A 56,501-nucleotide genomic window follows, 5' to 3' on the forward strand; every position below is an offset into this window, starting at 1 on the left:
GACAAAGATGGCTAGACCACTCAATCCTATGTCGGCGTTACACCTCGATGCATTGAGTGGCATATCCCTAGCCAAGTCTATCCTTTTACATGTCTCTGGGAGTAAACTTGCCTGAGGTTGGACAAAGGCAATTACAAACAAGCTTTACGGCGCGGGAAATATGAATTACTCCTCTTGGATTAAAAACAGACTGAGTTGGTGGAACATGATCAAAAATAAAATTTTATGCAAAAATACGAAAAATCAATTTTGATGATTTTTCATATTTACCAAGCTGTATCTTTGGGCGCTGCAAATATTTCCATTTGAAAATTTTACTGTGTTATTTTTGAAGAATTTAGATAATAATGAGATTTATCCGAGATGTTTAAACAAATTAAAAGAGAAGTTGTTAATTCTTAAAGAATTTGTCTTTAGATTTCGTTAGTTTCATGTTTATTTAAAAAAGGTGGGTGACAAACTTTTTAGTTTATAATTTTAATCAACTTACTGCGTTAAAACACGAGTTATGAAGAAGTTTTCTGGAAAATTTGAAGTCAAAATATGCAATAAGAAAAGAGTTATGTGACTTTATACACGAGTGGCACTCCAAAAAAACGCTTATTTCTCGAGATACTGACCACGGTGTGATGAATGCCTAATTTTGACCATACTTTATGTTTTTGATGGTGCTTAACACGAAAATGAGATTTATTTTGAATTTTAGATGGGGAACATTGTCAAAATCGCAATTTTACCCTAAAAATAAAAAAAATTATTCACGTTTTTCTTAATATTAAAAGTTGCACCATTTTTTTTCTACAAAAAATGTTGTTCTTAGTGCTCTACATTTTAACATAAACTGATTAAAAAGCTAAATTTCAAATTTTGTCTCTCAACTTTTGCGATTAAACTTTGCAATTCAAGAATCTGCACCTTTTACTTTAAACAATTCATAACTTTTATTATAAAAGGACAGAAAGATTGCCACAGGTACTATTGTCTTCAGAAAGGTAAGAAATATTATACTATAAAAATTTCAGAAAAAAATATTAAAATGGAATGGAAAAAAGAATGTAAAATTCAAAATAAACCTAATGTTCGTTTTCAGCACCATCAAAACATAAAGTATGATCAAAATTAGCCATTCACCACATCGTGGTCAGTATCTCGAGAAATAAGCGTTTTTTCGGATGTGCCGCTCGTCTATAAAGTCACATAACTTTTTTTCTATTGCATATTTTGACTTAAAATTTTCCAGAAAACTTCATGAATTATATTTTATTGCTATGTTGGTTAAAATTATAAACTAAGAAATTGGTCACTCAACATTTTTAAGTAAACACGAAACTAACGAAATCTGACGACAAAATGTTCAAAAATTAGCAACTCCTCTTTTAATTTGTTTAAACATTTTAAACAAATCTCATTGTTATTTAAATACTTTAAAGATGACACAGTAAAATTTTCAAAAGGAAATATTTACAGCTACCAAAGATACAGCGAGGTAAAGTTGAAAAATCATCAAAATTGATTTTTCGCATTTTTGCATAAAATTTGATTTTTGAACATGTTCCAACAATTCTAGATAAAAATAAATTTCATATTCGGATTCAGCGACCACAAAAACATAAAGAATGATCAAAATTGGTCATTCAATTTAGAGTTGTTTTTCGTGGTCGGTATAACGTAATTTTAGGGGTTGTTGCCGCTCGCCTACAACCGATTCTTTAGAATTTACAGGTTTTGCAATATTTTACCGCGAGTGAATGTGCTAAAATAATAAATTCTAGAATTAATGATATGAAGTATTACGCATGTTTTATAGGTATTGTCAACAAGAAATGAAAACTAACTCGTTAAGTATTCTGAAAATGTTTTATTTATATCTTTTTAAAAAATGAACATAATCAATTGTCTCGAAAATATATTCAATCCTAAAAGTAACGATAAACACAAGAATACACAAAACATTATTTAACAAATCGAACAAATGTATGGAATAAATTAGATTAAATTACTAATAATAATTAAACAAGAATACTAATCATAATATAGAATTATATACAGTGCACTGGAATAAGTGTTACCCCCCCCCCCTTATTAACTTATTTATTTTTAGCACATAAGCGAAACGCTCGGACTGGTCGATTTTTAAAATAATCATTATATATTATAGCATTAATGTTTCGAACTTTACGCGAGCCCTCTTCAAGTGACAGCCATAACTTTGATTTTTTTAAATGGGAAAATACTTCATGTAATACCTCATTTCATCAATGATGAGATACTAAAAAAATTACCTAGACAAGCCATAGTAAAGCACACTAATAAATGCATCCTTTAGGCTTAGATATGTTTCCATCCTTTGGAAAACTGCAGAGGTTATAATGATACCCAAAGTAGGACAAGATAACCATGAATTAACATCATATAGGCCAATCTCCTTACTATCCATAATCTCAAAGGTGTTTGAAAAATTACTACTACGAAGAATGAACCATATAATTGAACAAAAAAATATTATTCCAACACACTATGCAACTCGTTGAAATATTGCAGTCATACCTACACCAGCGAACATTTAGAGTTAAAATGGAAAACGAGTACTCTGAGTTAAAGCAAATAAATGCAGGGGTTCCGCTAGGTAGCGTTCTTGGACCAATACTATACCTTTTGTACACATCTGACATTCCGGAGAGGGAAAACATCCAACTGGCCACATTTGCTGATGATACAGCAGTCCTGACCATAGGAGCAACTATAGAGGAATCTACGATTAACTTACAAAATGCAATTAATGGCATAGAAGGCTGGTCCAAAAAATGGCGTATAAAGTTTAATGAATATAAGTCAGTTCATATTAACTTCACTAACAAGAAAATCAATAATCTTTCAATTATTCTAAACAACAACGTTGTTCCTAATAAAAAAACAGCGAAATACCTGGGTTTAAATCTCGACGTCAAACTAAAATGGAAGGAGCACGTTAAAAAGAAAACTGAACAGTTGAATATAAAGTACAAAAATATGTATTGGCTAATAGGTAGGTACTCTCAACTTTCCATCCAGAACAAAGTACTAATTTACCAAAGATATTGAAACCGGTTTGGACCTATGGCCTACAATTATGGGGCTGTACCAAAAAAAAGCAATTACCGAAATTTAGAAACGCTCCAGAACCGAATATTAAGGAATATTGTATGTGCCCCTTGGTATGTTCGGAATGACGATTTGCGTAGAGATCTTAAAATCGAATCTATTCCAAATGAAATTAAGAAAGTCGCCAGGAGACATGAAGAGAGGCTCCATAAGCATCCCAACCATGAAGCACTTCAGCTTCTTGTCAACGAACCCCAGATGCGAAGGCTCAAGAGGACTAAACCGTTCGAGCTCGTGTAATGTGTGAAGTTGTGCCGGGCTTAGTGTTGTGCATTGTATTGTAGCCACAACAAAGACGTGAGAAATTAGTGAAAAGCAGAGTCAGTGCTGTGCTGTGTAGCCACAACAAAGAAGTGGGCATTTCATGTAAAAAAAAAACTAGGATGGACCAGGTGACATCTAGTTTACAAACATTTTTAGGGAAATTAGGTTAAAGAAAAAATACTGATTAATCTTGTAGATTAGGTGTATTTATATTGTTTAAATAAAAAAAAACTTCATTTCATCATCAAAAATGTATAATCGTTTAATTCTTTTTAAGAGCGTAGGCGCAAAATTTCCGTCGAATTATTTTTAAGTGCATTCGTTTTTTTCGGATCCTGAGAAAATTTTTTGAAAAATTTAAACGAAGATTGATATATTACAGTATTCTCGAGGGTCGAAAATCCCTGAGAACTTCTATAATGTTTATTTCAATAAGTCACAGGGGTGAAAAAAAAAGAGAAAATTTAGTCTGATTTTTAATTTCAAATATATCATTGAAAAGAAACTTTTTGTTTATTCTAGGGGACTTTCAGCCCTCGGTAATAATGTAATCTTTTATTCTGTTTGTATTAAAAATAAATAAGTTAATAAGGGGGGTGTAACACTTATTCCAGCGCACTGTATATATAGAGCTTATTGAAACATATTGGCAAGCCACAGTTTTATTTTACTGCATTATGTATTAAAGAAACCTAAGTTAATAACATTTTTTTAATTGTTTTAATGGTTTTACTCGAAAATAACACTTTAAATGTAAATTGAAAGTGATGGCAGTGTAATAGACAAATAATGTAATAGACAAATAATACTAAGTATTTGTCTACTACAGTTAGTAGCGATGTTTTTTCGTCTAAATCCAGTTACTTAGGCATTTTTTCTTACTTTTTTTTGTTTACCATGTTTTTGTACAAAAATATTTCCATGTACCTATTTTAGCACGTATATAGGGTGTTTCATTAATAATCGGAAATATTTTAGCTGTAGATTCCTGGGCTCAAAATGTTACGGTTTAACCCAAATTACCTAGTCCGAAAATGCTTCCTAAGGGAGCTCTTTGAAGATGGCGTCTTTTATTTAGTTTTTTAAATACCTTTAGAACGCTTCTATTTAGAAACACTAAAACTTGTACGTCTATTTATCTTCCAGAGATAAATCGATTCCATAAATTGAGAATTTCTAGTACCGGTCATACGCGTCCCTTTTGGGTAGGGCAACGGTTATTTTATCGCATAACTTTTAAGCATTTTTGACACAATTTTATTATTTTGGGGGATATTCTAGTACTAAAAGGTACTCTTGCTAAAAGTCTGTAAAATACACCGTTTTCTAGAAAAATTAATTTGAAAATTCTTCGTTTTTTGAATTTGAACAAAATTTGCAAGAGCAAGAGTAACTTTTAGTACTAGAATACCTCAAATTTAATAATCTAGTGTCAAAATGCCTAAAAATTCAAGACACAAAAAATAGTATGAGAAGACAACTGTTGACCTACTCAAAACGGACGCATGTGACTGACCGGTACTAGAAATTCACAATTTATGAAATCGACTTATCTCGATTAAAGATAAATAAACGTACTAGTTTTCGATTTTCTAAATAGTTTTATTTTGAAAAAATTTTTCAAATTAAAAAAAGCAAAATTTTCAAATCAATTTTTCTAGAAAACGGTGTATTGTACCGACTTAAAGCAATAGTACCTGTTAGTACTAGAATATCTCACAATTTAATAATCCAGTGTCAAAAATGCTTAAAGGTCAAAGACAAAAAGTTATGCTATAAAATATCCGTTGCCCTAGCCAAAACGGACGCCTATGACTGGTACCAGAAATTCGCAATTTATGGAATCGATTTATCTCTGAAAGATAAATAAGCGTACCAGTTGTCGTACTAAATAGAAGCATTTTGGAGGTATTTAAAAAACTAATTACAAAACTCCATCTTCAAGAGCTCTAGCTCCTTTAAGAAGTATTTTCGGACCAGGTGATTTGTGTTAAACCGTTATATTTTGAGCCCACGAATCTAGTTAAAATATTTCCAATATAAGTTATGCCATGTGCCTTATCGAGTTATTTATATAAAAATTGTGGAATATTGGCAAATTCTAGAATCTTCCAACAAAGACTTGTATTCTATGATGACTTGCAGAAACCAATACCTAGGCTTTCCAGAGATAACGAGGAGAATCCATAGGAGAAAAAACCAATGATGGAGACAAATAAATGAGGAAACTATTATCGAAAAGTAAGAAAAAAGTCGTAATTCAGGACAACAATATACTTCTAAGGCAACTAGACGATTTTTAGTTCACTTCAAAGTGACCTAAGGGGAAGAACAGAACAAGTGGGTCGCGGTGGAGATGCGAGGTCGCGGTGGAGATGCGAGGTCGCGGTGGAGATGCGAGGTCGCGGTCGATATCCATGTAAAACAAACACATTGTAGTGAATGGAAGAGAACAGAGCAGGTAAGTCGCGGTGGAGGTTTAGCGCGATGCCATCCAGGAGGTTTACATCGATGCTTTTGAAAATAAAATGAGTTTGTTTTACATGGATGTCTACTGCGCGACCCTGTGATTGGTCCGTTCGAATCCAAGTTATTACCTGCGCTATCTGAGTTGATACTTTTTATATAATCCTTTTTTTGTATTCAGTTTATTTTTGAATTTCTAAAGTAATTAAATTCAGTAAATTTTTGAAATATGAAGGAGGATCCGATTATTTAAAGCTGACATTTCATCACTATCATTACTTGACTGACACAAAATCGCAAAAGCACAGTCTTTTTGTCATTCAAATTTCATTAAACTACTTCACTTGATAGTGGTTCTAGCTTCAACTAGTGAACAAGTGGGTTGAGGTGGAGGTGTAGGTCGCGGTGGATGCTACTAGTTAAGTCGCGGTCGATGTCGACAGCACATAGCAAGGAGGTCATCTGCGCTGTCAGTCGAGCTAGAACCACTGTCAAGTGAATTAGTTTAATGAAATTTGAATGGCAAAAAGACTGTGATTTTGCGATGTTGTGTCAGTCAAGTGATGATAGTGATGAAATGTCAGCTGTAAATAATCAGATAATCCTTCATATTTCAAAAATTTACTGAATTTACTGCTTTAGAAATTTAAAAATAAACTGATTACAAAAAAGGGATTATATAAAAAGTATCATCTCAGATAGCGCAGGTAATGACCACTTGGCTTCGAACGGACCAATCACAGGGAAGCATCATTGTAGGCCGCGCAGTAGACATCCATGTAAAACAAACTCATTTTATTTTCAAAAGCATCGATGTAAACCTCCTGGATGGCATCGCTAAACCTCCACCGCGACTTACCTGCTCTGTTCTCTTCCATTTACTACAATGTGTTTGTTTTACATGGATATCGACATCGACCGCGACCTCCACCTCCACCGCGACCCACTTGTTCTATTCTTACCCTAAAGTAGCTGTAAAAATAAATGCTGCTTCATATATCTAGGATTGTTATGTACGTAACACGGCTCACATGAATACAGCATTTAATCAAGTGTAAATACGACACAAAAAAAAACAAAAAAAAAACACAAAATTACGCCTTGTTCGAGCGTTAATATTTCCTATCGCCACCTACGCTTCAGAAACTTGGACCATCAAAAAAGCAGATTCAAAACGTATAATGGCATTTGAAATGTGGGTCTACCGGAGAATGTTGCGCATACCATGGACCGCACATCGCACAAATAATTCAATATTAGCCGAACTTAACATAAAAACTAGACTCAGCACAACTATCAACCAAAATATACTGAGATATTTTGGACATATAACTAGAAGAAGGGAAGGCATGGAACGAATGATAGTTGAAGGTAACGTAGAGGGCAGAAGATCCAGAGGAAGATCTCCATTACGATGGTCGGACCAAATAAGGGACATGACTGGTTACTCGTTCTCCGAAGCAAAACAACACGTACAGGAGAGAGGATTGGATAGAAATAGTCAAACGACTTACATGACGCCACTACATCCTTACGAAGGAGAACAGATAGAGGAGGAGGAAATACGACACAACAAAAAAGTTTTTGACAGAAGACGACTGTTAGGACGACGAACCAGATGAAGACCGGAACTTAGGGTACTTGGTTAACTGTGGATGACATAAAATCTGCTAAGTGTAAAGGGTGGACAAAAGTTGGAAGAGATAGGGGAATGGAGGATAAAGAAGACTCTGATTCATAATGAGATGTAACATCACTGATGATGTTGAATAATACTATAAGGCTTCTCAAAAATTTAGAACGACTGGCGCGTCTTATCTTTTATGTACAAAAAAATGAAAATAACTGAGTAAACTACTCTCTACAATGGCCTGCCAAAATTAGAGTTCTCCAAACGAAACATCAAAATTTCCTTTATAAATATTAACAGTGATATCTTTAAAAGTATTTAACAAAACAGTTATCACTTTGGTAAACAATAAATCATCATTTTCGTCTATGATATATTCAACAGCAATATTATCTTTAACATGCTTTTTTACTTCTTCGAGAGATCTTCTAAAACTAACAAAATCAAATCTGTCATCAATAGTTTTTCGAACCAAACAACCACATAATATAATGTTTTTGGATCTATATACTACACAACTACCATAGCCTTTGGTTTCACTTCGAAGATGTTGTAAGAAATTGAATTTCTTGTCCAATTCAATCATCTCTTCAGAGATATGCGAAGTTAGTGTTGTAAAATACAGTAAAACAGATTCTGTGGCATTACAAATACTGTCTTTGACGTTCTTAAATTTAACAGAACGATAGTTCGAAGGCGGTTCCTCTTCGTTTTGACGAAATTTACACACGACTATATTAATCGGTATGTCTTTAAATAAAAATGATATCATATGTTTAACTGTAAACCAGTCTAGTCGATCCAAACCACAACCAAGTGCAGGTACAGCTAATTTTACGACTTGTAACTGTTTAATTACGTCCCTCAACTTCTTCATTGAGCACCAAAAATCTTTATACGTTGGTTTACCGTTAGACTTTGTCTTTGTTATTAAATAAAATATATACTTTTTGCTAAGTTTTAAACAAGCCAATCCTCCAGGCTTCTGATGTTGATTAAGGAGAATATCCACATGGTTATAAACATTTCTAAATACAACCGCTATTCCACTTCCCATCCTAAGATCCTCGGCTACACAATGCGCCAAAGACCAATCCTCTGGCATGTCAAACAAATCTCTATTCTCTTCTTGAATTTTAGAAAAGTCCGGGGTTGTTTTACTTTGCAATTCTTCCAAAAATTGCTTGTATTCATCGTCTTCCTCGGCATATGTTTTGTCAAACATCTGTGCAACACTCGTCAATTCATTAGATATCTCTGTTTTTTGATAACCTCTTTCTTGTTTTAGGTCTCTAGGCTTACCATCACTTCGTCTACCTGTAAATAAAACTTCAGTAGAGCGCTTTTCATAGTCTCGATATTCCCCGAAAGAATGTCTAGATCTAATTCCTTTATCAATTCTTGCACTTTCCTCAAATTCACTGGGTAGTGTAGACGTATCTGAATTTACCGTGTCTTTGTTATATTCACTTATGGCTGTACGATTTTGTGCATGACTATGATTTTGATTCTTAAACCTTTCTTTTAATAACTCGTGGTTGATTTCCCATTGAGATATTTTCTCTGCATTTTCATCTAGTTCACGTTCATCATCCACATTATTAAAATTTTTACCTTTGCTGTCTCGCATGTATTTAGTATAATTTTTAGATTCATATACTTCTCTTTTACTATATCTCATAAGTTTTGAATTTTCTCTAGATGGCTTATCAATACTTTCATGACTGTCATCGTTCTTTACTATTTTATCTATTCCTTTTTCAATTACTTCTTTTTCGTGATTTCCAATAGATCCTTGATTTGATGTTTTACTTTCAACAGGTACCCCACAAGTACTAATATCATTAAGTGGATGTTCTTTTAAAGATTGGGTAGAATTTTTATTTCTGTATCTCATAAGTTCCACAGGATCTCTATACTTGTTTTCATTTGCATTATTTCGATTAGGGTTATTTGTTTCTGATGGGATGGATTCGGTCCTTTGTTTATTTAGTTTACTTGCATATGATTTTGATCCTGTATTTCTAGATTCTATATGTTCTCTTCTGGAAGGTCTGTAATCTTCTTTTGATCTAGCAAAATCCTCATTTTTATATTCTTGACTAGGATAATTCCTATGAGGCCTGGACGTTGAATTTGGACTTTCAATTGCTCGTGATTGATTAGAATGCCTGGAACAACAAAACATTTTTTTAATCAAAAGAAAACAGATAAAGTAAATATTACAATGAATTTAAAAAAAGACAAATAAAAATTATATCTGAAAGTACAGTATTGCCCAAAATAAACAGAACTGAAACTGAAACACAGATGTCTCTTTGTGCGCGCTGTCGTATTCAAATTAACTAGTATATACCTGTCAAGAAATCCTTAAACAATTAATTATTAAGGCCTAATTGTTAAAAATGGTGTTAAGTACAGAGGAGAAAGTGTTTCTTGTGGAGCATTATTTTCGCTCATACGGAATCGGCCGACGTAATAGTGCAAGTCTGCAATACGTGTGTGATCAATTCACACAACGGTTTAATAAACGTTCTCCAAGTAATGCTACAATTTTCACCAACCTTCAAAATTACAGCATATACTTGGAGAACGTTTATTAAACTGTTGTGTGAATTGATCACACACGTATTGCAGACTTGCACTATTATGTCGGCCGATTCCGTATGAGCGAAAATAATGCTCCACAAGAAACACTTTCTCCTCTGTACTTAACACCATTTTTAACAATTAGGCCTTAATAATTAATTGTTTAAGGATTTCTTGACAGGTCTATACTAGTTAATTTGAATACGACAGCGCGCACAAAGAGACATTTGTGTTTCAGTTTCAGTACTGTTTATTTTGGACAATACTGTATAAAATAATTAAAAATTAATATATTTATTTTACGCTTTCGCATTCTGAAATAAAAATTATAGTAGGGGAGGAAAGTATGCTAAATTTGCAGTCACTCGAGCGTTATGGGGACCTATGAGGTTGTGAAGATTAGGTCCTAAAACCAAAAAAAGTTAAGTTAAGTTTTCCATTTTAGTGGGGACTTTCCATTTTTTAATTTAATTTTCCATTTCCAACAATCGTTTTTTCCTATTATAGCGACATCTATCCACAATTCGAAAAAAGTCTCGGATAAAAGTTACTTATTTTTACGTAAGGAATCCAAATCTGCAATAAAAATTGGGGGCTCCTAAGATTTTAAAGTAATCCTCACCAGACCTTCGTGGAGGTCGCTTTTGGTGCCATTCGATAAATTTTTCAAAAATATTGAATAAGTGTATTGTTCAGTTTTTCGATCTGATGTTCATTTCGCAAAATATCGCCGGATTCTTATTTAAAATTTTAGATTTATCCCCCACCCCTCTCCATGGGGAGTCGTGTTTGGTATCATTCGATAGATTTTTGAAAAATAATGAGCACATATTTTTAGTTTTTCGATGTGTCGTTCATTTCGCGAAATATTCGGTTTTTTATTGTGAAACTTTGTGACTCACCCATTTCCTTACGCCCCGCTCAAATCGACAGATTTTTGAAATATACACTGTTTTGCATGTATGTAACGAACCTTAACCCCCCCCTTAACGAACTCCCCTGTATTAAGAGCCAATATATGGTAGATGTACAAGGTTTCTCCCCATGTGATAATCTAGACTCGCTCAAGTAACTGCAAAAATACCCGCTTGGGCTCCTCTACCATTAAGTATCGATTTTACATTTCTGAAACAGTTAAAATGAGATAAAAATTTACAAAAAAGAGACATCTGATCTGTATATGGTACATTCCATGTCAAATCACTCAGACAAAAAATTTTGGATCTCCGATTTGTCTGAAAATTGGTATATAGCTTCTGCGGGACGTAAAAATAAGATATTTAAGGTCAAAAAATCTTCTTCTTTTTTCTTAAAATGTTATTTTATGCGATTTTACAGTGATTTGGTGTTTATTTAAACAAATTTGCATTTTCTGTCGTAAAGTATCAATGAAAAAAATAATATTTTAATAGAAATGACTCACAAATATCATTATATGCCATTATAACAAGTTATTTTGAATCAAAACAAGTTTTTGATCAAATTTTATAGTGTAAAAACGTTAAAATACCGTTTTTTACATTTTCCTCCATTCCCAAAATACGTCATCATCGATTTGGCTGAAAATTTGCCCACAGATAGCCAATAGATAGGACTTTAAGTGGTTAGAAGGATTTGATTATATTACAATACCAAAAAAGTTACATGCAGTAATATCAGACTCAAAAGTATATATTATTAGTCCAATCGGGATAGCATTTGACCTTGAATGCCGAGCTGCCCAAAATTTTATTTTTCTGATCTTTAGGGGAGTCAATAGTAGCCTAAATTTAAAATCACGAATGAATTCCTCCCTTACGTTAGCTGCCATCTTGATTTTAAAGGAGAACCTGTTTTGCTCAATATCTCCGCCATTTTTAACTTTTCGACAAAAATGGTAGGAACTGAAATTGTTCCAAATAAATCGTATTTACAATTATTACAATTTCTTTTTAACAATTTTTGTCGTGAGGTCGATATTTTTGAGTTAATTGTACTTACAGTAGACGCCTATATTTTTGACTATAATATTGCATGTAACTTTTTTGGTATTGTAATATAATTCAAATCCTTCTCACCACTTGAAGTCCTATGTTTTGTCTATCTGTGGGCAAATTTTCAGCCAAATCGATTATGATGTATTTTGGGAATGGAGAAAAATGTAAAAACGGTATTTTAACGTTTTCTACACTATAAAATTTGATCAAAAGCTTGTTTTGAATCAAATTAACTTGTTATAATGCCATATAATGACATTTTTGAGTCCCTTCTATTAAAATATTATGTTTTCCATTGATACTTTACGATAGAAAATGCAAATTTGTATAAATAAACACCAAATCACTGTAAAATCGCATAAAATAACATTTTGAGAAAAAAAGAAGAAGAAGATTTTTTGACCTTAAATATCTTATTTTTACGTCCCGCAGAAGCTATATACCAATTTTCAAACAAATCGGAGGTCCAAAATTTTTTTTGCTCCCAAATTGAGTGATTTGAAATGGAATGACCCATATACAAAATGCTAGGTGAACTGCTTGATTTTATTAACATTCATTATCAAAGGGATATATTGTAGCTTGGGCTCGCTTTGTTTCATTAGCGTATGTTCAGACATACTCCAATGGCGCGATCAGCGATGTGATGCGATAATATGCAATTATTTCAAACACTTATTTAAATGTCTTGTTCAAATAAAAAGAGTTCAAAAAAAAAGTTTGACCCTCATTAGTGGGCTGAAATACAGAGAGGACAGGTAAAATGATATAATAACGGAATCCAACCTAAAACTGGGAGTTTAAGATGTTTTCGACTATCCCACCTTGTACCTGAAGGAATATAATGGACCTGTAAAAGTTAAATCGGATTATGTAGGTATATTCGGGTGCAGATGATTGACCAGGGCCGTAGAGTATATAATTAAAACATTTTTTATTTAAACTAAATAAATATATTTTTTAAACGGTAACTCCGTAGGTAAATTGTATTTTTGTTTTAATAAAATTTCTATATTTTATTCAAAAATAAACAAGTAAAAATAAAAAGTTACTTGCAATTTGTAAAACATACATTTATTTAATTAATACCTATTTTTAAATTATACAAATTAGTCCAATCATTTGGTAGTTTTACCTAGAAAGTTTTCCGGGAGTTTTGAAAATTGGTAATTTAATGGATTTCGGTATCCTTTTTTCGAATTTCAACTTTGCTACCTTGTATCTCCGCCGCCATATTTAAAAAATGGCGCCTAATAACAGTGTTTTGGGAATATCTTCTTTTTGACGCATTTTACGACAAAACATTTATGTAAAAAATTAAATTAGAAAAAATTTCCCACAATTTACATAATTTTAATTTTTTCATAAAATTAATCGTATTTGGCGTAGGAGCGCTGCAAAATATATTTCAATAGACGTTTTGAAAAAAACTCATTGGTAGAGCAAGCGGCACGTTTTTTTTTTATTGTGGTTTCCCCTGTAGGCCTAATCTACATATCATGTATTTATTCATTTACAAATTTAGGGCAATCTCCTTCGTTTTGCAGTTCCTGATATACCAGGAACGACTTCGTCCTAAGCATCGATCGAGATATCGCAGACCGAAATTTAGTAGGACATTTTTTCTAGTTTCATTTTGTACATAAATGATTTTTTCGTAAAATGCGTCGGAAAGAATTTATTCCCAAAAAAACTGTTATTTGGCGCCACATTTTCAATATGGCGGCGCGAGCGGCGGAGATACGACGTAGCAAAGTTGAAATTCAAAACGAGCATAAAATCCACAAAATAACCAATTTTTAAAACTCCCGGAAAACTTTCCAGGTAACTCACTTTTTTTTTCGACTATATGACTGAACTAAATTACCATTACAAAACTAGTCAAATTCAAAATAAACAGGATCATCTTCGGAATCCGAGTCGTCTTGCAGGTTAATAATTATCGGTTGTATGTATCTCTACAGTCGCATCAATTATGTTGTCAAGATCCCACATTTTTTGTTCTTCTTCCATTACATGTCTTACTGCATCTCGCCAGTTTTGTTCTGTAATATGTTCTAAAGACTCATATAACAATTCACGCACAGCTTTTCACAGTGGTAGGGTGGAAGTCTAAGGACTGTGATGTTTCGCCTTTCCGCCTTTTGTCAACTACATATTTCTTGTATGTACTTAGATTTGTGTTGCCGGGCAATTTTTAAAAGTTCTGCTTTTACCATTCCATCTTCGTAAGGCAGAGACTTATTCCGCAGGCAGTCAAGGACATCTTGTTTCTTCCACGCAGTCGTTGGAAGTCTTTCTACTAGTCTTGAATGATAAGGTGCATTGTCTAATACTATAATTGAATTTGGTGGTATATGTTCATCATCTGCTCAAAATACTCTTCGAAAACATCAGATGTCATCTCCTCGTGATAGTCTTTTGTGCTTTCGGATTGAAATTCCAACAAACCATCCCTAAGAAATCCTTTTTCACTGCCAATGTGAGAAATTATTAATCTACTACCTTTACCAGAGGGTGGGGAAATACCAGTAGACCAACCTTCTATAAACGCTTGCCTGGAGCTTAATATATTTTTATCTGACCAAATTTTTGTTAGAGTATGACCTGCATTTACCCAAGTTTGGTTCTGATAGTAGATTGGCCTTCCTTCAGCCCGGAATTTTCGTATGGATCTTAGATAATGTCCTCTCCAACATATTATCTCTTCGCGGTCAAGCAAAACTGATTTTCGGTCTGATTTCTCCCACCGGAAATTTAATTCTTTTAAAACTTCCCACAATTTGGTTCGTCCGATATTAGGCAAATCCGGATCGTCTTTAACTTCTTGTAAAATTTTGTTAAGGTTGGGTATTTCTTTTTTGAAAAAAAAATCCGTGAATTTTCCTTCGAATATTTTTGGCAAATTCATTAATTTCAACAGGCTTTTTCCCCTCTTCAAGTGTTCATTTGTGTTTAGGTTAGTTATACTTTGTTTTTCTCTTTCTGATAGGAACCTATATATTGTTGACTCTGCTACGAGCGTCGTGTTGGCACAACTCTCGATTATGTTCCGAACAGTGTTTGTGGGATTCTGAAAAACCAGAGCATCGTGAACGTTCAGGACAATAGTCTTTTCTCTTGGTGAATAGACAGACTTACTGACTGTACGCAATAGCACCGGTGTAAAACTTGATGACGTTGATGATGATGAAGCCATCGCAAGCAATAACAAAAACAAGCACGAACGAAAGGTAAGTATATGTTTGTAGGAATATGGAAAAAAAAGAATGTGTGTGTACTTTGTACGTACGTATTATATAATTTCAACGAAATAAATAATATACTTAACAGGTTAGTTGTATTTTATTTAAGTATTAAACTAACTTTCTTACCTACCACTTTCAAAAAATTTTTATTAAAACAACCAAAAATTAAAAAAAAAAATATGTATCATCCGGGACCTCTTGATCTCTGGTCCAGTGCTCTACTAACCAAGCTATCGAGCCCCTTGTAAGTAACGAGTAACGTCTCGGATATAATTACACAACACGGTGACAAATAGATCAAGTGAAGTATAAAAATGTTATACCTAGATATTTTATTATCTTACTACCGACGAAGACAAATCAAAAGACACAAAAATTATAATAAATAATACATTTACTAAAAACATTAATACATTCTTTTAATGACTTATTTGCGCTGATATATACATACCTATCTTGAAAGATTAGCAACGAACTACATACTGTCTGTGTGCGCATGCGCCAGGGAATTAAAAAATTTCACTCACGATCGTAAAGAAGTATAACTTCAAAAACACTACTCACGCACTGCACAAAATTCGCAAAAGAAATTAATATTCGATAAAATGCGGTCAAAAACGTACTAAACAAAAAAATTGTTTTCGTTCCTAATAACACCCTTTCAATTCAAGTTTCGAATTCAGCTTGTTTACATGGGGCGGTTTGCCAACGTTTGACGCCGCGGTTTACCTGAATAACCCAACCGCCGAGGTTCAAGTTACATAGAAACAAATGCAACCGCTCAACATCATACATATGGAACCGATCCGTCGTCAAAACCGCGGCGATTGTAAGTTTACTAGGAGAGGAATGAGACCGCCAGTCAATCGCTCTCATGTGTACGATGCAAACGTCGGCTAACCGCGGCGTCAAACGCTGGCAAACCGCCTACATGAAAACAAGCCCAGGCGAGGCCAAAGCGCCAAAGACGGTATCTCTATACCTAACTTCAGCTTCAGGTATGAATTCCAGAGGTATTGCATATTATTGTACTTGTACAAAAGTCAAAATTTTAAGTTTCTTCATAAGTCACGTCTTAACAGTAAATAATGTACATTGAAGGTTAGTATTGAAATATGCAAAGAGATCTCTAAAGATAATCTTATTTACAAAATTTTTAACGGTTAAATTATCAAACATTAGCCGCGAACGAATTCTTTTTTGCTAAGTAAATAATTATTAAAAACGTTATTTTATTCAAAACAGTATATTGATCAACTTTTTGGAAAGGAAACTAAATATAAATTCACATTAATCTTAGGGCTCTATTAGTCTAGGTAACTGGTGGCGCAACTAGTGGGCCCACCAAATTGTGAGCACGGGCAACTGGTGGCCGAGAATAGCCACCAGCAAAAATAATAAAATGAATTGGAATTGGAAAAATAATCAAATGCAATTGGAAACTCGTTTGTTATCAATTTTACGAAAAAAAAGGTTATTCTTCATAAAATGCTCCTAATAGTATAAAATATAAGATGCAACCATCAGATTAAAATTTTGTGAATTTTATACGAGGTATGTCAAAAAAGATGAATTTCGCTCAAGAGTAAAGTATTCTTATATTAAACAATATCGAAAAATGTTTTATAAAAAGTTTTTCGGAATTAAAAGCTATGTTTGAATATGCAATTACATTCTTCTAATTGAAATATTGTGAACTGTAAAGGTACTTTCCTCTTGGATGAAATTCATATTTTTTAACATACCTCGTATAGAATTGATAAAAGTTTATATATTATGATTGCATCTTAGATTTTAGACCATATAAAGCTTTTTGTAAAAAATAACTTTTTTCGTAAAATTAATAATAAAATACTTATAGATATTTGAAATAAAATGATCTTGGGTATCCGTAATTTAAAAAAAATCGCATTTTTTTCAATTAGAATGATGTAATAAAATTAATGCGTCCCAAAAATAGTTTTTTTAATTCTTAACAACTTTTCATAATAACAATTGTCGATGTTGTGAAATCTAAAGGTACTTTACATACAATTTTTTTGACATACCTTTTCAGACATACTGTACCTATATATAAAAGCTCAATTTTTTTTAAATTTTCCAATTAACGATATTTCTAAAATATAAAAAGAGCTTTTATTGTTTAAACAATGAATAAACAATTAACGGCTAAATCTGCGAGAAGAACTTTTTAATATAGCATATTTATAAATCAACAAAAAAGGTTTTAGAAAAATATACGCTTGTTAATAGAAACTATAGAAGTTAATAGAAAAGAAATACGAAGCACTCGATTACAATACAAATGAACTAGTGGTGGCCGACACCAGTTGCTCAGTCTAATAGGGTCCATATAACATAATTCCCCGGCTTGGTGGCGCCACCAGACCCGGTTACCCGGCTGGTGGACTGGTTCGGCCACCAGATCGACAACAATTTCTGGTGGTGCAACTAGTTGCCGTAGTCTAATAGGTCTCATTTACTTAAATGCCCCGTGACGTCATGAGTCACTGGTGGAGCAACTTGGTGGCGTCACCAGTTGCCTAATATAATAGCGGCCTTAATGAATAAATACCTCAGGAACCTCCGCCTATGATTTTACGACACTTACGGCCGTTTTATGACTTTGACCCTCATTTCGTGCTCTTAAGAAATTGGGAACGGACCTTATCATGCTTGTAGGCTACTATGTGCTATGGTTTGCTTTTCAAAAATATTTGAACCCATTAAAGAAAAGGAAAAAGCTAAAACATTCATACTTCAATAAATTATTTGGTAGTTTCAATTTCATTCATATTCTACAGTTATTGCTTAGCAGGTGTATAAAGTCGTGGGACAATACTTAAGAGATTAAATGTCACATCGAAAAGGCAAAGAGTGCATTCTTGACTAGGAGCTCTGTGTTTAAGAGCCATGACCTCACTCTAAAAACAAAAATAAGGCTCCTTAAATGTTACGTGTACTCAGTGCTTCTATACGGAGTAGAAACGTGGACATTGAAGGCAGTAACTTTAAGCTTTTGAGCTATGGTTGCAAAGAAGGATCCTGAAGATACCATGGACAGACAAAGTCACCAATGAAGAAGTACTACGGAGGATGAACACAACCGCAGATTTAGTCAACATCGTGAGAGACCGTAAGCTGCAGTACTTGAGACATATAATGAGAAATCAAGGCAGATACGAGCTACTCCAGTGCATTTACAAGGTAAAATTGAAGGAAAAAGGGCCCCAGGACGAAGAAGAATATCCTGGCTTGCTAACCTGAGAGCATGGTATAGAAAGACCTCAGCACAACTACTATATTATGGCAGTTGGCTGCCATAATGACAAAAAAAATGGGTCCCTACGGCCACGAGGCTCCCGTTTCTATGCTATTGAGACAACTACAATGTGTAACGTGGCTGATATCGAAAACAACATGAGACAAACATGTTAAAATATTTTAGACGAGATAAATGAGGTTGTAGGTGGTCATCAAGATGGCATATGGCAAACCGAGGTAACCAAGTGTAAGAGAGTCTCTTAAAGTATTTGAAATCGATCCCTGTGGTGTTTGTGTAAAACAAAAAGTTCTATCGAGCAACAGTTTGATCGACTATGGGCTATTACTCCAACTTTTGTAGTTTTAACTTGCAGTGTATGCACAATGTAACTGTAAATCGAAATTTTGTAGGAAATTGTCAGCGTGAATCAAATCGCTACAGTTGTAAATCACTCAGATGCCCAGCTATTTTCGGAGGCAATCAAGAATTTCAAAAGTGAGATCAATAATGTTGTCGGGTTTATGTCGAGGAAGAGTATTTGAATAATAAGTTACAGGGGTGAAAAAAAAAGAGAAAATTTAGTGTGATTTTTAATTTCAAATATTTAATTCAAAAGAAGCTTTTTGTTTATTTTAAGGGATTTTCGGTCCTTGGTAAGTAATAATGTAATCGTTTATTCTGTGTTTACATTTTTTAAAAATATTTATTAGTTTTCTCAGGATTCGAAAAAAATAAATGCATTTAAATAGCATTGGACCAATATTTTGTGCCTACCCTCTTAAGTGTACAATTTAGTTTTATTGAGTGTAGTACTTATTTAGTGTAATAAAAGTTTACTAAACAAGTAGATTTGGCTCCTAATTTTTTTAAATTGTAATGTTCATATTTGGCTCTTTGGCTAATAAGTTTTTCAACCACTGTCTTATTCTATTAATGCTGGTATTATGATATTATATTATATAATATCTTATTTCATAGATGTATTGTGTATTATATTAATTATGTTGTGATATTATTGCAGTACTACATTATTATATTATTAAATATCAGATATTGGAAAAATATTCATCTAATACATACAATATTGGTTTAAAAACTACAGGAATATCTAGGAGAAAACTACAGGAATATCTTCTTATAAAGTAATTGTAAGTTGTATTCAGAAAAAAGTGGTATAGGCCAACAGAAGGCACTGAGGGCAGGAATAAAGATAAACGTATAAACATCTACAAAAGACATACTTACACAATTTCTGTAGAACTAATATTTCCATCATAACCATAACCAATATTTCCGTCAATTGCTTTTCTTGTTTCATATTCGGTATTATAATTTTGACTAGGGTTGGCTTTTACAGTTCCATAATAATTAGTTGTACTTATATTGTGGAATGTGCTATGAACTTGTGGATAAACTGGGTTTTTAACTTTATGCAGTTGGGGTTCAACGATATGTGTCTCTGCTCCATTCCTTAAATTAAATTAACTTAAATGAAATTCGTTATATACCAATAGTGCAGATACTGAAGGAGGATGAGTTATTACCACTGATTTTGTTGAATATCCATCAATGATCATGAAAATTGGTGAGTGATTAGAAGATACCTAAAGGAACCAAAAGTTGACATGGAAAATTATTTTATTAAAAATAGTCCCATAAGTCGATAGAGGGACAAATTTTAAGCAAAATTTGTTATATAAAGTTATTAAAATAAACAAATAGTTTTTGAGTTGTTATTCAAAGGTTTTCATTTTTCGTGAAAAAAATGCATGTTTTAACACATTGAGTGCGGATGTAATGAGTTAACACTCATACTCTGAACTTAAATTAATTTTCATCTTAGAAGTTCATATTATATCCAATGGCATACATGCGAGCTGTCCGCACATTGGTGGAGGCACTATGTGGCTCACATGCATGATACAATAACACAAGATATGATATGGAGCGTTCCTAATTTCGTTCAGGTCGCGCATGACGTCACGTTGTGAGTAGATCCTTTAAATTTCGAATGCATTGCCATTATGATTTGAAGATTTTAGCTTTTAATATCAGTTGTGAAACTTTCTAGAAGTGCTGTTTTCTTTAGTATGATTAAATATAATTATTGAGAACATATTCTAATAATAAAAATCAATCAGAAACATGATTTTTTTTATTATTAGGCAACATATGTCTAATTATACAGTGTGGAAGGCACTTGTATAATAAAATGATTTCTGTCCTTGTTTCGAAAAATTATAAAAACGCTGATACTCGTCGATTTCTGCACTTTTTAAACACAAATTTAAATTTACAGGATGATTCATAAAAGTCAAACAGAGTCCATGAGCTTTATTTTTAATAGAACACCCTGTATATTTTTATATTTTTAAAAGCTGCTTAACAACCTGATTTCAACTTACTATATCGTGTAGGGTGAATTATGAACAATACAGGATGAAATTTTGAAATTATTAACTATGGAATCCACTTATGGAATAAAATTGTTTGTGTCCTTATTTTAAAAATTATAAAAAATGCCGGAACAGGTCAACTTTTAAATTTAAATGGGCGCTTTACAAACAGATTTAAATTTACAGGGTGATTTACGCAAGTACAGCATAGTCCATGATCTTTAGTTTTAATGGATCACCCTGTATATTTTTATGTGCTTAGAAGCTACTTTATAACTTCATCTCAAAAAATGTATTATTCGGGTCCATTATAAATAATATAAAGTGAAATTTTGAAAATGTGAAATTTTTAAATTATTCATAAATTCCGTCAAGACATTAATGATACAAAACCAAAAAAAAAATAAATATTATTTATACTTAGTTTAGAAAATATATGTCTTTATTTAGCTAAAATACCATTATTATATACATACTTTATTATTATTTAAAGTATGATAAATTATTAGATAATTTCAAAATTTTATGTAGGTACCTATTTAATATCTTGACGAAAATTTAACCTATATAATTTTAAAATTTCATCTTGCATTATTCATAATAGGCCCTATACAATATACTTTTTTGTGATGAAGTTATTTAGCAAATTCGAAAAACATAAAAATATATAGGGTGTTTCATTACAATTAAAGATCATGGACTATGATAGACTTGTGTGGATCACCCCGTATATTTTAATTAATGTTTAAAGAGAGCATATCTAAATTTAAAAGTTGACGTATCCTAGCGTTTTTTATAATTTTCTAAAATAAGGACACAAACAATTTTATTCCATAAGTGGTTTCCATACACTGTAATTTCAAAATTTCACCCTGTATTATACATAATACACCATACATGATATGGGTCGTTGAAATCAGGCCGTTAAGTAGCTTTTAATAAGGGTGTTTAAATTTAGGTTTAAAAAGCCTACATTTATATATATATATATATATATATATATATATATATATATATATATAATATATATATATATATATAAACAAACAAAAAAGAAGTCAATCTTTGAACACACTCAGTGATCAAAAGATACAAAGTTGGTTCACCGACCAATCGTAACAAAATCAACAAATGAAATAGAGAATGTGGAAAAATCCCCTTACGAATAACTCACACAGCCCGAAATAGTGGATGTGTGAGTTATTCGTAAGGGGATTTTTCCACATTCTCTGTTTCATTTGTTGATATATATATATATATATATATATATATATATATATATATATATATATATATATATATATATATATATATATATATATATATATATATATATATATATATTATTGTGTTTTCAATTTATCAATCAAAAGCAAAATAAAAATTAAATTAAATTTTTTTAATAACGCGGGCACATAAATTTGATACACCCTGTATATTGAGCTGTTTTAAAATTTATTAGAATTTAGTTAGGATGTAAATAGATTTCTCTTTTAACGAGCTTTCCGCGGAACCATTAAAGACTTTTGTGAATAATTAAAGTGAAAAGAACTATGTATTTAGATTTAAAATGAAAAAAATTGTTTACTGTATAGGTGATTATCAATTCCTTGTAATTGATAATTGAAAAGAAAGTTGGAATTTTAATATCTTCTTTTCAATACGAGTATATGTGGGAGAGTTTCTCCGAAAGTAATTAGGATTGTCGGAACAAATTTGAGGGTGACTGTTGTTTGTCAAATGGAAAAGTCAATATTTTGATTCTTGGAATGTGGAAGGGGAAAAGATGGATTGAATGATTGAGAGAGGTTGAAAATTTATTCATTATGTTGTTGGCAGCGAGAAAGAGCGGTTTCGACGTGTTAAGTGCAGAAATAGTTAGCATATATCAGTGGCTGGTTGATAGTGGAGAATAGTGTTGAAAAGTGGAACGAGCGACAGATCAAATCGAGACGAAATACCTCTTTGATTCTGTAGTATTGTGAGAAGGAGAGCAGAGAATTTTTGGAGTTTTGTTTGAATCGAGAACGTGTCAAAGAAACACGGTTTGTTGGAGAATTAGTGCTGGTGTGCTGACAGTTTTGAAGCTGGACAACGGAGAGAGGCTTTGATGAGTAGCCTTTAACATAATCAACGAGGGAGAGCTGTTTGGGGTCACGAGAAGACATCCGAGTGAGGGAAGCAAAAGGTCAGTCAATTTATGTGAAAGAGATTTTTATGTTCGGGAAATAAATTTTTGAGCAAAAAGCATATGAATTAAAATTCCAATATTTCAAAATATAAATAGTAAATATAGGTAATCTTGCGAAGAAATAAATTTGTTTGGTTTAGTTTGTTTTACCAAAGTCATCGGGAACAAACCGATAAATTGTTTTTTTGTAAAGATAATAATTTTAAGTGGTATAAATTTCATTCGGACATCTGTGTCCACAGGTTTTTTAGATTCGATAGTTTTCAGAGTATTAATTTGATAAATAAAAGACAATTCTGTATTTTTATTTTAATAGTTTGCTTTATTTCTTTTCCCTATTTTATCCCGATTAGGATCAACTCAGAGATACTGAACCCACGAGAGAAGATAAATATAACGTAAGATAATTTGGTTTTTTTTTCTTTTTTTATATATTAAAAGGCACCCTGAGATTTTTTATTCAATTTTGATATATGATTTGCGACAATTAAATGATTAATTAAATAAATAATAATCAATATAAAATTAATAAGAAGCAGATCACAACAACATGGCGAGCCAACGTTAGGGCATTAAAGTATCTCTGGTTGGGAATTTGAAGGGAATAGGAAACGGAAAAACAGGTGAAGGAAAATTTATTTGCCCGTCGGAAAAAGTTGATATATTTAAAAATTTTGAAATATTTGTGTGACTTAATTTTTTATCTAGGTACAGTTTTTACATATTTATTTTATTTTTGATTGATTCGAGATTTGAAATATTTAAAAATTTGTGGGATAAATTGATTATATTTGGGGAGAGAAAAATTTTCGTCTCGACAGCATACAAGGTATTTTCGAATTTCATATTAGGCGGGGATAAATTTTAACTACATGTCGATAACAACCAGAAGCAAAAGCAAAGAAAACAAAAAACAAGAAGAACATTTAGAACAAGAAGACATTTTCGAAACAACAATCATGGCATCAGAAAATCAGGAATTATCAGGAATAGATAAACTATTACAACTGATGCAACTCCAGTCACAAAAACTGGATGACAATCAAAGAGAAACAAATCAAAAAATGGATGAATCACAACAAAAAATGGATCAAAAAATGGATAAAATGGATCAAAAAATGGATGAAACACAACAAAAAATGGATGAAACACAACAAAAAGTGGATCAAAAAATGGATGAAACACAACAAAAAATGGATGAAACACAACAAAAAATGGATGAAACACAACAAAAAATGGATAAAATGGATCAAAAAATGGATGAAACACAACAAAAAATGGATGAATCACAACAAAAAGTGGATCAAAAAATGGATGAAACACAACAAAAAATGGAAGAATCACAACAAAAAATAGATCAAAAAATGGATGAAACACAACAAAAAATGGATGAATCACAACAAAAAATGGAACAGAAAATGGATAAAGTGGAGCAAAAAATGGATGACAATCAACAGGAAACAAAACAAGCGATAGAAGAGAATAATAAGAAAATAGAGGAACGCATAGAAAAGTATGAAAAGGAAATAAAAGGATGTTTGACAACAATGAAAAACGAGATAGAACAGCAAGAAATGAAAATTAAAGATCACATGCAAGAACAAGAAATGAGAATGAAGGACCACATGAAAGAACAAGAAATGAAAATTCAAGATAAAATGGAGGAGTTAACAAATTGCCAGAAAAAGGAACTAGAAAATTTGGAGAATAAGTTGGAAAACAAATTTGAAAATGCTTTACAAGAAGACAAGAAAGAAATAGAAGAAAGATGCCGAAATAATGAAAAACTAATTGATGATATCAGAAAACAACAAAATTTCGGAGAAAGAAGGGAAACGATTATCCATAGTACAGAGGATGTGAAAATAAGATTTGGCGGGGATGTAAAAAAATTACACCCAGTAAAATAAACAATTTGAAAAAGAAAATACGACACATCGGTAACTTCGAGACAGCCAAAGAAACGATAAGGAACCATCTTAAAGATGAGGCAAGTTTATGGTTCGATAGCAAAGAAGAAGAATTGGACAATTGGCATAAATTCGAACAAAAGTTCCTGAGTTTTTTCTGGGGAAAAATACAACAGCTAGAAATAAACAAGGAATTGCAAAATGGGAGGTACCATGATAGAATGGGTATTTCAGAGATAACATATGCACTACAATTATATAATAATGCAAAACATCTACAGTACAATTATTCATCCGAACAGCTAGTAGAACTGATAGCCAGACATTTTGAAGATACCTTAGAAGATCACATAACTCTACAAAACTACAAAGATATCGACAGTTTGTGCCAATTTTTACAAATACGAAAAGTAAAAATGAGGGAAAGAGAAATAAGAAGATCGCAAGAAAATTATAGACAACGCGAAAATCAAGACTATAGAGATAGAAGACAAAACTTTCGGAGAGACTATACAAGAAGAGAATTTATTCCGAGAAGTGAAAACGAAAATAGAGACAATGGAAGAGGAAACTATGAACAAAGAAATCGGCAATGGAACGAAGACAGATACCGAGAAAACCAGAATAGAAATAATACACGCACAAATCAAGGAGACAGAAATGATAATAGAAGGAATGAACAGGAAAATCGTGGAAACCGATACGGGTCCAACAGACCGAGAGAAAATAGAAGAGCGGTAAACAATACGCAAATAGGCGAATATGAGGATGAGAGACAAAGCGATGAAAGAATAAGCGAAGAAGAACAGCAATCGTTTTTTCACGAAGGCGCTCACTAAAAACAAAAGAACAAACAGGAATTTTTTGTCAACCGAAGGAATTTATTAAATTAGCAGGAAATAATGATAAAGGAAGTGGATATAATTTAAAATTTGTAGATGGTTTTATAAATGAGAAACCGATTAAAATTATGATTGATACTGGTTCAGAAATTACTTTGATTAACAGGAAGATAATAGAAGAGGTTGATTTGACGAATTTAATTTACAAAATTCCTAAGGTAACTTTAGTGGGCGCAAATAAACGGACTTTGGCGACAATAAATGAAGGAATACGAATAAAGGTTCGATTGGGGAAGAATTTCTATGCACTACAATGTGTTATAATGCCAAACATGATGCATGATATGATCGTAGGAGTGGATGAATTGTCAGAAAAGCATGTGGTGATAGATTTCAAAAATAACACGATGAAAATCACAGATGGAAAAGAAGAAGAACCTAACATTCTGGAAATGGACAAGGAACATGAGAAACGGAAAAAGGATAATACAGATAAAAAACAAACGGTGGAAATGAATTTGGCAATGAAGCAGGGACAAAGAAGAAAGAGGAGAAAGCAACAGAAGATAAATAAAAACAATGAAGAGTGGGATTCCTCGAAAAAAGAGATGAGCCCAGAAGAAGAAAAAGAAGAAAGAAGATGGATAAAAGAAAATGAAGATAGGGATTCCTCGAAAAAAGAGATGAGCCCAGAAGAAGAAAAAGAAGAAAGAAGATGGATAAAAGAAAATGAAGATTGGGATTCCTCGAAAAAAGAGATGAGCCCAGAAGAAGAAAAAGAAAAAAAAAGATTTACCCAGGAAAATGAAGCTTGGAATTCCTCAAAAGATGAGATGAGCCCAGAAGAAGAAGAGATCAGAATAGAAAAAGAAGGCGGAAAAGATACAATTGAAACTGCGGTATTTAAAGAGGAAGTATGCAAAATGGAGAAGACAGAATACACAATAAACATGTGTAGAGAATTGAGGGAATGTGAAAATTTAATAAATGAAGAAAACAGAGCAGCCAAAAAGTATGGAAATTCATTGGAAACTAAAGACTTAGGAAATTTTCGATCGAAACCTTACCCTATCCCATCTAAGTACAGACACTGGGAAAAAGAAAGCAATTGTTTTTCAGGTGGGACTCAATATTTTGACACAATAGAAAAGTGTTGTTGTCGAGAGAAAATCATATTTTTGTTGCACTTATTAATACTGATTTTATCTCAAAACAAGGCGGGGATGTTATTGTGTTTTCAATTTATCAATCAAAAGCAAAATAAAAATTAAATTAAATTTTTTTAATAACGCGGGTACATAAATTTGATACACCCTGTATATTGAGCTGTTTTAAAATTTATTAGAATTTAGTTAGGATGTAAATAGATTTCTCTTTTAACGAGCTTTCCGCGGAACCATTAAAGACTTTTGTGAATAATTAAAGTGAAAAGAACTATGTATTTAGATTTAAAATGAAAAAAAATTGTTTACTGTATAGGTGATTATCAATTCCTTGTAATTGATAATTGAAAAGAAAGTTGGAATTTTAATATCTTCTTTTCAATACGAGTATATGTGGGAGAGTTTCTCCGAAAGTAATTAGGATTGTCGGAACAAATTTGAGGGTGACTGTTGTTTGTCAAATGGAAAAGTCAATATTTTGATTCTTGGAATGTGGAAGGGGAAAAGATGGATTGAATGATTGAGAGAGGTTGAAAATTTATTCATTATGTTGTTGGCAGCGAGAAAGAGCGGTTTCGACGTGTTAAGTGCAGAAATAGTTAGCATATATCAGTGGCTGGTTGATAGTGGAGAATAGTGTTGAAAAGTGGAACGAGCGACAGATCAAATCGAGACGAAATACCTCTTTGATTCTGTAGTATTGTGAGAAGGAGAGCAGAGAATTTTTGGAGTTTTGTTTGAATCGAGAACGTGTCAAAGAAACACGGTTTGTTGGAGAATTAGTGCTGGTGTGCTGACAGTTTTGAAGCTGGACAACGGAGAGAGGCTTTGATGAGTAGCCTTTAACATAATCAACGAGGGAGAGCTGTTTGGGGTCACGAGAAGACATCCGAGTGAGGGAAGCAAAAGGTCAGTCAATTTATGTGAAAGAGATTTTTATGTTCGGGAAATAAATTTTTGAGCAAAAAGCATATGAATTAAAATTCCAATATTTCAAAATATAAATAGTAAATATAGGTAATCTTGCGAAAAAATAAATTTGTTTGGTTTAGTTTGTTTTACCAAAGTCATCGGGAACAAACCGATAAATTGTTTTTTTGTATAGATAATAATTTTAAGTGGTATAAATTTCATTCGGACATCTGTGTCCACAGGTTTTTTAGATTCGATAGTTTTCAGAGTATTAATTTGATAAATAAAAGACAATTCTGTATTTTTATTTTAATAGTTTGCTTTATTTCTTTTCCCTATTTTATCCCGATTAGGATCAACTCAGAGATACTGAACCCACGAGAGAAGATAAATATAACGTAAGATAATTTGGTTTTTTTTTTCTTTTTTTATATATAAAAAGGCACCCTGAGATTTTTTATTCAATTTTGATATATGATTTGCGACAATTAAATGATTAATTAAATAAATAATAATCAATATAAAATTAATAAGAAGCAGATCACAACAATATATATATATATATATATATATATATATATATATTTTTTTTTTTTTTAGGATTTTTCCACATTCTCTATTTCATCTGTTTTATATATATATATATATATATATATATATATATATATATATATATATATATATATAATACATGTATTATACACCCTGTATAATACATGTACTGACGATGAAATAAAGGTAACAATAAAATTGTAATGTGTTAAATGATAAAAAAAGTTAAAGCTGCGATAGTTATGAAGCCCATCAGTTATATTTTTTTATTACTTAAGTTCTCTTATTCATTAATTATATTTATGATCACACCTCCTAAGGACTATTCAAATCTAACTATGAATATAATATTTTTGATTAAAGTGTAACAAATTATAAGTAAAATATTCACCTTAAACACAAAAATAAACAGTGTTTACTATACGACAACACTGAATATAATGCTGATCTACTCACAGAGTGGCGTAGCTACGTTGGCCCCGCCTACTTGCTCCAAGTCATATCTTCTGTTATTGTATCATGGCTCACATGTATGCCATCCGTACGTAAAGTGTTAAATTGGTTTTTCATAAATAACTCAAAAACAAGTTTTTATAAACATGTTAGCATTGCCAACATTGAAGCTAGTAAAAAACTGAATAAATTCCTTACTTGAAAAACCTTTTAGTATTAATTCAAAGCCAGTTATAGATAATTAAATGTGTATTTATTCTAATTATTCATGCAAATAACGAGAAAATTATGCATTTTATAAAATATACTTACTAAACCCTTATCAAAGTCCTCAGAAATACCTATCAAATAAGCTAAGGAAGAAGTTGATAGCATCAAAATTTATGCTCTAAAAATGTTGTTTTCTTTTAGAATAACTCCGTTAATCTTTATGACATCAGATTCATCCAAAAACTATTTGAAAGGTAAAGGGTTATAAAATAGTGTTAAATTTAATCTTTTAAATCGCTATTATTTTTGAATATAAAAAGTTGAAGGGCCGCGATTACATGGTTCTCAAACTAAAATTTGGTTCTGTATCATTTTTTTACGTATATCAAGTATTTTTGGAGTTATTATCATAAGAAAATGAAATTTGCTGAAATTTGAAAAATTCTGATTTTTTAAATCACATTTTTTTTCAAAAATTTGCATTCTAAACAGGTCAAAATTTTTGAGGTTATTACTTATTCTAAAAAAAAAAGAAATTCTTATAAATTATAAATTACTATAAATTTTAATTTTTGTGGAAATGGCATATGTTTTATTTTTCACCGTTTCCTAAAAAATTCGAAACCATTCTCTTATTTTCATCATAACTTGTTTAATTTTGATAAAACCAACTTGTTCTGGAGCTCATTTGATGGGTATTTCTGAGTACTTTGACAAGTGATAAGTTAGTAGGTGTATGTTAAAAAATGCATCGTTTTCCCGTTGTTTAAGGGGGTCGTCTAGTGTCTAGGCGGTATTTTTAACGCTTTGTTGGGAATTTTTTTTTTTTAGAAAAGGATTTAAATAAAATAATCTATAATTTTTATATCATATTTATTAACATTTTAACAAACTTTATGAATTTTTTAAAGTCGATATAGTGTTTTTTTTAATTACATCAGCCAACAGGGACACATATAAAAAAAAAGTTTCTCAACTGCTGCCATGATTTCGGCTGTTCTGCTTATCTGAAATCAAAAAATCAAACACCATTTGAATTGTGAGACTTCAGGCTCTACATGGAACTAAAATAAAGTCAGTATTTCAAAAAAATAATTTTTTTGCACACTTTACAAAAAAAATTCAATTTTTTCCACTTTTTTGGGAGTCTATTTAGCTATTAAAAAAATCTAACAAAGCAATCTCAATTATTTTAGTTCACTGTATAGCTATATATGTTATAAAGATACTATGAAAATTTGAACAAAATCGGTTCAATAGTTTTTGAGATTTTATGGCAGCAAATTGAAAAAACGTGTTTCGAGAAAAACGCGTTTGAAAGTAAATAATAAAAAAATGATCTCACCATCAATCTGCTATACCTGGACCATACAGTTCACCTTCTTCTTCAAAAAAGTCCTGCAAAGCCGTTTTATGTTCTCTCTTTAAAACCCAGGCTTCTTTTGCGAAATCGCTCAAGAGTCTCTATGAATGGTCGATGCGAGAACTGTCACGTGACAGCGCTGACACGCCCCACTGAGCGAGCTCCCGTGCTATCCATATACCTGCTCCGATATAAGGTTGTAACTTTTAACCACTTTCAATTTCGAAAAATCCTTTTACCCACGTCTTCTACACATATTTTAGATAATATTTATGCAAAAAAATAAATCGATTTTTTTCACCCGAGACACTAGACGACCCCCTTAAGCTTGAATACATAGATTTGAGTACCTACTAACTGAAAAAAAAAATATATGCATTCAATTACCTATAACGCACTTTGAATTGATATTAAAATGCGTTTCAAGTAAGAAATTTATTTGATTTTTTATTAGCTTTAGTTTTGGTAATAACTTTTTTGTAGAACTTTTAGTTTTTGAGTTAATTATAAAAAAAACTGCTTTAAAACTTTGGCTATGGTATTTCTTTATTTTAATAACTTGATTAACAAATTTTGCTTAGAATTTGTCCCTCTATCGATTTATGGGGTTATTTTTAAAAAAGTAATTTTCATTTCCGAGAAGGGGTAGCTTACAGATCATCCAAAAGTGGCAAATTGGCACCATGTCCCTTTTACTTCTTGAGGTATCCCTAATCTACTCACCAATTTTCATGAAAATCGATGTGGATTAAATGAAATTGAAGGTGAAAACCTTCAGTAATTGCACTACAAGTCAGAGTAGAATTACTAAACTTCACTGAATGAGTAAATTTATCTATTGATGAAAACAATTCTTGATTTAAATTAAATGTTAAAAATATTTATAATTCATATACCACATGATTTATAAGTAACCTCCTTCACTGGTTAAGGTACTCCGATCTCAAAAACATTAGTTCTAGTTAGAAAATCTACGAATCTCTATCCACTTTTCAAGTGGCTCAAAAATGTGAAAATGGGAAGTGAACAAAAATATTAAAGAACTATACTTACCCAAATTGATTGGAGTTTTGATGGTGATGTGATTTATCTGTGTGAAAATGAGCTTTATTATTGTTGTTATAGAGATCTTGATATGGTTTTACAATATCAGCATGATGTTTTCCAGGTTCAAATGCAGGGGCATCTACTACCTTATTTAAATCAAATACACTGCTTTTTCGAATTTGCTCCCTCTCATTAATCACGTCACCTCTTACCCGGGAACTTTTTAATACATCATCAACCTGAAAATTTGGTGTAAAAGTGGGCACACATTGACAATGATCTTCTGCTTCAGATAAATTAGAGTTTGATCCTTCTTTTAGCCATGAAGGAATAAATTCTGGTGCATCAGGTCGAAGGGCAATTTCCTGTGGTTTATAACCAAAAAAAGAGTCTTTTTGATGGCTTTGATTAGCAGTAAATTCCTGTCTGGCACCAACTTCTAGAGGCTGTATTGTAGGAAATGGATAGTTAGTGAAAGATTCGTATTCGTTCATCTTGGAAGTTTTTATCTTTTCCAGATACCAAAGTCACCTTTTCTTATACTCATATGGTTATTGACAACAATTAAGTCTTAAAAAAATTTGTAATACTATTATTATGAAATTATAAGACTTTCTTTATGTGAAGTACTTAGGAAACAATATGATGTCATACAATTTATAAATTTAAAATATTTTATCAACACATTTAATCTACAGTCACAGTCACTAATATTGTTTGTATTACTTTTGTTTACAATCTGCAACGCAACTCTCCACAACTGAACCTGTCTGTCAATGTCAACTGTCAACTACATTACAGAACGTGGGGGGAAGTGGGAAACTATTTCTTCTTTTTTTTTTAAGTTTAATGGAACAATGGAAGAGAAGTGAAAGCATAGACATAATGATGGGTAGACCAGGCAAGATATGGGCCGCTCGAGGCCGCATCGAGGTGTGACTCCCTCAATGGACAATATTCACTTTTGACTGGTCTAGGCATCTTTGTCTGTCACATGCGCGAGATCACTTTAAAAAAGAGATAGATAGACCACCTATTGAGAGCCCGCGCGTTACGCTATTTTGCTCAGTATGCCTTGAGTGGAAGACTTTTCAGGCATTGGATGCTACATTTGCAGTTACTAAAGCGTCATGGGGACCTATTGGGTTGTGAAGATTAAGTCCTAAAACCAAAAAAGTTAAGTTTTCCATTTTAGTGGGGACTTTCCATTTTTTAGTTTAATTTTGCATTTCCAAAAATCGTTTTTTTCCGGTTATAGCGCCATCTGTCCATAATTCGAAAAATGGCTCGTACCATAGCCACCTTTACTTAACAAGCCATGAAGAGAAAAAGGCAACATCACAATTAATGACGTGCGTAGTCCGACTTTCGGACTACCGCTTTTGAAAACACAATTTTAAAGTAGAAATTCTGGTAAAATTTATAGTATTTTTTGAGTCGAACAAGAAAATATTATTAATTAGAAGTTTGTACAAAATAAAATTAAAAGTACTTCCTTGTAAGTAACGTTTATTATACAAAAAAAACCAATAACAAGAATATACATGGGATTAATTTTTTTCGAATCCTAAGAAAACTAATGAGTATTTTTCAAAAATTTAAACGCAGAATGAAAGATTACGTTAGGACCGAGGGCCGAAAGTCCCTGAAAACTTCTATGTTTATTTTAATAAGTTACAGGGGCGAAAAATTAAGAAAATTTAGTGTGATTTTTAGTTTTAAATATGTCATTCAAAAACAACTTTTCATTCATTCTAAGGGACTTTCGGCCCTCGGTAATAAAGTAATCGTTCATTCAGCGTTTAAATTTTTCAAAAATACTTATTAGTTTTCTCAGGATTCGAAAAAAATGATTGCATTTAAAATACACTGAAAATTTTGACAGGCGTCAAAATTTTGCATTTTGTTCCTTTCCCTTTAAAGTTTTTCGAACTTATTTAGAAACACCCTGAATAGGGCTTTTCATTCACAGTCATTTGTTTCGAGCTTCTGTCATGTGTCACATAATATTAATATATCTACGACATACGTTATTGGTATGTCACGACACAAACCAAAGAGGTATGACGTAGATTTATTAATATTGTGTGACACATGACAGAAGCTCGAAACAAATGACAATCGATGAAAAGCCCTATTGATAAAGAATAAAAATCTAGTTGTTAAAGTAGCTAACTTTTTTTTATTATCCAACATAAACGAAATAATAAAAAAAACAGAATGTTATTAAGAAAACCAGAGTCTATAGTTGGGTTTTAATATATTATTATTATTATACAAAAAAAAACCAATAACAAGAATATGTGTAAAATACTTTATTTTAAATAAATAATATCTTATTGTAAATTATATACAAATATCGCTAGAAATAACTATAACAACAATTTCTCACATGGTTTGATGTGAAGTGTTGGGGTTTAGAATTAACTGCTTAGCAACAATATTATTACAGCGTATTGTTAAAGAATCAGGCTATAACATATTAAAAAAATCACTTGAATCGGCCAACAGGTTTAGTAAATATAAGACATCAAAAATGACAAAAATTTTAAGTGGACGCATTTCTATATGCACGTAAGTTTATATAAAAATATATTATACTATAAAATATAGTATATAAAAATATACTATATTGAACTAAAATCATCTTAATACATACCTTTTAATATTCTTTATAATTTGGAGCACGAAATATTGTAAAATGTTTGAGTTTTTCTGTAAATACAGTGAATATTATTTAAAAACATTTAAAAATAAATGAGAACTGTCAGAATTAACCGGTCTACGCTTAGATGTTGCCAAGTTTCAACTTCATGGCTTGTAAAGTAAAGGCTCATGCTCGTACTTATTTTTACGTTTACGTTAGGAATCCAAATCAGCAATGAAAAATGGGGATTTCTATTTACGATTTTAAAGTAAACCCCACCCCATCTCCGTGGGGGTCGTGCTTGTTGATAAATTTTTGAAAAAATTTAAACACATATTTTTCAGTATTTCGATCTGATGTTCATTTCGCGAAATATTGCGGGGTTCCTATTTAAAATTTTAAAGTTACCCCCCAACCCCTCCATGGGGGGGTCGTGTTTGGTATCATTCGAGAGATTTTGAAAAATATTGAACCCGTATTTTTCAGTTTTTCGATCTGATGATCATTTCGCGAAACATTCGCTTTTTTTGTCAAATTTTGTGACTCGCCCATTTCCTTACGCCCAGCTCAAATCGTCAGATATTTAAAATATGTTTACACTGTTCTTCATGTACTTAACTTACTTACCTTGTCACACGCGCCTCCGTATTAAGAGTCCATATGGTAGGGGTACATTTACAGGGTACAAGGTTTCTCCTCATGTGATTTTCTGACGCTCTCGAGTAACGCGCAAAATCTCCGCTTCGGCTTCTCTACCATAATTTTTTTTTAATAGCTTAATTTTTATTAAGACTAGCTACGCCTATCCGCAAATTTTAATGGACAACCGAAAAATTTATGAAACAAGCTCAAATTTTAATATTTTCTTCAATGAAACCTGTTATAAGAGATCGAAAAACTAAAAGCCTTAAAGAGACAACTAAACAGAGAAAAACAGCAAAAAAGAAAAGGTGCTGAAAACTCTGGAAAAGCCTGGTAAATAACATCTGGAGGTACGCACATAAGATTGCAGCAAGAGAACTCAAACAAAATACCTTTAAGATAGAGAACAGCCGCAGGAGAGTATTAGAGGAAGCAACACGGTTTCACAATGAAAGAGATAATGGAAGCGGGAAAGAAACCCTGCTTTCTTAGATAACAATTTCTTATTAAAAGATAAAAATTTCCCACCGTATGGAAAGCGACAAACCTCAACCTCATCCCTAAACCTGAAAACGAAATGGAGGAAACCGGGTGCTTGCAGGTCAATATGCTTCTCTTTCTTCTTATTGAGCCGTCTCCTTTCGAAGGCTGGCAATCCAAATGGGAATTGTAGCATTGGAAACTGCTGCATGAAAAATTTCTGCGGATGAGTGGTTAAACCATCTTCTAAAGTATTTCAGCCATGAGTTCTGGCGTCTTCCTACTGGTATTTTGCCCTGTACTTTTAGACCAGGGCGCATCTGTAAAAATATTAGTACATTTGGACGTTGAGAGGTGACTCAAATTTTTTTACAGAAATTGCTTGAAAATAACTCAAATACTAATATTTGAGTTATCCTCCCTCTCAAAAAGGTCCGGAACATTGTTTAAATAATCAAAATGTCAAATAATGAAGGAAAAATTCGATTTTTTTCTTCGTTTTTTGATTATAACTTTAAAAGAAGTATTCATTTACGGGAAAAGTTGCACTGACATAAAAGTTGCATAATTAAATTTCCTACAATATAGAATTAGTTAAAAATTTAAAAAATAGTCACCCTTGTTGCAAAATAGCAATAATTGCGAAAAAACCATACAAAAACAAGTATTCGCATTTTACGTTTTTTAACCATTTATGCTACACTTAGGACCTTCATATTTCACCCAGAAAAACTTTATGATACAGTAAAACAATACTGTAAATTTCATTAAGATCGGTTCAATAGATTTTGCAAAATAAATTTTGCAATCCAGCTTTCGCAAAAAAAAATTCATTTTTTCAAAATGTTACAGGACTGAAAATAAAGCAGATAGCAAGTTGAATTTTTTTTGCTTATAGAAGTTTACTGTACCTTTCATTTGCAATTTGCAAAACTAAAATCGATTAACTACCACGGCGTCAGGAATTAAAAAAAACATTAATTATTGGTGCTACTCGCAGGACAGCGGATAGTTTACTCTGATTGGGCATTCCAATGACCTTTGATAATGATTGATACATTTTAATTTTTATTACATTTCGATATAAATAAATTTGTTTATTGCAAAATGAAAACACATACTCTATCCTTTGAAATAACACTTTTTAGCAAAACCATTCTTTGTTCATATATTTTAACTTATAGAATAAAAGTTTATTATTTTTAAACATATGCAATTGTTTAAACAATATTTCACAAACAATAATAAAATTAGTTTGATTTTTGTGGAATTAAAATATTAAAATACAACAAAATATAGAGTAAGAAAATAATATAATAGATAAAGTTTGGAAGAAATTTTGGTGGAAATCAACTTGTGTGAATCTAACACCGCTGTCCTGCGCGTAGCACCAAAAATTAATGTTTATTTAAAAAAATTTCCTGACACCGTGGTAATTATTCGATTTTAATTTTGCAAATTAAAAATTAAAGGTACAGTACACTTCTATAAGCAAAAAAACAACTTGATATCTGCTTTATTTTCAGTTCTGCAACATTTAAAAAAAATGAATTTTTTTTGCGAAAGCTGGATTGCAAAATTTATTTTTCAAAATCTATTAAACCGATGTTAATAAAATTTACAGTGTTGCTTAATTATATCATAAAGTCTTTCTGGGTAAAATATGTAGGTCCTAAGTGTAGCATAAATGGTTGAAAAACGTAGAATGCGAATACTTGTTTTTGTATGTTTTTTTTCGAAATTATTGCTATTTTGCAACAAGGGTGACTATTTTTTAAATTTTTAACCAATTCTTTGTTATAGGAAATTTAATTACGCAACTTTTATGTCAGTACAACTTTTCTCAGAAATGAATAGTTTTAAAGTTATAGTCAAAAAACCAATAAAAAAATCGAATTTTTCCTTCATATTTTGACATTTTGATTATTTAACCAATGTTCCGGACCATTTTGAGTGGGAGGATAACTCAAATATTATTATTTGAGTTATTTTCAAGCAATTTCTGTAAAAAAATTTGAGTCACCTCTCAACGTCCATCTCAAAACAGATGCGCCCTGGACTATTTACCTTCGAATATGATTTGAAGTAGTTCATATCTTTCACCTCTCAACACACATGGCCCAAGTATTGTATTTTTCTTTATTTGATTATTCTTAGTAATTCTCTTTGTTTGTTCATGCGCCAAAGTACCTCATTGTTAAAAACTTTTTGTACCCATGAAATTCTCAGCATCTGTTTGTATATACAGGGTGTTTGGTAAAGAATGGGCATAGCTTATCCTTAGATTTCTGAGCTTAAAATAGGTCGATTTAAGCTAATTTACCTTAGTACGAAAGTTAATACCTAATAACCGAAATACAGGGTGTCAAAGTTAAACTTTTATTTTATTTATTCTTGAATATTTACTGACAGGTATGGAATAACAAAATATCAACACGAAATTTGGTAGGCGTGGGTTTTTTGGGACGAGAAATCTAAATTCGCCACCAAAATTTATGTATTGTCCAGAGAGCACCACATACGTCTTTCAGCGCTCATTTAATACGTTAAATTTTTTTTATCCCCACTCTACATACTTTTTGAACCAAAACTTTTATTCTCTTAATATTTTTACTTAAAAGAGGTATATATTCATATCACTAAACTCAACTGTTTTACTTAAAACCATAATAATTGTGCAAGTTCTCATATTTATGTCATTGCATCGCAAATTCCATTTAAAGGAATTTGCGATACAGTTTTGGAAATTATTCTGGTTTTAAGTTTATTTCTCGGGTGTAACTACCATGATATGCAAAAAATGATGTTGCATCGCAGTTTAAACTGCGATTATCTCGAAAACTGTCGAGTTTAGCTGAGATACCTTTTTTAAGTTAAAATATTAAGAGAATAAAAGTTTTGATTCATTCAAAAAGTATGTACAGTGGGGATAAAAAAAATTGAACGTGTTAAATGAGCGCTGAAAGACGTATGTGGCGCCCTCTGGGTAATAAATCATTTTTGGTGGCGAATTCAGATTTTTCGTCCCACAAAACCCCCACTTTCCAAATTTCGTGTTGTTATCCCATGCCTGTCAGGAAATATTCAAGAATAAATAAAATAACAGTTTAACTTTGACACCCTGTATTTCGGTTATCCTCAACTTTCGCACTCGGTAAGTTAGCTGAAATCGACCTATTTTAAGCTCAGGAATCTAAGGTTAAGCTATGGCCCATTTTTTACCAAACACCCTGTATAGATCTCAAAAGTATCTATTCTTTTTTCTGTTTAAGAGTCCATTCTCCAACTTTCACAGCCACACAGAAAACACGTAACATCTTATCAATCGGATGGTGAGCTCCACACTAAGGTCTGATCTATTCAAAAATGCTTTCATGTTCATGAGTGTTTTTCTCGCTTGTTTAATTCTTGATAGGATTTCCTTTTTGGGTTACGTAGGCTATTGACATTTGCTCCCAAATATTTTATGGACGTTACCTGATTTTTTTTTATTTGTGCCTTGGCATACAATGTACGCTTATTGGTATCTTTTAGAATACTAAAATTTTAGCTTTGGAAACTAGACGAAGCAACGAAGCATTAAACCTAGGAATTTTGTGCAGTAAGATGAATCGTAATGCAACTTTTTACATTCGATTAGAGAGAGTGTTAGGCAACTTTGTGAACTAAATTCATCTAGGGCAAACATTTTTGTGCATAAGAAAATGCATTTTAAAAGTGCATCTCGAAGAGGTGAAAATGAAAAATTTAGAACTTGGGCAATATTGATGGAAATGAGTTGAATTTTTATAATCGGGGGTTTTGGGGATCGCTAAGCACGAATTTCATATCGGCGACGGTCTCCAAGATACCTGGTGCCCAGGGTGGAGCTCGTCGCCTGGAGTTTTATGTTATAATCATTCAAAATCAGTCAATAACCATTACTCTGAGGGTTTTGGGGGTCGCTGAACAAGAGTTTCATGTGGTCGATGGTCTCCAAGATACCTGGTGCCCAGGGTGGAGCTCGTCGTCTGGAGTATTGTGTTATAATTATTCCAAATCATTTAAAACCATTACGCGGGGGTTTGGGGGGTCGCTGAACACGAATTTCATGACGGCGATGGTCTCCTGTGTACCTGGTGCCCAGGGTGGAACTCGTCGCCTAGAGTTTTATGTTATAATCCTTCAAAATCAGTCAATAACCATTACTCTGAGGATTTTGGGGGTTGCTGAACAATAATTTCATGTGTTCGATGGTCTCCAAGGTACCTGGTGCCAGGGTGGAGCTCGTCGTCTGGAGTTTTATGTTATAATTATTACAAATCATTTAAAACTATTACTCGGGGAGTTTTGATTTCGCTGAACATGAATTTCATGACGGTGATGGTCTCCAAGGTACCTGGTGCGCAGGGTGGAACTCGTCGCCTGGAGTTTTATGGTATAATCATACAAAATCAGTCAATAACCATTACTATAAAGGTTTTAGGGGTCGCTGGGCAAGAATTTCATGTTGGCGATGGTCTTCAAGGTAGGTATAAAATAATCTAAAAAATGCGTGTTAAATTAAATGTTAGTGCACCTATTCATAATCAATTTATTTGTATAATATAATGATAAAATTAATAAAAAAGTAAAATAAAATAAAAAAATATATTTACTTACAGTTGAGTCCGCGAATCTTTACCCGTGCGTCATTATTTAAAGCATACGAAATAAGTCGATGATAAGTCGGAAATTGAAATTTACTAAACGCAACAGCAAGTCACTTAGTGTCACTTGCTGTTGCGTTTAGTAAATTTCAATTTCCGACTTATCATCGACTTATTTCGTATGCTTTAAATGATGACGCACGGGTAAAGATTCGCGGACTCAACTGTACTTGAAGTTACACAAATTTCTTTCTTCCGCAATTTCGAAAACCAAATTTATAAAACAGTGCAGCTATAGACTGTAGATAACGAAAATTCCTTTAATACCAATCTTAAACGGCTTGATATTATAATATTATTATTTATAACACCAACATTAAAAACTTACTTTGCGTTAAATGCGGTATTATAAGGGGATGAGGGTTTAGGGTGTGAGAGTTAGGATATATTATAGGGGTTTTGCTCGTACTCGAACTTCAGCTGTAAATAATGGGAAGCACCTACACATCGGGGTTGAATAATAATAAGCACAAACTTTACTGTGAGCGGTATAATCACCGAAAGAAATAGAAACAAACTACATTATTAAAACTAATAGTTCAATGGCTTGGAGTACAATCAGGCACTCTTGAAGCAGTCTCCGCCATCTTAGCTGTCAGCCGTCGGGAGAACCTACGTCACTCGGTCGGCAGGGTTGCCAAGTATAATTCTTGTTACATCCTCCCCCTTTGGATCAGACGTAGAATATGGCTGATACAAAACGGAATAACTGGTTATTAGCGAGGGCTTGGAACAGACCTCGGTCATCATACATGAGCATCTTGATAGCGCTTAGGAGGGCGCTTGGAACGTCTGGGTCTCTGTATGGAACAATCAATCTGCGTAGGCAACGAGGTACTACTGGAGTCACTGGTTGTGATTACAGGTAGACCAGAACCTGTAGATTGCTGCGTTGTCTTAGGATGTCGTTTAGGGATAGCCCCTCTGCTTTTGGCTGCGACATCTTTCTGCAACGTGGTTGAAGGTCGACCTCTACTACGTAACTCATGTAGAGGAGTTACAGGCGAATCGGAATCATCTTCCACAAAAGGATGGAGAGCAGACACGTGGTATTTTCCGATCGATACATCTGGGTGCGTTAGAGTTGCTAACTCGTACGAGGTGGGAGAAAGTTGGTTAAGGATAAGGTATGGGCCATCGCGACGAGGCGCAAATTTAGAAGACAGTCCTGCATCACTTTTACTAAGGATGTGAGTCTTTACTAGAACTTTCTGTCCCTTGTTAAACACAACGGTTTCGCGAAAATGTTTATCTGCATACAATTTCGAAGAGTCTTGGCGTAATTCATTATTTTCTCGCGCACTTAATAAAATGTCAGTATGCCTGCGCAAGTAAGGTGTTATCTCGGGAATAACCGTTTCACTCGCGATAATAGCTCGTAAGTCTTTATGCACATCTGTGGGCGTACGTAGCTCACGCGCAAAGTTCAAATAGGCCGGGGAATAACCGGTAGCTAAATTTGGTACGGTATTCATAGAAAACGTATACTGGGTAGCACTTCATCCCATTTAGTATGGTCTCTTTGAACTAAAATGGAAATCTGAATTTTAAGATCTCGATTTTTACGTTCCTCCGGATTTGAGGCAGGGTGATAAACAGGAATGAGTGATTGCTGAATACCTAGGCAGTATGTAAACTGCTGCATTATTTTACTAACGAATTGGGGTCCGTTGTCACTTATTATTCTACGAGGGGTGCCGTATCGTAAACATATTTCACTTATTAGTACCTTTGTGCACTCCTCCGCAGTAGCTTGTTTTAACGGGAATATTTCTATCCATTTCATGGAAGTATCTTCCACTGCAAAAATCCATCTGTTTCCCTTTTCAGTCACAGGTAGTGGACCCACTAAATCAATTGCAACGCATTCAAAGCGTTGTGCCAACACAGGAGTTTGAAATAGACCTGCTGGTTTTAGATTCAAAGGTTTATACCTTTGGCAGTCGATGCATTTCTTTATATGCTTTACAACATCTCGCCTAATGGTAGGCCAGTAATAACGAAGAGCAATTCTTTGGATTGTCTTTTCATTTTCTTCCTCCCCCTGGAGGAGACATGCGCCAAGTGCATTACAAGTTTTCAAAAATGACAAAGCATGTTTAGAATTGCGTGGAATAGGCATTTCAGCAATTGCTGATATCTTCCCTGGATCAGGAGCGATCCCATTGGGCGTAAGAAGGTGTCCTAAATACTTTACTGAAGAGCGCACAAAAGTACATTTTGCTCTATTTACACACAGTTTGAATACTTGTAATCTTTGAAACACACTAGCTAGATCATTGATATGATTTTCAAATGAGCTACATAAAATAATAATATCATCTAAATATGCCAAAATAGTAATACCTGGTAATCCGCTACGAAAACGGTCAATAAGCCTTTGAAAAGTAGCAGGCGCGTTTCGTAGACCAAAAGGCATACGATTAAATCTAAAAATACCAAAAGGGGTAATAAAAGAAGTTTTATCTCGATCTGATGGACGAACACTTATTTGATGGTAGCCACTTTTCAGATCTAGTATTGTCATAAATAGTGTCTGTGTGGTGGCATGCAACAGATCGTCCATCCTCGGTAGAGGATATCTATCTGGTACAGTTATTTCGTTGAGGCGTCTGTAATCAACGCACATGCGAAAGGTACCGTCTTTTTTAGGAACGAGTACAGTTGGTGCAGCATAAGCTGAGTCGCTTTCATCAATGATTTCCATTTCCAATAAATGATGGATTTCATTTTTGAGTATCTCTGCTTTCTGAGGTGTTGTCCTATAAGGGGGCACAGCGATTGGAATATCACTGGTTAAATTAATACAATGCTCAGCAAATGGTGTAGGTTCATTATGTTCCATAAAAACGTCACCGTACTGATTTATCAAGCACTGTAAAGTACTACGCTCAGAAGTATTTAACTGTGAAGCTTCGTCCTGTCGTAGAGTAAGTTCAAGAAGATTAATTGAAGCATTGCAGGAGTTAGGTTCCCGTAATAGTTTATGTTGAATATCAGGAGAATCAGCAAATGAGAATTTCATTTGAGAGATATTAATAATAATATCAGCATTTTTTAAGAAGTCTATGCCAAGAAGAGTTTTAGCTGATGTGTGTTCAGGAAATGCCACAAAAGTAGTAGGTATGGATCTATCTAATAGGAGAACCAAACACTCAAAAATATGAGCTGTTACCGTGCGGCTTATACCGTCAGCAAGCACTAAACTCATTTCCTTGGAAATATAGTGTAGACCTTTGTTTAAAAAATGATTGTATAGTCTAATTCCAGCTATAGTACATTTAGCTCCAGTATCAACATATGCGCAACCACTCAAACCTAAGACACTTATTGGTAAGAGGGGACGATTATTCAAATTGTCAGTTTCTGCTAAAAGAAGCTCTACAGAAGAAGCTGCTTCTGTGGTAATAGGATTTACAGAAATTTTACAGTTAGGACAATTTGTGCGAACATAACCAGGAGTATTGCAACCGTAACAAACTACACTGGAAGAACGTTGAGAAGGTACATTTGAAGTGCTAGGATTCGTATTTGGACGACTAGGAGGTACAGAGGTGCTAACTGAATCATTAGAATTAGATTGCTTAAATTTTCTGCATTCCGGCTGAGTATGGCCAAAAATTTTACAAAATGTACACTTTGGTCTGAATTTTGGTTTAACAGAATCCTTGTCTTCATTCGATTGAGGTTTTTGTCGACGATCAGAGTCGGTAGCAACTAAACCTTCCTTTAAGGATGCTTCGATTTCTCGAGATTCCCTTAAAAGTTCCTTAAAGTCTCGAAATTTATTCCTTGGTAACCTTTTTCGTATTTTACGCGCCATTAAGCCATAAACCATATCCAACTGAACCTCTTCGGTTAGGGTATAAGGTAATTGTGCGAGCAAAGCTCGAATACGAGAAACAAACAGTTCGGTAGGTTCCTTAGAATTTTGTTCACGCGAGAATAATTCTCGAAATATTAAATGAGGAGGAAGTTTTCTCGAATAGGCATCTCTCAAGGCTTGTACAGCGTCTTCCCATGTGAGAATGGTATTTTTGACACCTTGCCACCATGTAGCAGCACTACCATTAAGAAGCATGGATAAACCACGAAGAGCATTTTCATCACTTATTTGGGAACAGTCCTTAAAAGTGATCACATTGTCGAGAAAAGCTTCAACATCAGCGTTAACAGTACCATCAAAGCGAGCAGTACATTTAACGAAGTTTCCTCCTGACGTATGTGTAGGAGTTCTATTAATGTCTCTGATTTGTACCAGAATATCTTCAGATACTTGTTTGTTAGAATTAGCAAGTACCGAAAGTAATGAATCAAATTGATCTTGTGACATTGTTACCATAGCGGGAGCAGAACATTCTCCTGCTGTAGGATTTTTTGAATTACCTTTTGACATTGTACAAAGTATAGCAGATAACCAAATATTACTAAATGTGTAACAGACACAGGCAATAAAAGTGATTTTATTGTAAAAATTAGATAGTTATATGTATATGCAATAAAAGTTATTTTATTGAGAAATCGTAATATAATTACATGCAATAAAGTTATTTTATTGAAAAAGTATATAATTATATGCAATAAAGTTATTTTATTGAAAAGTTATATAATTATATGCAATAAAGTTATTTTATTGAAAAGTTATACAATTATATGCAATAAAGTTATTTTATTGAAAAAGGTATATAATTATATGCAATAAAGTTATTTTATTGAAAAAAGTTATATAATTATATTTTAATTTAAAATCCGAGCAAATTCGGTAAAATTTTAAATTTGGCAACAAAATGTTGAAAAAATTTGAAGAGCTACGAAACAGTGTTAGACATAGGCAACACCGCGCAGAACGACAAGTAAGCGAACATCAGTTCGAATAATCGAAATACGAAATCGATTCCCCGTACTCAGATCGTGCATGCAAAATCGATATATACCGGTGAAACATGAAAATCGGCGCAAAATACATGCCACGCCACGATATGAAAAAGTAGGGTTATTGATTTTAAAATACTACTTACAGCGAAATTCTGGTATTAAAAAGCACTTTAACACTTACGAAACAATGTCTATAATTCCTAGCCACAAAGTTGGGACGCCAATATAAGGGGATGAGGGTTTAGGGTGTGAGAGTTAGGATATATTATAGGGGTTTTGCTCGTACTCGAACTTCAGCTGTAAATAATGGGAAGCACCTACACATCGGGGTTGAATAATAATAAGCACAAACTTTACTGTGAGCGGTATAATCACCGAAAGAAATAGAAACAAACTACATTATTAAAACTAATAGTTCAATGGCTTGGAGTACAATCAGGCACTCTTGAAGCAGTCTCCGCCATCTTAGCTGTCAGCCGTCGGGAGAACCTACGTCACTCGGTCGGCAGGGTTGCCAAGTATAATTCTTGTTACAGTATCACTTTTTAGATGTTTTTTTATAATTAATTAAAATTTTAAAATAAAAAGAACAGAACTACATAAAAGTGTAGCTTGGAAGTATTCACATACATACTATGCTTTGTTTTTAAACCAGGAGCAGTAAAATAAAAAGACAGATTCACACCTAAGAAAGTCAATAGAAAAATCACCATAGTTTTTGGTTGATCATATCGGCCTTCGACGGTAATCCATCAACATTATATTATACTAATACGTCGCTAAAGAGTTCTAAAAACCACTGTTTTTATATAAAAGCATACTAGAAATCTAAAAATTGAAATAATACCGCAGAAAACATAAAAAATCGCTGATATAACTTAATTACCCTTGAAATGCCAATTATGTCAAAATTTCATAAATGTCATTAGTGTCAAAATTTAACGACAACTGATTAAAAGCGACAAAATTTTAAAATAATTTTTAAATAGCTAATTTTTTAGGATATAATATAAAAGTGTTTTAAGAAAAATTATTAATGAAAAATATATTTAGCGACCCCCAAAACACCGAAGTAATGGATATTGACTGAATTTGAATGAATATAACATAAAACTGCAGGCGACGAGTTCCACCCTAGGCACCAGATACTTTGGAGACCATCGCCGACATGAAATTCGTACTCAGAGACCCCAAAAACCCCCGAGTAATGGTTATTGACTGGTTACAATATAAAACTCCAGGCGACGAGTTTCACCCTGGGCACCAGGTAACTTAGAGACCATCGCCGCGCCGACATGAAATTCGTACTAAGCTTCGTACCCCTAAAACCCCCAGATTAATGGGTTTTCACTGATTTTGAATAATGATGACATAAAACTCCAGGCGACGAGTTGCACCCTGGGAACCAGGTACCTTGGAGACCACCGCCAACATTAAATTGTGCTTAGCGACTCCAAAAACCCCACGAGTAATGGTTATTGACTGATTTTGAATAGTTATAACATAAAACGCTAGTTGTTCTGAAGCTATTTCCTTGTGGCATTTTTATGATTAATTATTTATATGGGAAATAAGCCAATATAAATGAGTGAGATTAAATAAATTATTAGAAGAATTTTTTTGCTTAGCAACAACACTTTAGTTTATTTTGGTAATATTTTGTATTTTGACAACGGCACCCGATTTGGGCGTCGAAACGTTAATAAAATTATTTTTTTTTCATTTTAATTGTGGCTTATTTCCCATATAAATAATTAATCATAAAACGCTAGGTAACGAGTTCCAACCCTTGGCACCAGGTACCTTGGGCACCATCGCCGACATGAAATTCGTACTCAGGGACCCTCAAAACCACCAGGGTAATAGTTTTTGACTAATTTTGAATAATTATAACTAAAAACTCCTGACGAGGAGTTTCACTTTAGGCACCAGGTATCTTGAAGACCATCGCCGACATTAAATTCGTGGTCAGCGACCCCAAAAACCGCCGTTTAATGGATATTGACTGATTTTTAATTATTATAACATAAAACTCCAGGCGTCGAGTACCTGGGCACCAGGTACCTTGGAGACCATCGCCGACATGAAATTAGTACTCAGCGACCCCCAAGGTAATAGTTTTTGGCTGATTTTGGATAATTATAACTAAAAACTATCGGCGACGAGTTCCACCCTGGGCACCAGGTATCTTGGATGCCATCGCCAACATTAAATTCGTGGCCGGCGACTAATGGATATTGACTGATTTTTGATGATTATAACATAAAACTCTAGGCGACGAGTTCCACCGTGGGCACCAGGTACCTTGGAGACCATCGTTGATATGAAATTCGTGCTCAGCGATCTCCCAAACCCCCGAGTATAAAAATTCAACTCATTTCCGTCAATATTTCCCAAGTTCTAAATTTTTTATTTTCACCTCTTCGAGATGCACTTTTAAAATGCATTTTCTTATGCACAAAAATTTTTGCCCTAGATGAATTTAGTTCACAAAGTTGCCTGACACTCTCTCTAATCAAATGCAAAAAGTTCCATGACGATTCATCTTACTGCACAAAATTCCTAGGTTTTGGGCTTTTTAGTGCTTCGTTGCTTCGTCTAAACGTTTAGGTGTAAACGAAACATTTCGCTATGACGAACTACCGCGTTTATTATATTTTGTAGTTCTTGTGCGTTGCTTGCTATTATGCACTGGCGTACCGATAGATCAGCGGGCCCTGGTTCCAGTTGGGATGCAGGCCTGCCAGCCCAATAAAAACACACATTGTATATCAAAAGTTTTTAATAAAAATTAAATATAAATCATCATATTATATCTAGACGAAGCAACGAAGCACTAAAAAGCCCAAAACCTAGGAATTTTGTGCAGTAAGATGAATCGTCATGCAACTTTTTGCATTCGATTAGAGAGAATGTCAGGCAACTTTGTGAACTAAATTCATCTAGGGCAAAAATTTTTGTGCATAAGAAAATGCATTTTAAAAGTTCATCCCGAAGAGGTGAAAATGAAAAATTTAGAACTTGGGAAATATTGATGGAAATGACTTGAATTTTTATACTCGGGGGTTTTGGGGATCGCTGAGCACGAATTTCATATCGGCGATGGTCTCCAAGGTACCTGGTGCCCACGGTGGAACTCGTCGCCTAGAGTTTTATGTTATAATCATTAAAAATCAGTCAATATCCATTACTCGGGGAGTTTTTGGGGTCGCCGGCCACGAATTTAATGTTGGCGGTTGTCTCCAAGATACCTGGTGCACAGGATGGAACTCGTCGCCTGGAGTTTTATGTTATAATCATTCAAAATCAGTCAATAACCATTACTCTTGAGGGTTTTGGGGGACTCTGAACAAGAATTTCATGTGGTCGATGGTCTCCAAGGTACCTCGTGTCCAATGTGGAGCTCGTCGTCTGGGTATTATGTTATAATTATTCCAAATCATTTAAAACCACTAGGCGAGGGTTTTAGGGGTCGCTGAGCACGAATTTCATGACGGCGATGGTCTCTTGTTCACCTGGTGCCCAGAGTGGAACTCGTCGCCTGGCGTTTTATGTTATAATCATTCAAAATCAGTCAATAACCATTACTCTGAGAATTTTGGGGTCGTTGAACAAGAATTTCATGTGTTCGATAGTCTCCAAGGTACCTGGTGCCCAGGGTGGAACTCGTCGTCTGGAGTTTTATGTTATAATTATTACAACATTTAAAACCATTACGCGGGGGGTTTTGGGGGTCGCTGAGCGCGAATTTCATGACGGCGATGGTCTCCAGGGCACCATGTTCCTCGTAGACCATCGCTGTCATGAAATTCGTGCTTAGCAACCCCCAAAACCCCCCGAGTAATGGATATTAACTGTTTTGAATGATTATAACATAAAACTCCAGACGAGTTCCATCTTGGGCACCATGTACTTTGGGGACCATCGCCGACATGAAATTCGTGCTCAGCGACCCCTAAAACCTTCAGAGTAATAGTTATTGACTGATTTTGAATGATTATAACATAAAACTGAAGACGACAAGTTCCACCCTGGGCTCCAGGTACCTTGAAGACCATCACCAATATGAAATTGGTGCTCAGCGACCCCCCAAAACTCTCCGAGTAATGGTTTTAAATGATTTGTAATAATTATAACATAAAACTCCAGACGAAGAGATCCACCCTGGGCTCCAGGTACCTTGAAGACCATCGCCAACATGAAATTGGTGCTCAGCGACCCCTAAACCCTTTATAGTAATGGTTATTGACTGAGTTTGTATGATTATATCGTAAGACTCCAGGCGACGAGTTCCACCCTGGGCACCAGGTATCTTGGAGACCATTACCGTCATGAAATTTATTCTCAGTGACCCCCAAAACTCCACGAGTAATGGTTTAAATGATTTGTAACAATTATAACATAAAACTCCAGACGACGAGTTCCACCCTGGGCACCAGGTACCTTGGAGACCATCTAACACATGAGATTCTTGTTCAGCGACCCCAAAATCCTCAGAGTAATGGTTATTGACTGATTTTGAATGATTATAACATAAAACTCCAGGCGATGAGTTCCACTCTGGGCACCTGGTACCCAGGAGACAATCGACGTCATGAAATCCGTGCTCAGCGACCCCCAAAACCCCCCGCTTAATGGTTTTAAATGATTTGGAATAATTATAACATAATACTCCAGACGACGAGCTCCACCCTGGCACCAGGTACCTTGGAGACCATCGACCACGTGGAATTATTGATCAGCGACCCCCAAAACCCTCAGAGTAATGGTTATTGACTGATTTTGAATGATTATAACATAAAACTCCAGGCGACGAGTTCCACCCTGGGCACCAGGTATCTTGGAGACCATCGCCAACATTAAATTCGTGGCCGGCGACCCCAAAAACCCCCCGAGTAATGGATGTTGACTGATTTTTAATGATTATAACATAAAACTCTAGGCGACGAGTTCCACCGTGGGCAGCAGGTACCTTGGAGACCATCGCCGATATGAAATTCGTGCTCAGCGATCCCCAAAACCCCAGATTGTAAAAACTCAACTCATTTCCATCAATATTTCCCGAGTTCTAAATTTTTCATTTTCACCTCTTCGGGATGCACTTTTAAAATGCATTTTCTTAGGCACAAAAATTTTTGCCCTAGATGAATTTAGTTCACAAAGTTGCCTGACACTCTCTCTAATCGAATGCAAAAAGTTGCATGACGATTCATCTTACTGCACAAAATTCCTAGGTTTAATGCTTCGTTGCTTCGTCTAAACATAAAATATATCATATTACAAAAACTCAAACTAATTTATAGTCCATTTACTCACGGTTTTTGCTGTAAATTTTAAAGAACCGCTCGGATTAAGATGAAATTTGGCATACACATAGCTAAAATGTCAAACAAAAAAGTGATATCTATTTTGCCGATGTGTGCTTTTGCCCTGGGGGTGACTTTCACCCCTTCTCGGGGGTGAAAAACATACGTTCAAGATAAGTCCGGAATTGGATAAACTGACTAATTCTAAGCAACTTTAGTTCTATAAGGTTTTTTCACTAAATCAATACTTTTCGAGTTATTTGTGAGTGAATATGTTCATTTTTCAACAAAAAACATGTTTTGGGACGGTTTTTCGCAAATAACTCAAAAAGTAAGTATTTTATCGAAAAAAATATTCTTAGTAAAAATATAGCTTATAAAAAAGTGAAAAAAATGGGGTATATACGAAGTCTGTAGACCCAGGAGGAGCAGAGTTGTAGGTAATGAAAAGTAGGTATGTTCTTATTTGTCAAATTCCAAATCGAATATTTCAATGTGAAATAACCAAAACATAAAGCACGTTTTCGGAAAAACTCACAACTTTTTTAAAGTTTTAAAGAAGCTTTATTTTTATTTTTTTTTTTTTTAGTTTATAGCATCAATATGTAACAGTATGTAACGCTCAAAATAAACTTGGTCCCTTTTTTCTTGGTAAAAATCGTAAAAATCAACCCGTAATTAGCATCCCAAATGAAATTAATCTTTATAGCTTCACAAGTTACTTGTAAGCCTTGTAAGTATTGTTTATATGAAATTTAAAAATTATTGGTGATACCAAAAATCTCAACTACATAGTAAAAAAATATGGGTTTTACTATTGTGAATATTTTGGACTTTTTGTTTTCCTGAAGACAAAAATTGGTTATGTCAGATATGGCTGTTCAAAATTTGCATACACTCGTGATTAGTGACTCGTTTAAGCCCATTTAACTACAGCCTTTTCAAAAATAAGCACTTTGAACCAACGAATCTTACATATCATATAAACAATACATACGTAAAGTAATTTGTGAAGCAGTAACGATTAATTTCATTTCGGATGCTAATTAGAGGGTGATTTTCCCGATTTTTTACTAACCAAAAAAAAGATACCAACAATACAACGAGTAACACCATATAAAACTTGCATTGATCAGTTTCCGAATTTCTGCAACTTTGTAGTTTACCTACAACTTATTCATGGATCGTGCTAATAATATAAAAAACTGCAAGTGTTTGAGTTAGCATGTGTAGGCAGGCACCGGCGGTTAGTCTTTAAACAAGTATTGAAACAAGGGCTTCGGTAAGTAGGTAAAACGAGTAAGGAACCGTGTGTTTCATTAAATTTTGTTTTCAAATTTTTTGATGAATAGGTGTTCTTAGTTTTTAGTTATCAGTACCTACATAAAAATTAAAATTTATTAAGCAGTTTTATTTCCTAGTGTGTACTTGTGTACTTCAAAATGTCTCCATCAAATTAGAAACAAAAGAGGCAAAAAGCGCATTAGAGCGGGCCCCTACGGGGCCCGGGCCCTGGTTCCACGGAACCATGCTCAGTACGCCACTGATCACCAGCGTACCTAATGTTGTCTATGCTAGTCAATATGCTTGCTAAATACATTTGGCAAGATCTTCTAAAACCTTATAAAGTAAAGGCTAGAAAAAGAAATATGAGAAAAGGCAAGGAGGTCTCGGACCGCCAGTATATGGCGCGGCGGTCAGAAAACAATACGATCTGGGGGAAAATCGTCAGATTATATTAGAAGAAATGGAAATTTCCTTATACCTGCAGAACTTGATGATAGATTATTTCACACACAGAAGCGTTAATATGACTAACGACGACACAATAAAGACATATGTGAGTGTATTACACAGCTCGGTCCTAGGACCGCTGTTCTGGAGCGTAGACCCTAATCTCTAACGACATACTGGAGATAAACCTGGGAGAGGGAATACATATCATTGCGTAAACATATGACCTGAGCAGATCGAGAATAAATAGGTCAAATACAGCCCTTAAAGTTAGTTAAGCCACACGGCAGTGTCTACTTTCTATAATCCTGTAGATGAAGTTACGCAGCTGGACTACTCTGTTAAATATAAAACTTCTTATTATAGGTTAAATTAGAAACTAAAAATCCTGTTTGTCGAGAGGAAGGGGGAGGGCTGAGCCCCACCCCAGTATTAGCGTGACCACCCCAACTGGTGTCGGACTCTTAGGAGTAATAGTTTCAAATGGTCATATCTCATAGCAGGCAGGAGGACTAGGGTCACGTTTGCCTCATTCAATGCGCTTCATGTCCCTTTCACCTTTCAGAATTCATCTTTGATTCTACCATTATCCGACGAGCTTTACATATTCTAAACATGTTTTAGTATAAATGAAAACAGAGTGTTTTGGAGAAAATATAGGATTCATGTCTTCTGCGGAATTTTACATCGAGTTATATAAAAAAATTACAGAAAGTTGTTTCTGAAAATAATGGTATTTTTCAAATGTACAAAAACAGTTTGCCATTGCCCAAGGTTTTATTATTAGATTTCATTTACCTTGAATTATTTTGGGGAAAAGATCTGTTTATTACTGTCAAACTTAATAGTCGAAAACGCCGAGGGTATGCTTCTGGGGCAAATTAACGAACCTTCTCTATATTCTCAGAAGATTCAATCATCATCATTCTCCTTTCCATTATCCCTAAGCGGGGTCGGCTTCCCTAATTGCATTTCTCCATAAGTTTCTATTTTGGGTCATATCAACATTAATCCCCTTTACCGACATGTTCTGTTTAAGCGTCTACCTCTCCTGCTTCTTCCAGGAACTCTAAGTTCAGCAATTCTTCATATTTGGTGATGTTAAACATGACCAAATCATCTTAACCTATGCTCCCTCATATTAGCATCAATTGATGCCCCCTAGACTTCCCTAATATACTCTTCTCTAATTTTATCTTTTTTTGTTACCCCACTCATCCATCTAAGCATACTCATTTCCCACATGCATTCGCTGTTCCTTATTCTTCTTAACTGTCCAGCATTCAGTTCCGTACATCATAGCCGGTCCTATGGCTGTTTTATAGAATTTTCCCTTCAGCTTCATTGGAATTTGTCTGCCACACAACACACCACTCGTTTCCTTCAATTTCATCCATCCAACCCTAATTCTATTGCATGCATCTCCATCTATTTTTTCATTACTCTGTAATATTGATCCTACGTATTTAAAACTCACTTTTCACCATCTGAAGATATCATTTTATTTGTAGTAAATACATCTTTAAACCAACATTCCAAATACTGTCTTTGTTCTACAAGTTTTAAATCTTTTTCTTCGAGAGCTTGTCTCCACTATTTCAAGTCGCCTTCACTATTTCCCACCAACACATCATCAGCATACATTAAGCACCAGGGAATGTTACCCTGTAGTTTCGCCGTTATCTGATCTAAAACTAATAAGAATAAATAATAATGACTAAGCACCGAACCTTGGTGCAATCCTACTTTCAGATGAAATTTATCAGTCTCTCCCACACCTGTCCTAACACTAGTCGTTACTCTTTCATACATATCTCACAATCTTTACTTATTCACCGGGGACTCCTTTCTTATTTAGTGCCCACCACAGAATCTCTCGTGGAAGTCTATCATTAAGGCTGTATGACACTATGCATTTTCTTGTATCATTTCTAATATCGTTTCTTGTACGTACATTTGTGCCCTGTATGACACTATGCAAGTTCTTGTATCGAAAATTGGTATGAAATTCGGCACGTGATTGGTCGAAAATTTGTTTGTCACCCTGTGTCACGTCACGTTACATTGGTGTATGGTAGTACTGCGTCTACAGCTGATTTTAAGAATTTTATAAAATTTATAAACTTTTAATTAACATTTTAATGAATGTTAACCAGAATTTTACGTTGACTGTTTGAGGTTGATTATTTGTGTTTTTATTTTGTTTTGATATTTGTGCTAAAATATTTGCATTATAATTGTCTTCAATTTGATCCAAATTAGGAACTATTGTATTTTCGTCTATTAAAAAATTATGCATCATGAAACCTAAATTTATAGTTTGAACTTTACTAGGAGCTAAATATATGGTTATTAGTAGAACAGTAGTCCATACCAAACGGTATATTAAGTAGCAATAAAAGATTTATAAATAATACATACAAAAACACAAATAAATTCATTAATACATGATCCCATTTTCATTTCAGCCGCCATTATGAGTAAGTAATTATGACATTTTAGATGTTTTATCAGCAGGTTTTACGTTTTTGCTCTTTGCGCAGAAATTGGCGCAGTTCTTGTACAAGAATCTGTGCCTGACACAAATTCTTGTATCGTTTATGACACTATGCATTTTTTTGACATATCAGAAACGATATTAGAAATGATACAAGAAAATGTATAGTGTCATACAGCCTTAAGGCTTTTTCAAGATCAAATGAAGACCAAATGAGTGTTTGTTTCTTCATTCCTGTATTTTTCCATTAATTGCCTTATAATGAAAATTGCGGGGTCCCGACAAAAAATCCCCACAAATTATTCCTGGACAAAAAATCGCCACAAAAAATCCCCCAGAAATATTTGCTGCCAAATACCTAGTTCTCTAAAGTTTTCCCGAAATTTTAACAAATTTCGAATTCCAATTCCATGCTGAAAACTTCAAATTTTACATGACAAAAGAGTGTGAGTTTTTTCAAAAATCGTCGAAGATATGGGGAACGAGCTAAGACTCTCTTGACAGGCGCTTAACACGTGTTTTGATAACGCGCGATTACAACTACATACATTTTACTGAAGACTGTTCACATGCTAACGCGCGTTTTAGGTCATTAAGACGCGCGTTGGCATGTGAACGGTCTCAAGTAAAATGTATGTAGTTGAAATCGCGCGTTCAGCGCTTGTCATGAAAACGGAGCCTTAGCTTATTCCCCATATTTTCCATGATTTTTGAAAAAAGTCACACTTTTTTGTCATGTATAATTTAAAGTTTTCAGCATGGAATTGGAATTCGAAATTTGTTCAAAGGACATCGCACACATCTTATGGAAAATATGTCACTCAAATTCAATAAAATTTATATGAATATATTCGTTTCAATTTAACGGTCAATTCTTATCATTGCGCCAACTCTTAATTTTCAATAATAAGAGCAGAAATTGATATAAATCAATCTGAAATCAAATGGGTAGGTACATAAGTTAGAGAGAGAAAAATATTTTAAAATACCCAAATTATAGGTACAGTGGAACCTCGATAACTCGGATTAATCGGGACCGCGGCCGATCCGGGTTATCGAAAATCCGGGTTAGCCGGAGAATATAGTAAAAATTAATAAATAACCTCCATTACAATTACAAAAACATGAAACACATATGCACAGTACACATCTAAATTACGTATAGTTGTATAGAGTGTAGAGTTTTGTTCATTTCTTGGTAAAAAACTCAGTCATACTGTAGAGATGTACCGACACCATAATATGGTAGGTCTGGATCCTGCGTACAAAAAAAAATTGATAAATAGCAAGCTGAAAATTTGTTATTAGCTTAAGGGTGTCTAGTCGGACAAACATTAATATATGGGAACACTGGAACAGGGGAAGTTTTAACTGTGGAACAGGTTAAAAATTTGGAACGGTCAGACCACGAAAACGGCACATGTATTTTTTCCGACAGAACAGACTTAAACTCTCCGAACAGAGATTAAACTCTCATGCAAAAATCAGACTGCTATTTGTCACCAAATTGGCGTTTTAATGAGTGGAACATGTAGAATATGTCAAATGACAGGAATTATGACAGGTGATAAATAGCAGTCTGATTTTTGCATGAGAGTTTAATCTCTGTTCGGAGAGTTTATGTCTGTTCTGTCGGACAAAACAAATGTGCCATTTTCGTGTTCTGACCGTTCCAAATTTTTGACCTGTTCCACAATTAAAACTGCCCCTGTTCCAGTGTTCTCATATATCAAAGTTTATCCGACTAGACACCCTTAAGCTATTAATAAATTTTTAGCTTGCTATTAATCAACTTTTTTTTCATACGCGGGATCCAGACCTATGGTAGCATAATATCATATTATGATGCTGCAATAAATTTATTTTAAAGATTCGTCTTTATCAATCCTACCTAATGTTTCAAGTTTCTTTTCCATTGTCACTGCAACATTTTTACCATTACGTAGACAAAGCAAACACAATCCGAAGCACGATTACATTACAGAACGGAAGTGATTAATAGGCTGTACTACAC

At 33.6% G+C, this 56,501-nt stretch overlaps 1 protein-coding gene across 1 annotated transcript; it reads right to left on the reverse strand.

Annotated features, from left to right (window-relative positions):
- Window positions 1–1,838: 1,838 nt before the first annotated feature.
- On the reverse strand, window positions 1,839–32,359 carry LOC114330619 (uncharacterized). The gene is made up of 3 exons (XM_028280016.2): window positions 31,625–32,359; window positions 19,825–20,049; window positions 1,839–9,672 (listed from the first exon to the last, which is right to left on the reverse strand). The coding sequence occupies exons 1-3, from the start codon at window positions 32,110–32,112 to the stop codon at window positions 7,752–7,754; spliced, it is 2,634 nt and encodes an 877-aa protein (XP_028135817.2). The 5' UTR covers window positions 32,113–32,359; the 3' UTR covers window positions 1,839–7,751.
- Between the last annotated feature and the right edge of the window lie 24,142 nt (window positions 32,360–56,501).

Source organism: Diabrotica virgifera, chromosome 3 (genome assembly GCF_917563875.1).
Source record: "Diabrotica virgifera virgifera chromosome 3, PGI_DIABVI_V3a".
NCBI lineage: Eukaryota > Metazoa > Arthropoda > Insecta > Coleoptera > Chrysomelidae > Diabrotica > Diabrotica virgifera.

What these genes read in the sequence shown, in the direction of transcription:
- LOC114330619 (XM_028280016.2), bottom strand. Translation starts at nt 32,112, where the DNA reads ATGAACGAATACGAATCTTTCACTAACTATCCATTTCCTACAATACAG. An exon ending in CAAAACTCCAATCAATTTGG is followed by an intron (nt 20,050 to 31,624) that starts GTAAGTATAGTT and finishes ATTTAATTTAAG; the next exon opens with GAATGGAGCAGAGACACATA. An exon ending in ATTAGTTCTACAGAAATTGT is followed by an intron (nt 9,673 to 19,824) that starts GTAAGTATGTCT and finishes TTGTTGTTCCAG; the next exon opens with GCATTCTAATCAATCACGAG.